General features: G+C 43.9%; 1 protein-coding gene across 1 annotated transcript; it reads left to right on the top strand.

The window, feature by feature from the left end:
- The first annotated feature begins 41,021 nt into the window (after positions 1-41,021).
- On the top strand, positions 41,022-53,004 carry LOC143861377 (uncharacterized). The gene is made up of 6 exons (XM_077372301.1): positions 41,022-44,562; positions 45,016-45,095; positions 45,204-45,272; positions 45,852-46,354; positions 46,583-46,943; positions 52,948-53,004. The coding sequence occupies exons 1-6, from the start codon at positions 41,022-41,024 to the stop codon at positions 53,002-53,004; spliced, it is 4,611 nt and encodes a 1,536-aa protein (XP_077228416.1).
- Positions 53,005-72,089: the final 19,085 nt, after the last annotated feature.

Genomic DNA, 72,089 nt, shown 5'->3' with positions numbered 1-72,089 from the left:
AACTCCATGGGCAGGTTGGAAACTCGATTCCACTAAAACGCATTTCGGGAAGGTGGGAATCTTGTTTATGAAATGCATGAGAAACATATAAGAAACCTATATAAAACATGTGAGAAACGTATGTAAAACCTGTAGAAAACCTATGTGAAACTTGTGGGAAATATGTGTGAAGCTTATGGAAATTATTTTTAAAAACACACAAAAAAATTGTGGAATAGGTATTAAAAAGGAAAACAACTGCGTGTACCATAACCAAAACTGAAAGTAAGAAATATTCAAATAGCATATTTAAGTAGATTCACTTCATTCCTGAAAAGCTCCAAAGAGGAGAGTTTAACACTACCTTCACATGGTTTGGAGATCAACTGGCAGATGTATTTACTAAACTATTGGGGAAGTCCAAGTTGATAGATATGTGTAACAAGCTGGTCTTGGATGACATATACACTCCAGTTTGAGGGGGAGTGTTAGAAAGGTACTTACATCTTTGTATGTAACCCTAATATGTGTGTGTGTGTGTGTGTGTGTGTGTGTGTGTGTGTGTGTGTGTGTGATATATTGTGAGAGGTCTAGACTGGCTCTCACTTTCTCCCTCACTTCTCTCCTCTTCTTCTCCAGTTCTTCTCCTCCATGGAAACTAGGTTACACTAAACAGTACTAAACTGCCTGCCTACGTCATATATACATGCGGCCATGGTTTAAAGAACTGCGTTAAGATACTGAGATGTATTGCCCTCAAGACAATATAAAAGGCAATGCATGTGTATCATCCAAAACACACTATTCATCTAAACAAATGTATTGTGCCGTACAATATTTTGTCTTGGGTGATTTGGTATACACATCGGATATTATTGTTTCCAATACATAATGGAAATCCGATAGAGAAGGGACAATGTGTGTATCATCCATCGCACACTATTGTTTCAGTCAACCATATTTCCCAATACAATATTTTGTCTTGGGTGATAATACACCTGATATTAAAGTTTCTGATGCATACTGATATCCATTATAAAATACGGTGAGTAGTGCCATTATAAAATATGGTAGTGAGGACATTAGCAGTATATATAATTTCAAACCGTCGTTGTTATTTGGATGTTCCCACGCAGGTCGGGTTCAACCCGAATTTGGGTTGGGTCGGGTTAAGCTTTTTCGCAAATCTGGTTGGGTTGGGTTGGGCTATCGGGCAACCCGACCCGACCCGAAACCCGAATTTGGGTTCCATCTGAAGAAGTTCTGTATATGTGTGTTTTTCTTTTTCAACATTCAAATAGTCTCTATAGTCCACAATGGACGGTTTGGATAATCCTATGGTGCGGCCCATACTGTACTTAAATAAAGTGAGGAGTGTGATCATCAAAATATAGTAGTGCGGATAATATTTCCCTTTGTTAATTGTTAGTCCTTGTTTGGTTTGGATTTTGAGAGCCGATTGTGAGTTTAAACTGATTATTGGTGACACACTATTGGTTCTCAAAATCCAAAACAACTTGGCTTGAGTTGAGGTGGTCAACAATTGGTACCATATCAAATCGGGTCAGCTCGACCCAACCCAACCCGAATTGGGTCGAGTTGACACCCAAGTTGCACCCCTAACGATGACGAAAAAACTGCTTTTCCTTATTCACTATGTGCGGGTCAAATTACATAAATGTTGATATTACGAATGCATGACACCTGTAAAAATATTGACGAATTCTGGGCACCTATAGAGGAACAACAATCATGGAAACCTCTATAGATTGGAGGGCTAGGATCAGCCTATGGAAATGATTTTACTCGCACAACCTATTGATGTTGTGTTCCATCACATGGACGGTTTAGATCAACCTATGATGTGGTCTGTACAATTTTAAATGGATTATTTAAATGGATAGCACGTGCATAACACGTGCATTTTTACTAGTAAGATTGAAAGTCGCTACACATACTGAGAGAGAGAGAGAGAGAGAGAGAGAGAGAGAGAGAGAGCTTGGACACCAAGATTTAAAGTGGTTTGGTCTTAAACCCAAGACCTACTCCACTTTTCTCAAGTTTTGTCTCTTGAGGAATCCACTAAATCTAATCCGCCGCGAAGGCCAAGTACAATCCGAGCTACACTGCTCTAAGGGACTTAAATACGGCGCCCTTTCACCATTACAATGTTGAAGAATAAGGAAGAAGATTCTAGCTCTCTTTGCCTCTTTGTAGGCTGATTGCACAAGTAGAAGCACTCACTTTCACTCTACAAGAATATTACAAGTTGATTCCTAAGTCTCTCAAAGTAATTCCATGAGGCACAAGTTAGGAGGTGAAAGTGTAGTAATTGATTAAAAAATATTCTCAGCTTTTATGATGATCAAGGAGTGTTAGATGAGTCATTAAGAGTACCATTTAATAGCCTAGAGACCCATATTTATAGTAGAAAGCAAAATATAGCCATTTTGGGGTCTTCAACAGCTAGTACGGAAGCACCACATGGAATTCCGTAGTGGCCGTAGGGGCTTAATTGTTTTCTCATCATATGCTCCGTGGAGCTCTATGGGAGTCCACGGAGTTCCGTGAAGGCTTCTAGATCTGTAGTTTTTTAATTCATTGCTGATTTGTTTTTGCCCTGTGGGCTCTGCTCGTGCTTGGATGACATGTGGCGATATCTGGGAGCGTAGCCGTATTTGTGCCCCATCACATGCATTAGTTCAAGTCAAGGTTGCAGATTTCTAGCATTCTTAGTTCCATGTTTTTAGTTCTAGCAAATTTGAATAATTCAGTTTTTTTTAGTTTCCAATTACTTCCTTTACATATTCCAATTATAGTTGCTACGCTTCAGTTCATGTCTTGCATACGCATGTTTGCATATTCTGTAAAACATTTACATGCTAACGTCTCGAACGATTCATGTCATGTTTTAATTGTATAATTACATATCCTAATTGAGATTTTAGGCATGCTCTAGTTATAGTTTTTTCTGAATAATTTTATATTTTGAATATAATTAGGATTATTAACTAGAAATCTAGGCTTCTTTTAGGGATTTTGGATTCAAAGCTCTAAGGATTTTCCAGACTCTTTGGGCGAAACCAATATTTATTTTTATCTTAAACAAAAAAAATAAAAATAAATACAACCCAAGAACTTAAACCCAAAAATCCAATTTTGTAGCCACAAAACCCACTCAGTGATCCTAAAAGCCTATTTTTGCAACCCACTTGACCCTGTTCGGAAAGTAAAATCCAGTTCCAAACACCCTGTTTGGAAAGTAAAATCCAGTCCCAAACACCCTGTTTTGAAAGCAAAATTCAGTCTCAAACACCCTGTTTGGAAAGTAAAATCAAATCCCAAGCGCCTTGTTTGGAAAGCAAAATCAATTCCCAAACAGCCCGCTTGGAACCCAAAATCCATTCCCAAACAGCTCATTAGAATGAAATAATAACAGCCAATGAATCATTACAAGATAAAAAGTATAAGACAAAACGTCATAGTGCCAATATCATTCTAGTCATAGCGCTATCTGCTTGTCTTTAAACAGATTTTTCAAACTCTAAACAGCAGAATCGTGGGAAATGGTCAACTACAAAGTTGTAGATATTTTTGTGCCGTTTCCAACGAGTATTCTTGCTTGATCAGAGGACGAGCGATTAGAAAGTTACGGCCAAAATGGTTGCAGCACACCTTTACGCATTTCCTGTTTAATGTTGTTGTCCTTTTGTTTGCAACACCAATTCGAACCTCTAAATCATAGATTTACAAACAATGGCGAACTACAACGTTGTAGCCCTATAAAAGATCTTTCCAACGCATGTTCTTACATTAAATTTGGCCAAGCTATTAAAGAGTTACGACAGTTTTAGTTGGCTGCATTTGTTAGATATTTTAATGGTCAATGTTTTGTCGAATTTGTGCAATTGTCAGAACATGGTTGTGTTAACGTCATTTTCCAAACAAAAATCAAAAGACACTAATCTAAAATACACCCAACCTAAAAGCCACAAATCCAAAATTCACCCATTAAAAATTACCGATTTAAATCTGTTAAAAGCCATTAACCAAAAGACCACTAAAAGTCACAAGTGAGACTAAAAACTTCTAATCAAACAACTTAAAAGACACCACACACACTAAAGGCCTCACGATAATTAAAAGCTTCAAGAAAATTCTAAAAGTTTCTACAAACCCAAAAGAATTCGAGATTCCTAAGAGCCTGTGGATTCAAAATTCCTTTAGGAACCTTTAGAACCAATTAGGAACACTTACGTCTCGTCCTAGGTTTTAGGGTGTCCTAGAGTTAGGGAGTTCAGCCTCATCACGACCGATTGCTATTATTAGCAATTGAGTCATAGATCTAGTTACACTAGTTACCCCTTTTCCCATAGGACAAGCCTAGTTACCTAGGATGTAGGTTAACCTGCATTAGTCTAAGGGAAGATTTGCACTTAGATAGGACCATATAGCATCTTAGTTGAAGTCCTAGGATAATAAAATCTTCAACTTCAACTAAATAATCTCTCTTAAACTGTTGAAACAGTCATTCCAGTCTAGATTGGTGTCCTAGATGTCTTAGGCATGTAGCTTAGTTTAGGCACCGAACTACGATCGACTCTGATTCCAGTGAGGCTGGGATACGTAGGCAACTTGGATACTTGAGTGGCATACCAAGCCTGAGTCGGATCCACACGTAAGTGGTGGGGTTTTGTATATTAATCCTTAAATTAAAAGTAATTAAATCACTTAAGACTTTTCATGAAATTAGAATTTTAAGAGAACTTTCACTTAGATTGAATTCAAATAAATTAAGAAAATCAAGATACACATTTAGGAATTACATTAAAATTAGATCTTAGGATGCATGTCACGTAGTTCGCACATTAATATAGAGTTAAATGAGCCATTTAAAAGAAATTCAAAAGAGTTAACTTTTGGAATTGAAAACTGATTACCGGGCAGGAATGGTGCATGTGGTGGTAACTCCCCATACCTTCCATTCTCGTAACCAGGTAACGAGTCTAGATTTCTGGTCAATTATGGGTCCTAGATCCCTCATCTAGGTGGCGACTCTGTCACTCTCTTTTGCGTGGAATTCGGATTGCCTTAGTGATCCCAAGTTCACGGAAAAGATGAATTAAATCACACCTTGCTAGGCTGGGCGGCTTACCCCTGCCCTTATGGGTATTAGGTTGCACGTTTGTTTGTACCCTATGGTTTGGTTGCTGCCTACTTGGTTGGGTAATTAAAATCAATAATAAAAAGCACATGCCATTCGCATGGGTACGAGAGACCAAGAGAGAGGGAGACGGCTCGCGCCTCATTCCCCTCTCGCGGGATCACGTCCCACACCTAAGCTCTGATACCAATTGAGAATGCAATGTTAGGCCCAAGTATGATAGTGAGTTCCAAAACCCCCTACTTAAAGCATCTCCTATGCTTAGTATATTTAGGGGTTGTGCTTAAATTGTAATATCATTTGAATATTAAGATATGAGATGCGTGTACACCTTCTTGATTATTTTCTTGTATCCATAATATGTTCAAAAGTTATATCTTTTGTGAGCATGCTAGATGCTATATTCCTAAGATAGATTGATTCTCCTTGCATCTAGTTATTTGGGTCTCAATTTTTATATCTATTGGAAAAGGTTCCCTCGATGTCTCATGTTGGCATCTAGTTTATATTTGTGCTTCAATGTGTAGATTGTTTCAAAATTTGATTTCTAGATACCCTGTACTCTATTTTGAATATAAAATCTTGTATCTAGTTTGTTTGTGCTTTAAGATCCTATCTTTTTAAAAATGTACTATAGATACAAACATACTTACATTGCTTGATCCTTTATGTATCTATAATGTTGTGACCATACGTTCTATGACATGAATCATTTTGGTTAATCATATAGACCATGTCATAGTATAGAGTGAACCATATCCCTTTATAATGGTATGATCATATTCCTTGATCTAAGTGTGTGACTTCACTAGAAACATACCCATACACTTAGTACCTGTTAGGCCTAAAATCGGTAACAGATATGACAGTGACGTAAGAGCCGAGTTGAATGTAGCCGAGAGACCGAGGTGAGGGAGCTGAGTAGCTGAGCCCTGCGTAAAGAGCAAACGAGGTCAGAAGACCAACCCGGAGTGTTACTCTGGACAGGCCATTCGACACTCAAGTCAATATGAGCAGGAGTGCAGAGCTAGTTTTTAGAGTGGTGGGTCAGAAGTTATTACCTTCTTTATGAGCTTCGAAAGCCCTTTTATAGAGAAAAAGTGAGGTAGTTGGGGAGTTAATGCTCCAAGACAGGTGCCGACCAGCTATAGGTTCAAGCTCACCTACTCTGCCGTAATTACCAAACGACCCCTGCTGACGTGGGGTTTGCGGTGGGCCCCTCGAGACACGTGTCGGCAGCTAATGGGCTGGTCTGCGATGGGCCCTCCCCGAGACACGTGTCGGCAGCTAATAGGCTGATCTTTTTACACCCCATCAGTTGCCCCCCACTTCTCCAAGTTATTATGGTGACTTGGGGAAATGTGGTGAGTACATCTCCGATTAGAGCAGTTCGGAAACTATCAGTCCGGAGATTGGAGCAGTCCGAAAACTATCGGTCCGGAGATTGGGGCAGTCTGGAAACTATCAGTCCGGAGATTGGAGTAGTCCGGGAACTATCAGTCCGGAGTTTGTCAGTCCGGAAATTGGACCAGTCCGGAAACTACCAGTCCGGAGATTGGAGCAGTCCGTAAACTACCAGTCCGGAGATTGGAGAGTCCGGAAACTGGAGCAGTCCAGAAATTATCAGTCAGGAAATTGGAGCAGTCCGGAGATTGGAGGAGTCTGGAAATTATCAGTCCGAAAATTGGAGCAGTCCGGAAACTACCAGTCCGGAGGTTGGAGCAGTCCGGAAACTATCAGTCCGGAGTTTGTCAGTCCGGCTTGGGCCGGACTGTTTTTTGTCGCGCAGCGAGACGCGCCACATGCAGTCCGGCTTGGGCCGGACTGCTTTTTGTCGCGTAGCGAGACGCGCCACATCCAGTCCGGCTTGGGCCGGACTGCCTTTTGTCCCGTAGCGAGATGCGTCATATCCAGTCTGGCTTGGGCCGGACTGCTTTTGTCGTGTAGCGAGACGTGTCATATCCAGTCCGGCTTGGGCCGGACTGCTTTTGTCGTGTAGCGAGACGCGTCATATCCAGTCCGGCTTGGGCCGGACTGCTTTTGTCGTGTAGCGAGACGCGCCACATCCAGTCCGGCTTGGGCCGAACTGCTTTTTGTGGCGTAGCGAGACACGTCATATCCAGTCCGGCTTGGGCCGGACTGCTTTTTGTCGCGTAGCGAAACGCGTCATATCCAGTCCGGCTTGGGCCGGACTGCTTTTTGTCGTTTAGCCAGACGTGTCATATCCAGTCCGGCTTGGGCCGGACTGCTTTTTGTCGCGTAGCGAGACGCGCCACATCCAGTCCGGACTGCTTTTTGTCGTTTAGTAAGACGCGTCATATCCAGTTCGGCTTGGGCTGGACTGCTTTTTGTCGTTTAGCAAGACGCGTCATATCCAGTCCGGCTTGGGCCGGACTGCTTTTTGTCGCCGGACTCAAATTATTTTGATAATTATCCTCCACACGAGCACTTTCGTGAGTGTCCTTGGTCTTTTGGAAGTACGCGCGTCTTTTCAATTATGACCTTGCCCCGAAGTTCATGCCCGTCATCAGTGAAATACACGTGGCATCGTCAAACGCCCTCAAGATGCGTGCCCTTCATTTAATGCACACCGCCTCAGATAAACCTATAAGAAGGAGGTTTTTACCTTTCCTTTTTTTCACTTTTTACTTCTCCTCCTCCTTCTCTCCGCTTTTAGCTCTGCCAGTTCGGCTAAGGCCAGTTCGGCTCGTGTAGTTTGTGGTTGTGAACGGCGGTGGATTCGGGAGCCTTCAGTTTGGTACCGTGGGATTTCAGTTCTGACCGGTAATTTTCTTGAGCGTGTCTCATTCGTTTCTTTTCCTGCTTTCATGTCAAGTAGTAACTCTAGTTCTGAGTCCGGTTCGGGGGAGTCGTCTTCTAGTAATCCAGGGTCTAGATCGTCGATTAGGACCCAGGATAGGCCGACCTGGTCACTAGCCCCGAAAATGGCAAGTCCAGATGTCAGTGTGGATATCATAGGTAGCGATGAGGAAGTGGTGGAGGACGAAGTGATATTAGACTTGAACACCATTCCGCTTCAGATGGATAGTTGTGTCCCAGTGGAGGGGAGTGTTGGTAGTGACGCCGGCGAGGCGTCCACACCGTTTCTCCCTGGCCGGGCTGTTGAGGTCGTTGCGAGGGCCCGGATTGACGCCAATCCTAAATACAACATACAGGCTCTCAACGAGGAGAGTTACCTGGATGAGTCAGCGATGGCGGTGATTAAGGGCAAATACTGCATTCCATCCAGGTTTGGGCTGAGGGAAGCGACGGAGGGAGACAGGGCTTGTAACGAAAGCTCCGATGTTTGCATATACGATGAGTCGTTGAGGGCCGGACTCAGGTTTCCTCTGCTCCCATTCTTCGCCTCGGTGCTTCGATTCTACGGTCTGGCTCCAGCTCAGGTAGCGCCAAACTCATGGAGGCTGCTGACAGGGTTCGTATACCTCGTTTAGGGCCAGCTTCAGAGGAACTTGTCAGTGCCGTTGTTCCGCGCATGTGCGCAATTGAAGAGGCACAAGGGCGGGGGTTGGATTTACATTAGCCAGCGCCCGGAAGTGAAAATGATCACTGGCATTCCTTCCTCGATACACTTGTGGAGAAACAGGTTCTTCTATGTCGAGGACAGGGAGTCCAGCGAGCCCTGACCGGTTCCTTTGGAATGGGGTACCCCCGTTTCTTGAGGGTGAAGATGCGAGAACACTTGCTTTACTTCGGGAGGTGCTGGACCGTGAGGGACCTACTGATTGTTCGGACTGGGTACATCGGCGGAAATAATGGGGTACGCCGGTGGAAAGCGTAAATAATGGGGTAAGCCAGACTAAAAGAGAAGGGAAAAGATTCTATGCCAAAAGAGAAATAGGGTGTACGCCGGCGGAAATAATGGGTACGCCAGCGGAAATAAAGGGGTACGCCGGTGGAAAGCTTAAATAATGGGGAGGACCAAAAGAGAAGGGAAAAGATTCTAGGCCAAAAGAGAAATAAGGTGTACGCCGGCGGAAATAATGCGGTACGCCGGTAAAAAGCATAAATAATGGGGTAAGCCGGCGTAAATAATGAGGATCAAAAGAGAAGGGAAAAGATTCTAAGCCAAAAGAGAAATAATGAGTAAGCCGGCGTTAAATAATGGGGTAAGCCGGCGTTAAATAATGGGGTAAGCCGGCTTAAATAATTATGACCAAAAGAGAAGGGAAAAGATTCTAAGCCAAAAGAGACGTATTCAATAACGTTACCGTTCTAAGCCAAAAGAGAAGTGAGAAAAGATGACGTTGCTCACTAAAGTATTCAATAACGTTAGCGTTCCAAAAAGTTTAAGTTTTCCAACACGTTTCAAGCATCCATCCGTCTCTAGTTATTTTCGACGGCCAAGATAGAAACGAACCCACGGTTCTTTCGGTTCAAATAGGCATTCCAACAAACCAAAAGAATCCTCGTCAAGCATGCCAATTTAATCGGCAGTAATGAAAAAGGAGTACTCTGTCGATGTCAGAAGGGTATCAAGGTCTTTTGACCACCCGATTTTGAAGATTAGCCTGTGTTTCGTTCTTGTTTTAAAAGGTGCCCGTAGTCCGTAATTTCCCCGAACATCAGCTTGCATTCCGTACTTTTCTGTTGGGGCCATTTGGATACATGGATTTCATAATCTAGGATTGTAAAATCCTAAACTTTACAAGCTAAAACTTGGATTTTATAATCTAAAGAAAAGGAACCCTCTTAGGAGTATAAAATGGTGCTTAGTAAGTTTCACAGTTGGACAAAGGCCTGCCTTAACAAATCAGGAATCTTATGACCTCAAGACCCTGAGCGAATGCTCGTGCAACCCAAAAAGAACAACCACCTGGTCGACCCAGTGTAAAATGACTAGTAAAAAAATAAACTAAGAGGGAGTGGCTGAAGAAAGAAAATTGGGGCGAACATATCACTTCCCTTCTGAATTATTCATGTTTTGAGCTAGTTGTAGGAAGGTTGTGCCCCCAAAAATGAGGGCTGTTGGATGAGCCTAAACCCTTCTGTGGGACCCGATCCCGCGAGAGGGGTGGGGCGCGAGCCGCCACACTCTCTCTTGGTCTCTCGTACCCACGTGTGGTACCCGATCCCGCGAGAGGGGTGGGGCGCGAGCCGCCGCGCTCTCTCTCTTGGTCTCTCGTATCCACGCGATTGGCGTGTGCATTTTAATGTTGATTTGAATTAATCTTTCCTGTGAACTTGGGATCACTAAGGCAATCCGAATTCCACACGAAAGAGACTGACAGAGTCGCCACCTAGATGTGGGATCTAGGACCCGTAATTAACCAGAAATCTAGACTCGCTACCTGGTTACGAGAATGGAAGGTATGGGGAGTTATCCGCCACATGCACCATTCCTGCCCGATAATCGGTCTTCGATTCCAAAAGCTAATTCTTTTAAATTTATTTTAAATGGCTCATTCAACTCTATGTTAATGTGCGAACTAAGTGACATGCATCCTATGATCTAATTTTAATGTGAATCCTAGATGTGTATCTTGATTTATTAATTTGTCTGGATTCATTCTAAGTGAAAGTTCTCCTAGAATTCTAATTTCATGGAAAATCCTAAGTGATTTGATTAAGCATTTACAAGAAAATTAATATCCAAAACACCATAATTTGTTATGGTGCCGACTCGCGGGTGGTATGCCGTCAGACATCCAAGCTGCCTACGTACCCAAGCCTCACTGGGATCAGAGTCGACGTAGTTCGGTGCACCTAAGCTAAGCTACTTATGCCTAACTCAACTAGGACACCGACCTAGACGGGATTGACTGTTTCAACAGTTTTAGGAGAAGTTATTTAATTCAAGTTGAGGATTTTATTATCTTAGGATTTCATCTAAGATGCTATATGATTCTCATCTAAATGCAAATGGTCCCTTAGACTAATGCAGGTTTGCCTACATCCTAGTTTACTAGGCTTGTCCTAGGGAAAGATTGGGTGACTAGTGTAACTAGACCTATGGCACGGTTGCTATACATAGCAAACGTCCGTGATGAGGCTGGACTCCTAACTCTAGGACTCCCTAAAACTTAGGACACAACACGACACGACACCATTGTTCCTAAATTGGGCTCTAAGGGTTCTTACGACGGAAACCATAATCCAATGGTTCCGAGAGACACGAGATGAATCGAGATGATGAATAGTGTGAGGGAATGGGAAAGATAGAGAAATGTGCGACTGAACTTGGGAGTGCCAAATTGCCTACGTACCCCGTGATGGGGATCAAGCCACACGTAGTTCCACTGGGGAGGTTGCTTGGATTTTGGAAAACAAGATTGGTATTTGGATCAGGAATCGGGTTTGTATTTGAGCATTGGACTTGAGATTCAGAAACATTGATTTAGCAATGAGATTTTGGAATTGGGAATTTGCATCAAAGAATTGAGCATACAGGAATCATCAAGGGTTTGAATTTTGGGAATTCAAAATGGGCGGGCTTATGAGATTCGGCCAAATGGATTCAAACATGCGACTCAGATTGTGTTGGGATATGACTTGGTTAGGCAAAAGGGAGGAAGTTCTATTAGGTGTAAAAGGGCATTAGTAGAATAGGGGAATGACTCGGTTGTGACATGGAAGGCCGCAACTTGGTCGAATGCGACTCGGTTGCATTGGGATGGGTTGATTAAGGAATTGGATTGAGTCAACTAAGGGGAGAGTCCAATTAGTTAAAGAGGTTGAGCATACTCGACTAGAGAGTTGGGTCAACTCGACTAGGGAGGTTGGCTAGAGTTGACTCAGTTGAGCTGGGTTGGGATCCCACTTGGTTGGATTGTATTGGGGCGTTTTGACTTAAGCTGCAGGTGGCCTGGCTGGGTTAGATTTAATGTAACCAAATTTATGGATAAATGGTGTGCCTCAGTGAGTGGACAAAGGTATGGCTTGGGTTGATGTGTGGCTATGGTTATAGGGTTTAAGGCTTATGGGTATGGGGTTTAGTGAGTCGGGTCTAAGTTAGGAGCAAACCCGAGACTAGCCATGGTCTAACCAGGAGGAAGCAGGGTACAAACCAGGGTGCGGACCAGGGTGCACCAGGGTGCGAACCAGCAGGGAACCAGGGTGCGAACCAGCAGGGGAACCAGGGTGCAACCAGCAGGGAACCTGGGTGCAACCAGCAGCGAACCTGGGTGCGAACCAGCAGGGAACCAGGGTGCGAACCAGCAGGGGAACCAGGGTGCAACCAGGAGGGAACCTGGGTGCAACCAGCAGCGAACCTGGGTGCAACCAGGGTCTAACCAGAGTGCGAACCAGCAGGGAACCAGGGTGCGAACCAATATCGAACCAGGGTGCGAACCAGTAGGGAACCAGGGTGCAACCAGCAGGGAACCAGGGTGCAACCAGTAGGGAACCAGGGTGCAACCAGCAGGGGAACCAGGGTGCGAATCAGTAGGGAACCAGGGTGCAACCAGCATCGAACCTGGGTGCAACCAGCAGCGAACCTGGGTGCAACCAGGGTCTAACCAGAGGCTAACCAGGGGGAAAACAGACCCTACATGCTTCCTAACATGGTTTTTCTTTTAAAGTAAAAGATATGCATGAAAACAGACCCTACATAGAATTGAAATAAATGCCTACCTCTTTGGAAACCCACTTTGTGTTTGATTTTTCTTTGATGGTAATTCCTTGAAGATGATTCCTTGCTTGATAATGACTGCTTTTGATATATATCACCCAACGTATAAAATCACCCGATCCGGCAAGGATGGCCGAACCCTTGAAGAGATGAGGGAGAGGGATGAATTTTCTAAGAGAGGGGTTCTTTTTTTTCTCCTCTTGGATGGTGGGATGAGAGGGTATTTATAGGAGAATGGGATAGGAGGTTAGGTGAGGTTAGGTGGTTTTGGATGGTTAGGATGAGAGGATGAGGTTAGGTAAGGTTAGGTGGGGTTAGGTAAGGTTAGGTGAGGTTAGGTGAGGTTAGGTGAGGTTTGGATGGTTAGGATGAGAGGAGAGGTTAGGTGAGGTTAGGTGAGGTTTGGATGGTTAGGATGAGAGGAGAGGTTAGGTGGTTTTGGATGGTTAGACCCAGGTCAAGATCTGCCATTGATCTAACGATTTACGGAAATCGGGTCTCGGAATGGAATCAGGGTCCGGGCTATGAAGTGACCCTAGCTTATTTTGTCCCGATTGATGATCCGTAAAGTCAGATCAAGATATTAATGACCTAAAACATATAAATCAATGATAGAGGGGGTTCTCACATGGATTTAACACACTAATTTATTTGTTGATTAAAACAAAACAAAATGGGGTGTCTACAGATGCCCCTCTTTGGTAGAGATGACGTAGTCATTGAATACCAAAGTTAAAAATGACAGAACCATTTTGCGTAGCTTTAATCGACAAAGGACTCTCTAGACACAACGCACCTTAACATAATGCAAAACCTTAGATGAAACCCTAGAACTTGAATAATAAAAAAAACTCGATGCGGCGCCGTTCACAAACGGGCAATTAGAGAATGAGATATCATTTTCGAATGGATTCTGAAGGGAAAGGACAAAGATCGCTCTCAAACAGTTTTTAGAAGGAGATGAGACGCCGCTCACAAGCGGGTTCAACGAGGATAAGAAGCATTCCCAAATGGACTTGGATAATGAGGCACCGTTCACAAACGGCCTCAAGGAGGATAGAAAACCATTCACAGATGGACTCGAGAAATGAGGCACCGTTCACAAACGGGCTCAAGGAGAAGACAAGACCATTCACAAATGGACTCGAGAAATGAGGCACCATTCACAAACGGGCTCAAGGAGAAGACGAGACCATTCACAAATGGACTCGAGAAATGAGGCACCGTTCACAAACGGGCTCAAGGAGAAGACGAGACCATTCACAAATGGATTCGAGAAATGAGGCACCGTTCACAAACGGGCTCAAGGAGAAGACAAGACCATTCACAAATGGACTCGAGAAATGAGGCACCGTTCACAAACGGGCTCAAAGAGGACACGAGACCATTCACAAATGGACTCAGAAAATGAGGCACCGTTCACAAACGGGCTCAAGGAGAAGATGAGACCATTCACAAATGGACTCAGAGAATGAGACACCTGTTCACAAACGGGTTCGAAGAGAAGACGAGACCATTCACAAATGGACTCGAGAAATGAGGCACCGTTCACAAACGGGCTCGAAGAATTTAGGGATTTTTTTATGAACTTGAATTTGACGTAGGAATGGATTTTTATTTTTATTTTTTAATTAAGGATTTAGATTTGATAAAAAAAATTTTATTTTTGGAAAATGAGGTACCGTCCGCAAACGGGCTCAAGGAGAAGATGAGACCATTCACAAATGGCCTCGAGAAAAGAGGCACCGTTCACAAACGGGCTCAAAGAGGACATGAGACCATTCACAAATGGACTCAGAGAATGAGAAACCTGTTCACAAACGGGTTCAAGGAGAAGACGAGACCATCCCCAAATGGCCTCGAGAAAAGAGGCACCGTTCACAAACGGGCTCAAAGAGGGCATGAGATTTTTCATGAACTTGAATTTGACGTAAGATTGGATTTGTTTGAATCGGGGATTGGTTTTGATGAATTTTTTATTTTTGGGAAATGAGGTACCGTCCGCAAACGGGCTCAAGGAGAAGACGAGACCATTCACAAACGGCCTCGAGAAATGAGGCACCTTTCACAGAAGGGCTCAAAGAGGACATGAGATTTTTCATGAACTTGAATTTGACGTAAGATTGGATTTGTTTGAATCGGGGATTGGATTTGATGAATTTTTATTTTTGGGAAATGAGGTACCGTCCGCAAACGGGCTCAAGGAGAAGACGAGACCATTCACAAATGGGCTCGAGAAATGAGGCACCGTTCACAAACGGGCTCGACGACACAAGATAGCTTTGATTGATGAATTCAACAATGAAAAATTTAGAGATTTTTATGAATTTGAATTTGACGTAGGATTGGATTTTTTGAATTGGGGATTGGATTTGATGAATTTTTGATTTTTTGAGAAATGAGGCACCGTCCACAAACGGGCTCAAGGAGGACATGAGACCATTCATAAATGAACTTAGAAAATGAGGCACCGTTCACAAATGGGCTCAAGGAGAAGACGAAACCATTCACAAATGGACTCGAGAGATGAGGCACCGTTCACAAACGGGCTCAAGGAGAAGACGAGGCCATTTGCAAATGGGCTCGAGAAAAGAGGTACCGTTCACAAACGGGCTCGAAGAATTTAGAGATTTTCCATGAACTTGAATTTGACGTAAGATTGGATTTGATGAATTTTTTATTTTTTTGAACTCAATGAAATCGGGGATATTATGGATCGTGCCCGACAAAGATGTTGGAAACTAGGACTTTGACGAATGATGAAACGGCAAACCTTTGGAACGAAGAACCATTACTAGCAAGAATGGATTAGGAACATTTTTATGAAACTTCAACAAGATTTTTCTCAAAGAGACTGCTGGTCTTGTCTTCTGGGGATTTTGATAACTGAAACCTTGAACAAGACATTTGAGATTGGTAATTTAGAACAACGACTCTCTTGGATATTAACATGGAAAAGCGGGATCTGCTTCTTGACAGGTGTTTAGATAAACATTTCTTGACCAGGATAACTAACCGGAAGGGAATTATGAATTTGAATGGTTCATCTTTCTGAGAAATTGGCTCAACCACCATTGCATCTGAGGTTCTTCCAAGCTTAAGGTGCCTTCCTGGGGTATGATCTTTTTACGGAAGCTGGGCTTTCTGATGTTTCTACTTCTGAATTTTTCTGAGCTGATCTTCTTTGAAATGAAGTTGTTTGACTAAATTCTCGAGCTCTTTCAGGTATAATTGCAGGGAGCTGCCTAGGCCTGGCCTCCTTCACCAAGACAGTTACATCATTTGGACATAGGAACGACAATTGACTCTTTCTAAAGAGAAAACTTAGATGAAAGGCACTACTCAAAGGATTGAGCAGCCCTGAAGGAGTGAACTTAGAATAATAAAGATTGACTGACTATACTGACAAACATAGTGATGCTTCTGACTTAGTTAATGTTTTGTTTGGTAAGTCTATCCTTTCAAGGAATAGTTTTTCAATTGGTAAACACCGGACTTCTTCCTCGAAACAGTAATGCCTCAAGAATTTAATTACGACCCCTAAGATTGCTTAGCTTCAATGCCCCCAGTTTTGAGGATATCACTTGAATTTGCTTGAACTTCAGTTGATCTTCAGTCTTGATACCGGCTGTTGCCTTCTTATACTGATTCTCTTACCGTGACCAAGTCACCTCTTCAGGGTTTTTAACTTGGCGGACCGCGCTAGCCTTAACTTTTGCCTGAACCACCTTTCTAGGTTTTCGATCCAGCAGGCTATCCCCTTAGCTTTTGCCTAAGCCGCCCTTTCGGGTTTTCAACTTAGCAGGGGAATGATCTTAAATTTTGCCTAGACCGCCCTTTCAGGTTTTCAGTCTAGCAGATCTTCAAACTCCGTTATTTTTCTTATTCATCATCATTTCATTTTTTTATTGTATCTCAGGACCTAGCTCATTAGTTCTGAACACCAGAAGGACTTTTATAGGTAGGATAGGGCTTTTCAAAGAATGGCTTAAGGCTCAACAAAGATTTCGACCGAACCTGTGAACAGGTCGCCTACATATCCCAAGGTAGGAATCAGGTCGTGTGTAGTTCAGGGCGAATGCCCCTAGTTTGAAGATAAATTGTTTGAAGGTTAATTGATTTTTTCCTTTTTTTTTTCTTTCTTTCTGGAATAATTGACCTCTCTTCTACTGGAACTTGTCCCTCTTTTTTTTTTTTTTTGAAATGATTGAATTTCTTTTCCTTTTTGAATCGACCGAACTCGGTTCAACCGAGTTGCCTACGTACCCCAGTATAGGGATCAGGTCTCGCGTAGTTCGGGGGAATGCCCCAAGTTTGATGGGTTTTCAAGAAAATTTGATTTAGGCTCGAAGGGTTTGCAAACCGGTATTCTTTTGACATTGGTTCTGATTTTGGGATTTATTCGGCCAAAGGGGGCCTTCCGATGTTCAGATTGGCTAGAGTCCGTCTGGTACTGATTATTTTTTTCTTTTTTGTTTTGTTTTGTTTTTTTTTTTTTTTTACGGAGTTTGACGGCATTTCCAGGTAAGAGATAATGGATCTTCTTCTTCCAAGATTCTAAAGTGTGCTTTCGACTTACTTGTTCTTTGACATCCTCCATCTATGGATTCGTACTCGATATCTGATGATCATTTTTCATTGTTTGCTCTTGAACTTTTCATCTTGAATTTGTTGGCTTTTTGCTATGAATTTGAGAACCAAGGTCATTGATTGGAAATATGAAAGTTGTTTCCACTCTATGCCCCTTGTATAGCATATATCTTCTCACTTTCTTCATTTTCTTTGAGCTTTCCATCTATGTCTTGCCCCTGGTATCGGTTGTAGCTTTTCTAGACAATCTTCTTATTCTTGAAATAATTTTATCAATTCTTCACACTCTTTAGAGGGTAATGTATTTTCAATCGGCATTCACTGAATCAAAGTTTCAGTGCCAGTGTTTATCATTTCAATTTCATCTTTGAAAGGTTGGGATTGGCGCTCCTCCTCTCGTTCAAGTAATTGCTGTGACTCAAGTGGAGTTTCGTCAATTTTGTCCTCATTTGAAGAGGGAGTCTTATTTTAAGATCAGAAGCACACTTAAGAACAGACACAAGTGAACTTTTTGGAACTGACCGAAATTTTATTTAAAGAAAAGCTATTACATCAGACGACCTATCCTGAACATGCTCAGGGTTCACAACTCTAAATAAGAAAGGGAAACAGAAGATAACTTGCCTGGACTAGGCATTGACCTTTAACTGTAAGACCGGACTCAACAATTATACTGACCATGATGACTGACTCAACATAAAATAGTAAGTGACTAAAACTTTAACTGCTGCAACTGTTTGGCGTTGAAGGCTCGGCGAAGGCTTGTTCGTTCTGAACATCATCATGGCTGATACTTTCAATTTTGGACAATGATGACTGATTCGCATAGGGAAATGCCCCTAGCTCAAGGATTCTGAGAGTAAACTCTGAAGGATTTAGCAGAAATATTCTTGAAAAAGGTAGCCCCTAGAGGAGGAAGAGATCAAGGGTACAGGCAAGATTGGATCATCAAGATTGCACGATCAAATGATTGAGACACAATTTCCGCCAATGAAGACACAATCGAATCCCACAAAAGACGAATGATAGACACATGATCAAAAGATGAGATTGCATAGGATTACTTTCAACGGATAGATCATGAATGACTAATCCTATGAGATCTTTGGAAATGATGGGATTTATATCCTAACCCCAAAGGGAAAGTTTTTATTCTTCACACATTTTATCAGTGTTACCTGAAGGCATCAACCCTAATCCTAATCTAGCGGAGTGGAGATAGGATCTCAACTCATGACTTTGTTTGTGTACCTAGGACCGATCGTAGCCATTGGAAGATGGACTACGGTCTAATCTAGACACAAATGGGTAGGATATCCTAAACTAGGCTCACACATGTGATGCACACGTGTTCGTATACTACATGCATGTGTGGGTTAATCTAGGGGTAAGGCCAAGAGTTCCCTTAGCGCGAATCCATGTTCGATATACTGTACCAGTGTCCGGCGTATCAGTACGTGAACAATAGATCCGTTTACGCACCATAAAGGTACTAGGCTAAGGGTGGAATGCTTCTCTAGCACAGAGGCACCAGGTGATGAAATCCCAGTCAACCATGCTAGATAACACTCCGGGTTCCTAAAATAGGACGTGTGTGAATGTGAGATGCAAGGGTTTAGATGCAAGTGATGTAAGTGTGTGCAATAAGTTCGCGCAATCTATGATGCCTTCAGGTTTTGTTAAATTAAGTTCGAGTAAAATGTGATGAGAGAAAATAAAACAAGACAAACTAATCTAACAAGTATAGAGTTTTTATGAGCCAGTTAAATTAAATTCAAATGAATTATCTTTTGAAATTTTAATGAAGTTAGGTGGTCCCCAGCAGAGTCGCCAGACTGTGGTACCCGATCCCGCGAGAGGGGTGGGGCGCGAGCCGCCGCGCTCTCTCTCTTGGTCTCTCGTATCCACGCGATTGGCGTGTGCATTTTAATGTTGATTTGAATTAATCTTTCCTGTGAACTTGGGATCACTAAGGCAATCCGAATTCCACACGAAAGAGACTGACAGAGTCGCCACCTAGATGTGGGATCTAGGACCCGTAATTAACCAGAAATCTAGACTCGCTACCTGGTTACGAGAATGGAAGGTATGGGGAGTTATCCGCCACATGCACCATTCCTGCCCGATAATCGGTCTTCGATTCCAAAAGCTAATTCTTTTAAATTTATTTTAAATGGCTCATTCAACTCTATGTTAATGTGCGAACTAAGTGACATGCATCCTATGATCTAATTTTAATGTGAATCCTAGATGTGTATCTTGATTTATTAATTTGTCTGGATTCATTCTAAGTGAAAGTTCTCCTAGAATTCTAATTTCATGGAAAATCCTAAGTGATTTGATTAAGCATTTACAAGAAAATTAATATCCAAAACACCATAATTTGTTATGGTGCCGACTCGCGGGTGGTATGCCGTCAGACATCCAAGCTGCCTACGTACCCAAGCCTCACTGGGATCAGAGTCGACGTAGTTCGGTGCACCTAAGCTAAGCTACTTATGCCTAACTCAACTAGGACACCGACCTAGACGGGATTGACTGTTTCAACAGTTTTAGGAGAAGTTATTTAATTCAAGTTGAGGATTTTATTATCTTAGGATTTCATCTAAGATGCTATATGATTCTCATCTAAATGCAAATGGTCCCTTAGACTAATGCAGGTTTGCCTACATCCTAGTTTACTAGGCTTGTCCTAGGGAAAGATTGGGTGACTAGTGTAACTAGACCTATGGCACGGTTGCTATACATAGCAAACGTCCGTGATGAGGCTGGACTCCTAACTCTAGGACTCCCTAAAACTTAGGACACAACACGACACGACACCATTGTTCCTAAATTGGGCTCTAAGGGTTCTTACGACGGAAACCATAATCCAATGGTTCCGAGAGACACGAGATGAATCGAGATGATGAATAGTGTGAGGGAATGGGAAAGATAGAGAAATGTGCGACTGAACTTGGGAGTGCCAAATTGCCTACGTACCCCGTGATGGGGATCAAGCCACACGTAGTTCCACTGGGGAGGTTGCTTGGATTTTGGAAAACAAGATTGGTATTTGGATCAGGAATCGGGTTTGTATTTGAGCATTGGACTTGAGATTCAGAAACATTGATTTAGCAATGAGATTTTGGAATTGGGAATTTGCATCAAAGAATTGAGCATACAGGAATCATCAAGGGTTTGAATTTTGGGAATTCAAAATGGGCGGGCTTATGAGATTCGGCCAAATGGATTCAAACATGCGACTCAGATTGTGTTGGGATATGACTTGGTTAGGCAAAAGGGAGGAAGTTCTATTAGGTGTAAAAGGGCATTAGTAGAATAGGGGAATGACTCGGTTGTGACATGGAAGGCCGCAACTTGGTCGAATGCGACTCGGTTGCATTGGGATGGGTTGATTAAGGAATTGGATTGAGTCAACTAAGGGGAGAGTCCAATTAGTTAAAGAGGTTGAGCATACTCGACTAGAGAGTTGGGTCAACTCGACTAGGGAGGTTGGCTAGAGTTGACTCAGTTGAGCTGGGTTGGGATCCCACTTGGTTGGATTGTATTGGGGCGTTTTGACTTAAGCTGCAGGTGGCCTGGCTGGGTTAGATTTAATGTAACCAAATTTATGGATAAATGGTGTGCCTCAGTGAGTGGACAAAGGTATGGCTTGGGTTGATGTGTGGCTATGGTTATAGGGTTTAAGGCTTATGGGTATGGGGTTTAGTGAGTCGGGTCTAAGTTAGGAGCAAACCCGAGACTAGCCATGGTCTAACCAGGAGGAAGCAGGGTACAAACCAGGGTGCGGACCAGGGTGCACCAGGGTGCGAACCAGCAGGGAACCAGGGTGCGAACCAGCAGGGGAACCAGGGTGCAACCAGCAGGGAACCTGGGTGCAACCAGCAGCGAACCTGGGTGCGAACCAGCAGGGAACCAGGGTGCGAACCAGCAGGGGAACCAGGGTGCAACCAGGAGGGAACCTGGGTGCAACCAGCAGCGAACCTGGGTGCAACCAGGGTCTAACCAGAGTGCGAACCAGCAGGGAACCAGGGTGCGAACCAATATCGAACCAGGGTGCGAACCAGTAGGGAACCAGGGTGCAACCAGCAGGGAACCAGGGTGCAACCAGTAGGGAACCAGGGTGCAACCAGCAGGGGAACCAGGGTGCGAATCAGTAGGGAACCAGGGTGCAACCAGCATCGAACCTGGGTGCAACCAGCAGCGAACCTGGGTGCAACCAGGGTCTAACCAGAGGCTAACCAGGGGGAAAACAGACCCTACATGCTTCCTAACATGGTTTTTCTTTTAAAGTAAAAGATATGCATGAAAACAGACCCTACATAGAATTGAAATAAATGCCTACCTCTTTGGAAACCCACTTTGTGTTTGATTTTTCTTTGATGGTAATTCCTTGAAGATGATTCCTTGCTTGATAATGACTGCTTTTGATATATATCACCCAACGTATAAAATCACCCGATCCGGCAAGGATGGCCGAACCCTTGAAGAGATGAGGGAGAGGGATGAATTTTCTAAGAGAGGGGTTCTTTTTTTTCTCCTCTTGGATGGTGGGATGAGAGGGTATTTATAGGAGAATGGGATAGGAGGTTAGGTGAGGTTAGGTGGTTTTGGATGGTTAGGATGAGAGGATGAGGTTAGGTAAGGTTAGGTGGGGTTAGGTAAGGTTAGGTGAGGTTAGGTGAGGTTAGGTGAGGTTTGGATGGTTAGGATGAGAGGAGAGGTTAGGTGAGGTTAGGTGAGGTTTGGATGGTTAGGATGAGAGGAGAGGTTAGGTGGTTTTGGATGGTTAGACCCAGGTCAAGATCTGCCATTGATCTAACGATTTACGGAAATCGGGTCTCGGAATGGAATCAGGGTCCGGGCTATGAAGTGACCCTAGCTTATTTTGTCCCGATTGATGATCCGTAAAGTCAGATCAAGATATTAATGACCTAAAACATATAAATCAATGATAGAGGGGGTTCTCACATGGATTTAACACACTAATTTATTTGTTGATTAAAACAAAACAAAATGGGGTGTCTACACCACGCGATTGGCGTGTGCTCTTTTATTATTGATTTTAATTCATCTTTTATGTGAACTTGGGATCACTAAGGTAATCCGAATTCCACACAAAAGAGAGTGACAGAGTCGCCACCTAGATGTGGGATCTAGGACCCATAATTAACCAGAAATCTAGACTTGTTACCTGGTTACAAGAATGGAAGGTATGGGGAGTTATCCACCACATGCACCATTCCTGCCCAATAATCGGTCTTCAATTCCAAAAGTTAACTCCTTTGAATTTCTTTTAAATGGTTCATTTAAATCTATATTAATGTGCGAACTATGTGACATGAATCTTATGATCTAATTTTAATGTAGATCCTAAATGTGTATCTTGATTTCTTAATTTGTTTGAATTCAATCTAAGTGAATGTTCTCCTAAAATTCTAATTTCATGGAAAGTCCTAAGTAATTTAATTAAGAATTTACAAGAAAATTAATATACAAAACCCCACAATTTATTGTGGAGCCGACTCGTGATTGGTATGCTATCAAGCATCCAACCTGCCTACGTACCCAAGCCTCACTGGGATCAGAGTCGACGTAGTTCGGTGCACCTAAGCTAAGCTACTTATCCCTAACTCAACTAAGACACCAATCTAGACTGGATTGACTGTTTCAAGAGTTTTAAGAGAAGTTATTTAATTCAAGTTGAAGATTTTATTATCCTAGGATTTCATCTAAGATGCTATATGATCCTATCTAAGTGTAAGTTGTCCCTTAGACTAATGCAGGTTAACCTACATCCTAGGTAACTAGGCTTGTCCTAGGAAAAATTTGGGGGACTAGTGTAACTAGACCTATGGCACGGTTGCTATCCATAGCAAACGTCCGTGATGAGGCTGGACTCCTAACTCTAGGACTCCCTAAAACCTAGGACTCCCTAAAACCTAGGACACGACATGACGTATGTGTTCCTAAATAGGGCTCTAATGGTTCTTATGACGGAAACCGTAATCCACTAAGGAATATCAACGAAAACCTAAATAGGGCTCTAATGGTTCTTAAGAGGGTTCCTAAAGACATGAGATAAAATTGATTCAAGTTCTTGAAGTTAATGAATTTCAGATTTCAAGGATTCTCGGTTTCTAAACATTTAAGGAATATCAAAGGCTCTATGGTTCACCAATTTCGGACTCGAATAGCATCCACGGAAGGGAATCGTGCGCTCTTTCCTTGTGCAATTTAATACTTAAGTTATAGCACCTTATTGCCTGACATATCTCTCAGGATTTCCATGGACAGTAAACCTCGGAGCCAACAACATGCTATAACTTAAATACTTAAATTGTCAAGGATCGATTGCAATTGGGATACGATTATGGATGCTATGGCCATTTTACAAAGAAAATCTAAGGCTCATAAGATTTCTGTTTCAGTGGATTAAGGAGTGAACATGTAACGGAAATTTAAGATTCTTTAGAAGTTTTCATAATGATTTTTAATTAATTTCAATTTTTAATGGATTTTATCAATTTCAGACCACCAAAGTGATTTTACAAGTGAACTTATTGCAAACAAATTCGAAATAAACTGAAATTTCTACAGACACAAGATATGAAGGAATGTAGCTTACTGAAAACAAAATTACAGATTTTTATATTAAGTTCCTATTAATGTTTGATTTAATAACAATATGACCAGATTGTTAAAATAACACAAAAGCTATTAGACATAGAAATCTAAATTCATTGAAATTTCTACAGTAGTAGGCTATGACTAAACATAGTATGCTGTGACATTTTCATGAATTTTAGATACTATTTACTATCAATTTTAGATTTTTGCATTTTCAGACCAGATTATGAATTTACACTACATCCCTTAGGAAAAAAATTCTAAATCAATTGAAAATTTTACAGAAGCATGAAATATAGAATATACGACTACTGTAAAAATTTTGAGAATTTTAATTGTGATTTGATGTCAGTAACAAATCTCACGAAATCTGATTGTTTTCAAAGAAAGCATCAAATAATATACCAAATAAAATCCAAAAATCCTTAAAACTTCATGGTAGAATGTATCAGAACCATATTATTTTCTCACGAAATTTCATTAATTTTGAAACTTATTTAGTATATTTTCCATTTTTCTTCTTCAAAAAGATGTTTTTGAAGAGTTTTCTATTTTTAAAACATAATTTTTGAGAAAATTACGACTTCGGAAAATGTCCTTTAACCTTGTTCTGATGTGATGAACACAAAAAAATTTTACTATTCCAAAAAATAGATCATCCTGAGATAGCTATTTTTTTCAATTTCTTAATTTCTCAGTCAGTATTTTAAATGAAATTCCATTCTTCACTCAAATTCTCAAAATTCTTTGATCCAATGTCCGATCCGATCCAATAGTTCTTTTAGTCTATTTAAATAGATCAGCGTATTAAATTTTGAGACGAATCGGACTTGAAACACTCATGTAAAACACAATTTTGAGCACACCCATATAATATTGAATTAAATACGATTAAATGCTAAAACCATGCAAAAAATATATAAAAAAATACAGAACAATTCTGGAAAAATCTGAAAAGAGTGTACCTACCTTTGGTCGAGATCTTCGCCGAATCCAAGAGCCGAAGAATCCGAAAAAGCTCGCCGACGTGCAATCCAATCCCCTTTCTTTCTCTTTTTCTTTCTTTGTTTTTCTTCACCACTCAGATAAATGGCAAGAGTGAGAGAGAGCGAAACAGGGAGGGAGTGGGAGTCCGAGAGACAGAGAGTGAACGTAAATGAGAGAGACAGAGAGTGTGAGACAGTGGGGAGGGATCAGAGGGTGTGAGAGATAGACAGAGAGTGAGAGAGATAGACAAAGAGTGAGAGAGATAGGGAGTGAGAGATAGACAGAGAGTGAACGAGACAGAGAGTGAGAGTGGCTGCTCTGTTGAAAGAGATGAGAGTGAGTGGGCTGTGGAGAGCAAAGGGAGAGTTGAGAGAGAGGTAGAGGGCTGTGGAGAGCAAAGGGAGAGAAACAGAGAGGCAGAGAGATGAGAGGCAGAGAAGCAGAGAGGTTGAAAGGCGAGAGGAGCTGCTGCTCTGGGTGGTTGGTGGAGATGTAGAAAGAGGGAGAGTTGACTGGTGATTGAGAGTGAGAGAGATTGAGAATGAGGGAGATAGAGATAAGAGAAATGACCGAGAGATATGCTCTGTTTTTCTTCTCTTTCTTTCTTTTTTACTTTAGAAACAGAGCTGCTGTTGAGGGAAGGTTGCAGATAGGTGAGGGAGATGAGAGGGATAAGAGGGCTGCTGTTGGGATGGGTGTAGAGGTGAGGGAGATGAGAGTGAGATGGAGAGGGAAATATAGATGCTCTGTTGAGCGTGGGTGAGAATGGGAGTGAGATCTTGAGATGGTGAGAAGTTGAGAGTGAGATGGAGAGGGAGAGATGGAAAGAGCTATTGAGCGTGGATCAGAATGGGAGAGAACTCAGTGAAAAAAATACCAGAATCAGAGCTTTTTCCTCCAGCCAACAGAGACCAGAGCTTTTCTTTTTCTCCTTTTCGACCTCCCGTTTTGATGAAAGTTGCCCCGTATAACAGGTTTCCGAATCAGATCATAGAGAGAATTGCCTCCCAAGAAAACCGCTAGCTACTTCCCCAAGAATAGAGAGAGCCAAATTTGCTAGCCAAATACCAGTCGAGGAGTTGTCTGTTTCATGCGCAATTCCCAGAATAGAACAATCTCAAAATTGCCGGCTTATAGAAGGCACAACTGTACTAGTCTTCTTTTTTTTTAAGAATTCCTTATGTGTCCCTTTTAATTCTAGCATTACCTCCTTCTAAAGATAGAATTTTATTTGGGAAACCTAATCCCAAACAGTTAGCTCTTCATCGGGAATATTCTCAAATAAGGCCCACACATGGTGGCCGAATTTGGGATGGAAGGTTGCACAATAAGCAGGGCCCACACATGGTGGCCGAATTTGGGATGGAACCCATTTGGAATGATCCAAACCATCCTCATAAGATGATCCAAACGGTCTAGTTTGATGAGCCATCAAATGAATGGTTGTTCACTCCAAACCATTTCCTTAGGTTGATTTGAACCCTCCATCTAATAGGTAACATTTGTAATTGGCAGAATCTCCCATTTGAAATAGCCATATGATTTTCTTTTTAAACATGGGTCCATTTTATTAGGTTGATCAAAACCGTCCAAACGATGGGCTACTACCATTGACCGAACCACTACTCCTTTTAAAATTTGATCTTCTTAAACCTCAGTAGGCCCCACCAAATCGACTCAAAATCCTCTGCTTTTAATTCATCATTTCCAAAATATAATGATCTGAATTCTCCGATTAACAAGCAAAAATCAAATTGCCTGCCCCCCCCCCCCCACAATAATTCACAATAGAATTATATAAACCGTTCACTTGGACAGGCCATGGCATGGACAACTTGTATCCTCCAAATATCACCCCCATGGGATGATCCAAACCATTAATTTATAAAGTTGTGCCTCAAAAATCATTTCCAAGGGTTATCTGAATAGCTCAACTTGATGGTCGCAACAAAAATTGGTTGTTAAAATGACTTCTTTGAGATCTTGACCGTTCACTTGATGGGCATCTTTATGCATTAAATCGAAGTAGGTTCAAAACTCATTTTTCATTAAAACAATATGCGGGCCCCCTGTTTGATCCAAATCTAAACAAATGCTCAATGCGGGCCCACCAAACGGGTCCAAATTCTCCCTTGCTCGGATTCTCGTGAATAACCATTCTCAATACGTGGCGGAAAAATGCGAAACACGGCAGAAATGATCAAAAAGATCGAGAAAACATAAGAGGCGGACACGGGAATGGAAAACGCCGAAAAACTGGCAGAAAAACACTAACTTCTTTATTGATTAAAGCGGAGCAAAATGGGGTGTCTACACCTTCAATTTGAGGAGATTTGTCGTCCACATTTTCAGATGCGACTGTAATTAGACCTGGCAAGAAGTGACCTGGACCAGCGCTAGTTGACCCGGCCCGCCCGTAATTTTTCGGGTCCGGGTCACTCATTTGTGACTCATTTGAAAATTACCAGCGGGTCCGCCCGGCCCGTAAAAACTGGGTGGACCCGCGGGTGCCCGAAGAGAAGTGAAATAACATTTTATTTTGGGCCTTTTCCCCATAGTTTTCATATTTTAATTCGTTTTTTCAATAATTTTTCTATAAAGGTACCTCTTTCGGTATTTTTTCCGTAGTTTTTCTAATTTAACGCCTTGTTCCGAGTCATTTTTCTCCGAAACTTAGTACTTACCCGCATGATTATTATTGTTGGCCACCTTTGCAGAAACGTACTTTCCCCATCCTTTGCAGTTTGCACCACGTCAATGAATAAGACAATCTGCCAAAAAAGTCAACATAAATGACTATCATCACATGATTACATGCAACTGCAAAGGATGGGCGCGAAGTAGCCTTTGGCGAAGGTGACTAGCAAATCCCTATAAAAACAACAAAAATCTTAAAAATTCAGAAAAAAAATATTTATTAAAAAAAGGGGTGACCCGCGAGTCCACCCAGCCCGTAGTGGGGTCCGGGTCGACCACTTAGTGACCCGTAAATTTTCGAGTGATTTTTTACCCTGCCCGTTTGACCCGGTTTCGTACGGGTCTGGTGAAACCCGGCCCGTCCCACCCGTTTGCCAGGTCTAATTGTAATGAAAAACTCCTCAAATCCAAGGGTTTAGCATCATCCAACGGCCCTTATTTTTCTCAGACGCCCAAGAATTGAACGGTTCAGATCATTCATTCGAGAGCCCTCCGGCTGTTATTTTATGCCGTACAAGCACTTCACACGTGTGCATAAATTAAAACTCTCTTGAAAGATACAAAATGACAAGGGAAATGATATCACCACTACCGTATTTTGATGATCGCACTCGTCACTTTATTAAAAGGTACTGTATGGCCCGCACCATAGGATGATCCAAACCATCCATTAGATGGGCCACAGTCCCTCTATAGATCGGGGTCCGTACTTTTTAATAAAGTGAGGAGTGCTATCATCAAAATACGGAGTAGTTTGAATCGTGTGATATCATTCTCAATGACTACTTTACCCTTCTAACCACGGGGAAACAAATATGAGAAGCATAGAGCTGAAGAAATTGATGGAGAAGAAGCCATGAGTAGCAGTAGTAACAGCAACATAAATTCGGTATTCTACGCGGATTCTTATCATCCAATACAAGCTGGAAGTATATATGGCATTGACATTCTTCCTCACGACAACGTTGTCTACAGAGCATCTTGCGCATGACTTTTCGAAATTCTTCTCTCTTACCTTCTTTTTTATCACTCCCTTTCTTCTTCTTTGTGTCTCACGAATAGTCACCATTTCATATATTGCCATCCTAGGCCACGACAGTTCCATCCTCAAACAGATCTCATCGTGTTAATTATCGAAACTCTTTTGCTGTGCTTTCTCGAAATGATTGTGATTTTGAGGCACGAATGGTCATGGATGGCGATGTTTCTTATGGCGTTGGACAGTTTGAGATGAACGACAGATTTTCTGGCAGTGAACTCGTAGAACTCGATAATACTGAAAATCATCGATCCCTTTCTGTGGAGCCCGTTCCCTGCCACCACGTCCTGCGGCGCGCGCGGGAGTGTTTGTGGATGTCTGCGTCTTCTGTGAACTTAGGATCGGGATCCGAATTTCACAGAAGAGAGAATCTCAGAGTCTCCATCTAGGTTAGAGCCTAGAATCTGTAATTTACTCTGTTTTTAGGCATGATCTTGATAGAGATCTGAGTAGGGGATATGGTTACATTCAGGGAAGGTGTTAGGCACCCCTCATGCCCGGGTAAACCTGGTCTCTTGACTTGACTTGGCAATTTTGAAGAACTTTAGCAAAACCTTAACTTTTTTGCCTTTATTTTGCATAAATTTATCCCTATTTTTAATTTAAAATAAAGTAATGAGGGAAAATTGGTTAATATTACCAAAAATAGGGGTGTTTACTGCATTATTTGGGTCCTCAAAGGATTATTCTTGAATCATATAGCGACTGCCTCAATCTGGATGATACGATAACTGTAACAAAAAGGGGATTTTAGCTCCTTCCGTTTATCCAAGACCGTTGGAGCACTAAGCTCTTTCCTCTATCTCTTGTGTCTATGGGAGGACCAGAGACAGAGTGGTGGGATAAGGAGAGGGAACGGAATCCTATTTACAAGAAGGTAGGGATTTATTCTATAGGGTTCAAGCCAAAAGGATCCCCAAATCCTATAGTTACCTACTACCGAGTTTTATAATTGAAATGCAGAAAGCTGAAAATTAATGTAAATATACCTAACAAGTGGGTTGTATAGCTTCCAGAAATTCGGCGGAACAACGGTGCCTTATAAGATGGTATCACTCCGAGTCTTCAGAAATTCAGCAGAATACCGACGCCCAGGGATGGCAAGTTCCTCGAGTATTTCTTTCTCTACTTCCTCTCTTAAGTCGAATAAAAGAAACTGAAATTTAACAGAAAATATTTTCTGAGAAAGACAAAATCTAGGAAAATCTAGAAGTTCTTGGTTTGCTGAAGGTTGAACCTTTGGGATTACATTCTCCACCTTTTTTATGATGCCAACACACAAGGGATTTGCAAGAAAACTCCCCCATAAATGTAAGTTTTAAAGCAAATGATCAAACCATTTAAATATAAGGCTTTAAAAAGACTAACAAAAATTTCTCTCCCCCTTTGTCATAAACAAAAAGAAGGGGTGAAAGATTTTAAAAATCTCATGGAGATAGAGAATTAAAAACCATTTTCATGCTCTCCCTTTGTCAAGGAAAAATTCAAAATATAACTCCCCCTTTTTATTAAAAATTACAAATGAAGAGGAATTTTGCAAAACAAAGTTGCCAAGGGTTCTAAATAAGCATTTTGAATTGAACCATGTGCTTTCAAATCCACATTTTTTTTAAAATGATTTTCATAATTTATTTCAATCCCCTAAATCTAAGTAACAAAACATGGTTTTATTTAGTTTGGGGATTTAGGAACCCAAACTTTATTAGTTCCTCCACTTCTAACCCACTTATGTTCACATTGGAATTGATAATGACCATAAGATCCAGAATAGTGATATCTTATGGATGGGTTACTGTTACTAATAGATGCATAACTATACTTTTTAGTCTTACATTTAGTCATTTTAAGAATGATGTCTACAATTCTATCGCCATTAATAAATCCTTTTAGACACATTCTTAATCTTTCATTTTCATTTTGAAGAAGGCCAATTTGATTCAAAAAACCATTTATTTTATCTTCATTTCCCTTTTTCAAAGAACTTGCCAATTTGTCATTATAATAATTAGGCTCAACAACTTGCAAGAGAGTTCATCAATTTCTTCCCTAAGGGTTATATTTTCTAATTTCTAATTTTCAAAATTTTCTTCAAGTTGATTTTTGGAAGATTCACATTTGTCTCTAAAACTTTGAAGTTCTTTTGTTGGTTTAGAAAGAGATTTTTTAGAACTTCATTTTTGGTAATTTGTTTGTATAGAGTTTCAAATAATTCATCATATGACATTTCTACACGACTACTACTCGAAGAACTACTAGAATTTACCTCATGTTCATGGGTGAGTGCCATGAAGCATATGTTGGGGTCTTCTTTCTCTTCTTCTGAGCATGATGAAGATTGGCTTACGCTTATGAACTCATCCCAACTATCAACCATCTGTAGACACCCCATTTTGACCGTGCCCTGCACCTCCTTGTTTTGTGCATAACCTTTTCAAATCAGTGTGTGTGGACCCCAAATTACGCCCTAGGCTAGCTTAGGGTCCCACCAGGGTCTCTGTAAAATTTCATCGCGATCCGAGCCCGTTTGCCTAGCAAACGAGCTAAGGCAGTGTCATGGGACAAGTTCAGAAGAGTGGCGATTTAGCCAGAAAAGGGGTTGTGCTGGAATCTCAAAAACCAGTTCAAATTAGCCATGGCAGGCTGTCCGGGGAGATATAGGGGTATGCAGATTAGTGTACAACTTAATTGAGGGGTGTATTATCCGAACCAGGGCAATTTCGTAATTTGCGAAGATGCTTTTCTTCTTCTCCAAGTCACCATTAAGCCCTAAGCTAGGTTAGTGAGTGATTAGGACTAGGATTAGTTAGAGGGAATCTTAGTTGGTTATGTTTCTTTTGATCTCAGCCATTGAGTGAAAAGGTGATTTTAACGGTTGAGATCATTTTTCAAAGAAGATATTTTTTGCAAATTTTTTCCCCCTGTTTTCTGCTTGGGCCGCCTCTTGCGGAATAATAGTTGTCCTAAATTTGCCAAGGGGGGTGTCCGGGAAGGTTTGGGGGTATCAAATATATCGTTTCTCGTTTTCTTCTTGGACACCCCCTGCCAGTTAAAAAGTTGCTAAAAATTACATTAGAGGGGCTGTCTCGGAGGAAAAGGGGGGTTTGAATATGTCATTTTCCCTTGTATTTAAAAGAGCAAAACCCATTCTCGAAGAGAAAAAAAAAAAATTTCGCAGAGAAAGGCCTGAGCCTTTCTTCTTCTTTTTTTTTCTCTTTTTCCTTCTCCCCATCTTCTCCGGCAAACCCCTAATCACCGGCCGGCGACCCCCATCTCCCCCAGCCAAGCAGCACCACTCTTCTTCTTCTTCTTCTTCTTCTTCTTCTACCTTGGTTCCACCTCCACCCTCAACTCCAAAAACCCTTCTCTTCTCCTCCTTCTCAGCCGCCGGCCGGTCACTCTTCCACCACCATCATCGGCACCGCCACCACCACTTCCACCGTTTTCCTCTATTTTAGAACCCTAAGCCTCTGCAGCCACCTCCATTAAACCCATTCCCCCTTTCTCCTTAAATCCAAACCACAAACCCTCTTCAAATCCACCGGACTCCGGCCGATACCCATCATCGCCGACCATCTTCTTCCCATCAAACCCTCTCTTCTTCTCCACCAACCCATTCCCACCGGCCAACCCCATTAAATCCGGCAACCCCATCCACCTTGAAACCCATTTTTATCGGCCACCACTCCATCGATCGCCTCCACCATCACCACCATCTCGAACCCTTTCCTTTGCCGCCGGTCATCTCCAACCCCATCACCCATTTTCTCAAAAACCCCTCCCTATTGAAACCCATTCTCTTCTCCCAAACCCACCACCCTCAAACCCATTTCCATTATCTTCTTCTCCAGGGAATCCACCGGAATCCGGTCGGACACCATTAAATCCGACCAAACCCACTTCATTTCTTTTCCCCAATCACCACCACCTACCACCGAGCCACCGTCATCCACCTCCATCCATCTTCTCCGGTAGATTTGCCGGAGTCCCGACGGAAAATCTCCATTGCCGACCTCTGCTACAACCCCTACCTCTTCCTCTTCCTCTCCAATTTGGATTCCAAGTTTTAATATACACCGAGCAAATTCGTGCAAAAAGAGATAAGTAGAAGGACATTTCAAATAGCCTAGATCTAAAGAGAGGAAGGTAATCTTTTCTGCTTTTCTTATTTTATTTCTTCTTGTCATTGTTCATTGTTTATCCTTTTAATGCTCTTATTTTGGTTAATTTTGTCTTGCTGTGTGTGTTTTTATCGTTTAATTTCAGCTTATTAGAGTATTGTTCGATGTCATTTATATTTGGTAATTTTGTGTTCTCTCCTTCATTTCTTTTCTTTGCTGTTATTACTGAAGGTTCAAGTTTCATTTTCCATTTTCTTTGAGCAGTATGAGCCCAGCTTGTTTATTTCATCTCGACTGACTTGAATGTGTAGAATCCTTTGGCTAGAGCATTTTTTTATTTGGATTAAATTGTCACTTAGCCTGTTAATTGTTGTGTGCTGAATATCTAAATCAGACACAAAGCAAGCCTGACCATGGATTTGATGACAAGGCTTTGTTGATTTGGTATTGATGCCGGTATATGGGAATACTAGCATTAGGTGTAACAATGGTGGCTCAAAATTTAGCTTTATCATATCACCAAATGTGTGCTGTGCTGATTTGTAGCTGAAAAGGGCAAAATCCAAATATGATAGTGTTATTATTGTTTTTCAATTTGACCCAACCGTAATGCAACACAACCCCTAACCGGATAAAAAAAAATGGATCGGATTATCTCTGCAATTGAATGGGTAGATAGCAGTAGAGAAGTGATATATTTGTTTCATGTTTTTGCTTAGGATAAGTGAGAAAGAGGGTTCGGATGATTATATTAAGCTAGTTAGTTTTGTTTTATTGATTTCCTTCTATATTTGGATTGATAATGGCCTTTGATAGCCCCTGTTGATAATGGCAGCCCTCACCTTAGTGATTTTTGAAAGCCTCACTTCCCTTTTGATAACGGCAGCCCTTACACCCTTGATTTTGAAAGCCTCGCAGCATTTGATAATGGCAGCCCTCACTTCTTTTTTTATATTGGCAGCCCCCGCACCTTTGTGATAGTAGCAGTCCTTATAAATGTTGATTCTGTTGCTTCTAATGGTTTATCTTATAAGTAGTGGGAGTAGCATTTCCTTAAAATGGATGCAAATGTTTGGAATTGTACTGTTACATATTTTGGTGCCTGCATTGGTGTGCTTTTGGTGTTTACATAGGATTTGCTTATGCTTTTTATTTTAGGTGATCGTTTCCAAGTTTTCTTTACCTTCTTTTGGTTTACTAGGTCTAATATGGATTTTTTTTGTTGTTGCTGTGATTGGTTGCTTTGAAGTACTTGAGAATGATTTTCATTCAGGGGTCAACTTTAGTGTGTGAACTCTTTTAAAGAATTTGGATGTGCATTATTCTGATCGCATCATTATATAGTTCTGCATTCTATAGATTGAATGATTGAATCATTTGCCTAAAGTGTTATTCATAAAGTTAATATGCAGACACATAAGGGCATAATAATAATAATAATAATAATGACAGGGTCTCTTCCATAATAGTGTTATCTTAAGTGTTGATGTTGTCTTATGGTAATGGGTGTATTAAGTTATTTCTTGGTGAGGACATTTTGTAGCCTGTTGGTATCACTTTTGTTGTTTATTCACTTATTTAGGGAAGCATTTTCGCTCTTTTACCTTTCATTTAGGAAACTTGTTTAGTTTTTTAGAAATTTTCTTAGCTATTAGTATCCTTTATAATTGTAAGGGCGATGAAGGCGCCTAGCCCAAGCCCATCCTTAGGGGACTCGCTCAATCCAAGTAGCACTTCCCTCTTTTGTTTAGTAGGCCTACCTAACCTTTTGAATTTCTTTTAACCATTTTTTTTTAAAGAGCCCTTCTCGGGGCAATGATGAGGTTACTTGGAGCCCGTCTTTGTGTTTTGTGGCTCACCGTTTTTGCACTTGAATTATGCACCAAAATTTATAAAAATCAGAAATATCATTGCATGCATTTGTATAATTTGTTGAAAATTTAACATTCTTCTTTTATGTTAAGTTTTGAGTTAGGTTCTGAAGATGAATGGACTTGTTCAGGTGAGACTATCTTGAAAGCTTATCATTTTTTTTTATTATTTCATTAGGCTACCCAGCGGCTGGTCTGGGCTAATTATTTTTTATTTAAATAAATTGTTTAATTGAAGAAGGAAATCAGATGACTACTCTATTCGATGTTATCGACATGAGTACTGTTTGATTTCAAGGCGGTTTGTAGGAATATTATCATGTGTATTATGATATCAGATGATTACTTTAGCATCATCTGATTTCATCCCCATATTGGGGTGGTGTTTGTGGTTGGGCATAGAAGTGTTTGATATTGTTTTCTTTTACTTTATTAGGCTATCCAGCGGCTGGTCTGGACTAATTAATGTTGTTTATCATTTTATGATTGCTATAGATTGTGTATTTCTTCTATTGAAAATTCTTCTTTGCTTAGCACTTGATTTATTTTTATAGGAATAAAATGGAATTTGCGATTATCTGGTAGCCTTTTCTTCTCTTTTTGATAGACTAACACAGTCTTATAGATTTCTGTTAAATTTCTTTAGATACTAGAATCCCCTCTCATTGCGAGGGCGATGAAGGCGCTAGCCCAAGCCCATCCTTAGGGGACTTGCTCAGTCCAAGTAGCATACCCCTCCTTTGTATATAGGAGACTTGTCCAGTCTCATTCTCTTGCTTAACCTCCTCTTTGTGTGTCGTTTGGTTTTGGGAGAACACCCTACTCGGCTTGGCAGCATACCCCTATCCTTATGGGTATTGGGTTGCACATTTGTTGCACCCTACGGCTAGGTAGCTGTCCGGCCCGGCTGGGTGTTTCACCTTTGCCAAATATGCACAAGGTCTCTTATTCCTTTTAGACCCGCCCGGTCTCATTCTCTTGCTAAACCTCCTCTTTGTGCGCCGTTTGGTTTTGGGAGAACATCCTACTCGGCTTGGCTTCATACCCCTACCCTTATGGGTATTGGGTCGCACACTTGTTGAACCCTAGGGCTAGGTAGCTGTCCGGCCCGGTTGGGTGTTTTACCTTTGCCAAATATGCACAGGGTCTCTTATTCCTTTTTACGTCATTTGTGTCTCGGAGACAAGCCTTGTCTCATGTAGAGAGTTTCTCCTTTAGGAGGCTTACCTAGCCTCATGTTAGAATAACCCTTCCTCCTGGCGAGTCTTTGACTCATTTTTACCCCTTTCTTGGTAGTGTTTTTAGTGAGTCTCTGACTCATTTGTGCTCTTCTTTTTTAGTGTGTTAGTTAGTAGTTCGCCTTTAGATTTGTTGTCATTCATCCTTGTTTGAGACTAACTCAGTCATATAGAGCCTTCCCTGCTTGGGATCTTAGATTGTTTTCTCTGTTCTTGGGGCACTTCTTTACGCGTTGTGGTTTGTCTCTTTGAGACGCTAGTTGCTTATCCGGGGTTTCCCCTTTTGCTTTAGGGCTTTGCCCTAGTTTGTGGTATTACTTGCGTGTTCCCTTTAAGATTGAAAACATTTAAAGGTTTAGAGCATTGGAAAAGCTTTAAAATCCAAAAACATCAGAAATTTGAAACTCAAAAACATTTAAAAACTTTAAAAATATCAAAAATATTTGAAAAATATAAAAAACCTTAAAAAATCTGAAGTGTGAGTGTTTCTTTTAGAAGCGTAGTTTGAGAGTTCGTTTCGAACTACGTTGGCTTGATCCTCTTCCACGAGGTACGTAGTGCAGCTTGAGATTCTTATCTCAGGTCCAGCCAAACTTTGTAAATAAATATATTTTAACCTTTCTTCTTTAAAACCGTGTTTTCAAAAAGCTCTTCCTTTAGAGTTAGGAGTTTCTCCTAGATAAAGAGTTTCTTTTAGAGTTAGGGGGTTTGTCTTTGATTTGTTGTGGTTATTGTGTGTTTGTGTTAGAGTTAGGAGTTTGTCCTAGCTAGGAGCGCCTCCGTCCGGTCAGTTGGCGATTCACATCGCCGACTGATGACTAGGTCTAGAATGCGCTAGTGATCCCATTGTTTTCCTTAGGAAATACAGCCTAGTTACACATAGGTTGTAGGAACCACCTGCATTAGCTTAGGGCTAACCTGCATTTAGTTAGGGCATATAGGGTGTCCTAAAATCTACAATTCACTGGAATTTAAATAATCGTTCAAGAAGCTTTAATAATTAATCCGGTCTTTTAGATCGAGTCTAAGATAGAGGTCTAGGTGTCTTAGGCATCCTAGTTTAGAATAGGTGCGAAGAACTACGTTGCCTTGATTCTCGTGGAGGCGGGGATACGTAGGCTTCTTTGGATGAATACCAGACCATCCGAGGACTCGGGCTAAATCGTTTAGAGTCTTAGGATTTGTTGTGTTGTTATATTGTATATTTTGTTGTGTTTTCTTACTTTCTTGTGCAGACCCCATACCTGTAGCTGTAGCATGCATGTGTTTGTTCACCAGAACTTAGACACCAGTTAGGTATGTCACTCATAACCTAGCAATACTTAGGTGGCACTTCTTTCATTTATTTTTTGTGTGCTTATCATCTTTATCCTCAGGAAATGCATGCTTAGGTAGACGACTCCTGAGGATTGTTCCCATTTCACATGATTTTTGCCCAAAATTCTTCAAGGTTAATAATAAATGGCATAAGAGACCAAGTGTTCGCACTCGGGCGAATTGGGGGCGCTCTTTGGACCTTCTCCATTCGTCATCAGGCACGGACCTTTCGTATCTCTGGTTATCCATTGCAAACAGAGCATTTGTTTTGGTTCCATGGCGTGTCCATGGATGGCGACTCTGAGTTATTTTCAGATATATCTCGGTTTCGAGCCCTGGCTCCGGATCAGGATGTATCTCTTTCTTTTTATATCGCCACTCATGCTATGCTGTGAGGGTGGCATCCGTTTCGAGAGTTCCCTGGTAGAGCTCTCCTTCACGTTGTGGAGATCTTAGAGGATTGCAGGAGGGATCTCGTGTCCCTCACCGCGCTCGTCCTCGGATCGGGGTCCACAGGCTGGCGACTCTGCTGGGGAGTTCTTGAAACATTGCCTAACTCTATATAAATGCCATTTTTGCTAACTTTGGAGAAATTTGGATTAAAATCATTTTAAATGGGAACTTTTTCGCTTAGAATCCAGGGGCACCAGACAGGTGCGTAATTAAAACAAGGGATTCACACACTGCACACCAGCATTATCATATTTGTTATTTATTTCATTGTTTTTCCTTCTTGGCTCCACGGGATAGATTCGATGCGTACCCGACTGGGATGTCTTCACCCTGATGGTACTGTTGAATCTATTTCCAAGCTATGCGCTATAGCTGCAGTCGTAGACATTGGGCGTACTTTTGTCTACAGCAGCCGATGAGCAATGAAGCATACTATGTATAACATTGGGCGTACTTTTGTTATACATATTAAGTATGTTTCATACGCATAGTACCCATTAGATTGAGTCCGGAGCTCTACTTTGTCTTTATATATTATGTATATACTTACTGGCCTAGTGAAATCCAACTAGGAAGTACCTGTGTTTATATACATCTGTATTGCATTCATATAGGGTCGAACGTGTGTTGCTTACACATGTGGAGCCTAGAGTTAGGAGCTTTGCCCTATTTGCAGACTAGGGTAGCTCATTTTATATGGCTACAACTCGGTCCTAGTACACACTCACCAGTCTGTCTTGAGTCGAGATTTTCTCGACTCCGCTAGATTAGAATTAGGGCTGGTGCCCCTGGGTAGGATATATGTATATGTGTATATATATGTGCTGATTATATATATTAGGGTTCTCCTCTTAGTTAAAATTCCTTATTCATTTCGATCAGTTGTATCCATTCGTTATTCAGATCTAGATCTAGTCAGTGGTTTTTGATCGCCATTACCCTGGCCAGGATCGGCCCTTCGATCTGTTGGTTATAAGGTCTGACCCGCTGTTATATGTTCCCACCTGTGGTCAGTCCTTCATTTGTTTACCTTTCTTTGGTAGCCTATTTCGTTTACCGATTATGAATCGATCTTACCACCGTTATTTATATACCTTCGGTTGAGTTGTGGGAATCCTTTCTAGCGTCGTCATGCTGCCGGATTTTATCCAGAATATTTCGAGCATGACCGCTATTCTTTAGAGTTAGTTAAACCATGAGTTTACCTTATCTTGACTTCTTTGTCTAGCCGTTATGCTGTCGAATTTTTCGCAGCACATTTTTAGCATGATGGCTATTCTTTAGAGTCAGTTTTTCTTGTCTCGATTCCCTTGAATAACCTTGATTTAGCTTAGAACCAAATTTTTAGTAAGAACTTCAGGTTTGGTCAGCTGTATTTGCACCCTTTCAGTTCCACTAAGTGCGTGGCCTGTATATGTCGTCCTCGTGGTCACAGTTTTATTTGCTACCATTAGATTGTATATCTGTTCTTTTGTTGTGTCATAGATTCAACTTGTATATCTATTATTCATTAGGGTATGCGCTCGTTTGTTTACCTATTTTGTCTTGAGATCTGGCCGATAGCTCGTTCGCTGTCCTTATGACCATGGTCTAGCATGATTGATCCTCTTGATCGTACAGTTATTGGTATTCATCACCAGATTTAGATCCGGTTTATGACCTACTTCTGTCATCTTATGGCCGTGGTTTATTTTTCTGATCTATTGGCTACCTCTCATCTTTGATGAAAAAGTCATTATCACAGAGTTCATCCTTTTAATGAAATTGATTTTCAGATTACCCTGGTCATTTGTCTATGCAAGGTTATCCCCATTCTCTCCTGATCTTTGTCCTATCTGAATTTTAGGTCTGATCATGGCGAATAATTTGTTAGACAAGTGGATAGCTGAGACTGTTAAATCTTTTCCGTTGAGATGTGAAGAAAGGAGTGTGGCTGAGCGTTTCATCGTTTCTTTTACCCATCTGAATAGTCGCGGTATAAATTGGAAGTTTCTTCAAGCAGCTGCTGGATTTTGGGACCCTGTTTTCCATGTCTTTCGATTTGGGTCTTTTGAACTTTGTCCTGTATTTGAAGATTGGTGTGCCTTGCTAGAGCTTCCTCCTGAGGGACTTTGGATCCGACCTTCGAGCATAGACTCTCCTCATGATCTCTTTCGCAGATTATTCGAAAATAAGGTTGTGAAAACTTTGCATTGCTTAACAGAGAAAAATGTGCAATTTCAGACCCTCATTGAGTTGTTTTCCAAAAACGTCAATCCTACTGACTCCCGTTTTCAGGAGTGTCGGCGTAATGCTTTAGTCTTTGCTGTCTTTGCACGCCATGTCCTTCGCAGAGACTCTAGTGCCGCCCCTTTCACTTTGTTGGCGATAGTAGATCAGATAAATGAGGGGAGAAATCCTGTCCCTACAATGCTAGCCGAAACCTTTTATGGCTTAGACCTCATTGCTAGTAAAAAGGTGCAGGATAATTTTTTCGGATGTGCTAAGCTGTTATATGTGTGGCTATGTGAGAAACTCACTATCCTTCAGCCACAAAACAGCATTGAGTACACTCTTAAGAGTTTTCATTCTTGGAAGACAAAGGTTAAGCAATCTCAGCTTAATGAATGGCACCATTGGCTGCAGAATGTAAGGGAAAACCAATTTCATTGGGTGAGTCAATCATGTCCACAAATTATCACCAGCACCTACCCATACTCATTTGTTTATCTTATGGGTTTAGAGAAATCATCTTTCTATGCACCTTTGTGCTTCCCTTGTCAGATTACCGCACACTCTTGTACTCCTAAGGTTATCACACCACCTAGCTGTGAAAACCTTACTCCTGATCTCATTGCATCCATAGTAGCTGCTTGGAGAGACAAAATCGCGGAGAGGAGATCTGCTTTCGCATCTAAACTTCGGAAGGGAGAAATACTGGAGGAGCCTGCAAACCGGAGAGCTCGAAGCGGAGAGCTTTGAAGATTCCTTTTCATGAAATTGTCATTTTAATTTCTTCAAATTTCATTGTAAATGGTTACTTTCATCCAATTGTTAGCAAAGACTAATGTTTTGATTGTAACTACATTTTGACTATTGATCAATGGAATAGCATTTATGTATTTCTCTTATCTTATTTGGTACAGAATACTTTATCTCAATGCTTATCGTTTTAATGTAGTATGTTAATTTCCAATTCAGGGTTCTAAAATCGAGCAAACATCGCTCCCTCAGGTGTCAGTCAACCTGCGTGGTCTAGACAGTCAACCACGTCTAGACTCATTCGTCAATTTGAACCGCTAACCTTACCTGAACAATCTGCATCCTCTTTATCTGAATCATCTGAATCCCTAGAGTCTGTCCAAATGGCTGAACCCAATGATGCGTTAGCTAAAATTCAAGAGATGATGGTGAATCTTACCCGGGATATGGCCTTTATGAAAGAGGAGATGGCCCAAATGAAAGCCCAGTCTAATGAAAAGGTCTCTACTTCTAGAGCGCCTGCGGTTCAACCCCCTCCCGGTATACCGGCAAATCCGAGCCCTGCAAATTTGAACCACCCTTTCATTTCACCAGTAGACGTCGACCTAGAAGAAGGGCAGTACGCTGCAGAATATTGCATTCCAAATGTGGCCCAGTATAATAAGGAAAAACAGGTAGCTGATCAATTGGAGAAGCTGACAAAAGAAATGGAAAGCTTGAAGCATCAAGGCCCAAAGCAGTTCGATATATCTGAGCTGATAATGTCTCCGGGAGTCACCTTGCCCCCTAAATTCAAAACCCCCGATTATGACAAATATGATGGGACTGGATGTCCCCGGAATCATATGAGGTGGTTTATTGAGATGTCGCAGCAGTGTGGGCTATCTCCTGAGCAAATGGCCAGGGTCTTTCCAATGTCTCTTACTGGGGTGGCGAAGAAGTGGTTTCTGCGTCGTAAACCTGAAGAGGTGCAGACCTTACAAAGCATCTCCAACAAATTTGTAGAGCAGTTTTCTATGGAAGAAGGGATAGAGGTTACCAAGAGGGATCTCAAACAGTTAAAGCAAGGTCCTCTGGAGACCTTTACCTTTTTCATCCGTCGTTGGCGTCGAAAGTCTGCCCAGCTGAGCGAGAGGCTATCAGAAGAAGATCAGATCAAGTTGGTGATCAAGGGTTTGTCGCCGCAGTATTTTCATTTTATGTCCCCTCAGCATTACACCGATTTTGACCATCTGATTAAGACTGGGACGAGGACTGAGGATGCAATAGCTAAGGGTCTGAGGGCCAGACTTCCATCAGACATCAAGGAAGGAAAGAGACCCGTGGTCGTACAGAAAGAAGTTGACCACGTAAACCATGTTCGCCCAGCGGCCAGGACTGTAACAGAGGTGGCGAGACCAGCGCCAGCCCCGGTAGAGGAGAAACCTCAGAGGCACTTTGATCCCTTACCATACCCTTTACCCCTGATTCTGAAAAAATTGATAAGGGATAAGAAAATCAGACTACCTGATATTAGGCCAGTACCTAACCCGTTACCCCCATATTGGAGAGCAGACCAGTATTGTGAATACCACAGAAATTCGGGTCACCTCACTGAAAGATGTCTGGCCTTAAAGCATGCGCTCCAGACTATGTTAGAGAACGGAAAGCTTGAGGTGGAAAGGCCCAATGTAACGCGGAATCCCCTTCCCAATCATCGTGCAATTCCTCCTCCTGTAGCGAATGCCATTTTTGTCGAGGAGCCGGTTCTTGATCCATCCATTCTCATTTGCGCAATCACTCCGGATGAACCTTATATTCTAAGATTTGATCCTGAAGAGATCGAGGAGATGGAAAGGGAAAGGTCTTATGCCCTCTGGAGGGGGAGCACCAGTTTGGCAGAGACCTCCTCTCCATGCGTCCTTCGATGTGAGGATGTTGAGGTAGAAAAGGAAACGCCTTATGTTCTAAGGATGAGTGATTTTGAAGAAGAGGAGGCAGTTGTAGCTCCGTATGTTCTGAGAATGGATGCAGATGATTTGCTTCTGTTAGAAGATCAGTGTGACGAGCTTCGTCATGTTACCCGAGGTGGCCGTGTGTTCAAGCCCGCAGAATTGAGAGCAGAAAACCCTGCAGAAGCAGTGAGAGCAGCCGAGAATCAGGGGCAGAATAGGCCGAGTGCAGATGAGGAAGAAGATAATTTGTTGAAGCAGCTGAAGAAGACCCAAGCAAACGTTTCTATTTGGGGCCTACTTATGTCTTCGTCTAAGCACAGGAAGGTTGTACTCAAAGAGTTGAATGCTGCTCAGGTGCCAACTGAGATCACTCCCGATGAGTTGGTAAGCCTAGTCGCTGTGACTAGGGCTTCCAAGGTGATATCTTTCACAGACGATGATTTACCTCCTGAAGGGAGTGACCATGCTCGTTCACTCAAAATTACCGTGATCTGCAACAAGAAAAGGGTACCTGAAGTACTAGTCGACAATGGGTCCGCTCTGAATATTTGTCCACTGAGTACTGCTGCGACTTTGGGCTTTGGACCTGGAGATTTTATTCCCTCAGAGCAGGGTATATTAGCATATGATGGCACCCGGCGAGATGTCATCGGAACCCTGGCCACTGAAATTCAGATTGGGGGAGAAGACTTTGACATAGAATTCCAGGTTTTAGATATTAAAGCTTCTTTCTTGTTGTTATTGGGTCGACCTTGGCTGCATAAGGTCGGAGTTATCCCTTCTACCCTTCATCAAAAGTTGAAGTTTGTTCATAACGGCAGGGTAGTGACTGTGAAAGGTGACCCAGATTTAGAAATTGGACAGATTTCGCAGGAGCTCGTAGTTGGGAAAGAAGCCGATGTCAGCTTGACAGGTTTTTCACTAGAGGTGTCGGTCATATCCATGAAAGAAGCCATGGGCGAAGAAGTTTTCTTCTTGACTAGCACCAACTCGAATGTGGTCAGGATGATCCGTAAACAGGGTTATATTCCAGGCGCAGGGCTGGGCAAATATCATCAAGGCCCTACTGAGTGGCCTGTGCTCAGAACTTTCAATGGTCTCTTTGGCCTGGGATATGAGCCGACCAAGCAGGAGGTCAAGGAAATGAAAAGATACATGCTGAAATGGGCCGAGTGCCGCCGCCGGGGTTTAGAATTGCCTATGGGGCCAATCAGTCTGATCAGAAATGGCATTTTCAGAAAAGAGGGGGCAGATTTTCCATTTTGCGGGTTTGCTGAGCCGTGGACTGATGATGTGACAGGGCAGAGGTTTCCAGGTTTCGAAATTTTCTTTAACCTAGAGTTATCAGAAGCGCCAATGAGTGCGCAGATTACTGAGGCAACACCGAAAACTGATTGGGCCGATGTTTTAGAGCCGGGCTGTCTGAATGGCATGTTTCAGATCGAATATCCAGTGGCAGCAGTGGTCAGCAGTGAGACCGAAGCGTCAGAGGTGGCAGTGATAGGCAGAGATGCATTCATTTTGAACCCCGCAGAGTTAATCACCCCAGCCGAGGGACCCTTGACCAACTGGACCTCCCAGGTTTTACCTCGAGTAGTCTTTCAGTATAGTCCCGTTTCCTCAAAAGAGTCAGTAGTGTCTAAGTATACATCTACTTCCCAGTCTGATATTGAGTTTGTTTATTCTAACGATTCTTTTGATGCAGGTACTGTAGAAGTTGGATCTGGTTCCGGAGTCGGTGACAAGTCTCTTTCTAATAAGGTCGAGTCCAAGAGTACTTTAGATGATGAGTTTATTTCTTCAACTGCACATATGCCAGAGTTGGCTGAGTTCAATGTTGAGTTGTCTGTTGAGTCTGTGAATACATCGTTAGAGTCCAATACAATGCCTGCTGTGGGCTATTCCATTCTTGATGTAACCAATACTATGAATGAAATGAAAGACTCTTTTACATACATTCCTGTCTCTGTTTCTCCTGTTTCCATTTCAAGTACTGATTCTGCTCTTAAAACTGATAATATTAATAATGATGATCAATATTCCCCCTCTGATGAGGATGCCGACGAAACTCCCCTTGAAATCAAACATATGATTCAACAAGAGGAGAGTCGCCGAGCAAGACCGCTTGAAGAGGAAATTGAAACCGTAAATGTTGGTGACGAAACCTTAATTCGGGAAATACGAATTGGCAAAACTTTATCTCCCGAAGAGCGTGAGGAATTAATCACTTTACTTAAGGAGTTCAAGGAGGTTTTTGCTTGGTCTTATGATGACATGCCGGGATTGAGCGAAGACATTGTCCAGCATCGGTTGCCTTTAATCCCTGGCGCGAAGCCAAAAAAGCAAAAACTCCGAAAACTTAAAACAGAATGGGAGTTAAAAGTTCATGATGAAATTAAAAAGCTATTGGAAGTAAAATTCATTCAAGTTGTTGAATATCCAGAATGGCTAGCGAATATAGTGCCGGTGCCCAAAAAGGACGGGAAGGTCAGGATGTGTGTGGACTTCAGGGACCTCAACAAGGCGAGTCCGAAGGACGATTTCCCGCTTCCGAACATTGATCTTCTGGTGGACAATACAGCTGGTCATGCTCTGTTATCTTTTATGGATGGGTTTTCGGGATACAATCAGATTAAGATGGCGCCGGAGGATATGATCAAGACAGCGTTTACTACTCAGTGGGGAACTTACTGTTACAGAGTAATGCCTTTTGGGTTGAAGAATGCGGGCGCTACTTATCAGAGAGCTGCAACTGCTCTTCTTCATGATATGATCCACAAAGAAGTCGAAGTCTATGTAGATGATATGATCGTCAAAGGAAAGACTCGGCCGGAGCATACTGTCTCTTTAAGAAAATTCTTTGAAAGAATCAGACAGTATCAGCTTCGTCTGAACCCCAGCAAGTGTGTATTCGGGGTTACTTCAGGAAAGCTACTGGGATTCATGGTGAGCGAAAGGGGAATTGAAGTAGATCCTCAGAAAATCAAAGCGATTCAGGAGATGGAACCGCCGAAGACCGAAAAGCAGATCCGAGGTTTTCTCGGAAAAGTTCAGTATCTGAGACGGTTTATAGCTCATCTGACTATGACCTGTGAGCCTATTTTCAAGCTTCTGAAGAAGAATTCATCGAAGAAATGGACCGAAGAATGCCAGGTGGCTTTTGAAAAGATTAAGCAGTGTTTGTCCTTACCTCCGGTTTTATCCCCGGTCATCCTGGGTCAGCCATTATTGTTGTATTTGTCCATCACGGATACGGCGATGGGTTGTATGCTTGCTCAGCAAGATTCAGGGTCTAAGAAGGAGAGGCCTGTATACTACATCAGCAAGAAGATGCTAGAATACGAGGTGAAGTATACAATCTTAGAGAAGACCTGTCTAGCATTAGTTTGGGCAACTCAGAGGCTCAGGCATTACTTGTTGTCAAGCAAGGTACTTCTGCTTTCACGGATGGATCCGTTGAAGTATTTGTTTGAGAAGCCTGCTCTTACCGGAAGAACCGCAAGGTGGTTATTATTGTTATCTGAGTTCGACATTACTTATGTCACTCAAAAGTCTGTTAAAGGGCGGGTCATCGCAGAACATTTAGCTGATTCCCCTGTTGAAGAGAGCGCATTCCTGAAGGCTGAATTTCCTGATGAAGAGATTATGGATATTGAAGAAGATACCCCAAATACCAGATGGACAATGTACTTTGATGGTGCAGTCAACAACCAGGGTCAGGGAATAGGAGCAGTACTCGTATCCCCTCAGAAGGAGTATATTCCTATATCTATCAAGTTGCAGTTTGAGTGCACCAACAACATGGCCGAGTATGAAGCTTGTATTGCCGGACTGGAGGCAGCCTTAGCTTTGCAGATTCAAGACATTGATGTGTTTGGAGATTCCATCTTGATCATTTACTAGACTAATGGAAAATGGAAGACTCGGGAAGATAGATTGATCCCGTATAATGCATATCTCGAATCTTTGGTCCAGAAGTTCAGGAGTATTACATTTACTCACTTGTACAGAACAAAGAATCATTTTGCTGATGCTTTGGCTACGCTGGCTTCTATGTTAGACATTTCAGCAACAATGGAGGTCCAGCCACTTACAGTGCGACTGCAATGGGAGCCAGCACATGTGACCGTTATCGAAATAGCAGCTAGGTGTCCAGATGGAAAGCCCTGGTATACAGACATCAAGAATCTCATATCCGGTGAAGGGCATCCACTTGGGGCTTCTGGGAAAGAGCGCAAAACCCTTCAGAAATTAGCTGCCAATTTTGTTATTTGTGGTGATCAGTTATATCGCAGATCCTTTGATGGAATCCAGCTTTTATGTGTTGATGAAGACAAAGCAATTGAGCTTATCGAGCAGACCCATGAGGGAGTTTGTGGACCTCATATGAATGGGAAAATGTTGTCAAGAAAGATTTTGAGACTTGGATTCTATTGGCCCACAATGGAAGCAGACTGCTTCGCATTTGTGAAGAAATGCCATAAGTGTCAAGTCTATGCAAATCTTATTCATGTACCTCCTTCGGAGTTGCACTCTATGACTTCTCCATGGCCGTTTTCAGTATGGGGAATTGACATAATTGGGAAGGTTCATCCAAAGTCTTCGAGCGGGCATGAATACATTTTGGTCGCAATTGATTACTTTACGAAATGGATTGAAGCCGCTTCGTATGCTTCCATTACTTCGAATACAGTCGCAAAGTTCATCCGTGCCAACATTATTTGCAGATATGGAGTACCTCATGAGTTAATCTCGGATAATGGTTCTCACTTCAAGAAGGAAGTAGCGCACTTGTGTGTAGAGTTTAAAATAAAGCATCACAAGTCGTCTCCTTATAGGCCGCAGACGAATGGAGCCGTTGAAGCAGCAAACAAGAGCATCAAGGTAATCATCAGTAAGATGACAGAAACTTACAAAGACTGGTCAAACAAGCTTCCTTATGCTTTGTGGGCTTACAGGACGTCGATCAGATCTTCTACAGGTGTCACTCCGTATTCTTTAGTGTTTGGAATGGAAGCAGTTTTGCCTGTTGAACTTAGAATTCCATCTCTAAGAGTGATGATAGAGGCAAGCTTGCCGGAATCTGAATGGGCGAAGGCCAGGCATCAGGAACTGCAGATGATAGATGAGAAGAGGCTACGAGCTCTGTATCATATCCAGGGGTATCAAAGGCGGATTGAAAGGGCGTTCAATAAGAAGGTTCGTGTCCGAGATTTGAAACCAGGGGATCTTGTCTTGAAGTCCTATAGGGCACCGGTATTTGATCCGAGAGGGAAGTTTCGTCCAAATTGGTCTGGTCCTTATATTGTCGATGAAGTCCTGCCGGGAAAAGCCGTAAGACTCCTCAATGAAAATGGAGAAAAATTAACAGAACCTACAAACCTGGATCAGTTAAAGAAATATTACGCCTAAAAACACTAGAAGGCCATCTTTGGACGACTTGAGCTTTTTAAGCCAATAGCCCAGATTTCAAAAATGAGAACCCCTTTTTGCTAAACTCCTTTGAGCCAAAAGCAAAACCTCTTTATCAAACTTAAACCAGGGGCATCTTTTATGACTTTCGTCATAAAAGATATTAACCTCGAACTACGCGGGACCTGATTCCCATTTTCTTTGGGGATACGTAGGCAGTCTGGATAGTCCAGATTCGGTCTAATTGCTCAAAACTTACCAAATGTTATCCTGTTTGAACCCGAGCCTACCTAAAAGTCATTTTGGTGTTATTGGCCCAGGTTTGTATAAAAAAAAAAAAAAAAAAAAAAAAAAAAAGAAAAAAAAAAGGGGGAAAGAATGATGGAGTCTTGGACCCGCTGGACTGAAAACCCGCAAGGGCGGTCTAGGCAAAAGTTAGGGTCATTCACCCGCTAAGTTGAAAACCCGAAAGGGCGGCTTAGGCAAAAATCAGGGTGCTGAGCCTGCTGGATGGAAAAAGCTGCAAGGGCAGACAATCCAGGCAAAAATTAAGGCGTGCGGTCCGCTGAATCGAAACCCTAAAAGGGGCAATTCAGTATGGCAGGGATTTCACAAGGGATGGCTTTTGAAAGCCGATTGTGCTTCCGTTTTGGGCATTACTTCAGAGTCTGAGTAAGCGCCAGCATAATTTCTTTCGATACTTCTTCAAGTTAAAGTGGTTAAAACTAAGTAATCCAAATGAGGTAATAACCATGACTGAAATACCGAAAAGAGGAATGAAACACTTTTAGATGCGGTATTCAAAAGATCCTAAGAGCGGTAGACTGTTACCTCCTTAAACATTTATCAAATTAAGAAGCAGATTCAGTCTCTTTTAGAGTCTATGTTGTGCATTTGTCAAAGTTTTCGTCTGTCATTTGTCAAAGTCTCGTTTATCATGTGTCGAGATCATTCATTGTCAGGTCAAAGTCAGGTCTTTAAGGTCAAGTTTAGCCTTTACTTCTCTTGAGGCTGGGGCGATAAGCTTTAAAAGCAAAAAGTTGCATCTCCTGCGGACAGAGCCGAACAAAGCAGAGTTCAGAAGGGGCAGCTTTTCAAGTTTATTTAGAATGTTATCGCGAAGCGCAGAAGGAAGAATGCTTTGAGCAGAACCCATTTTCTTGTATTTGCAAAAGCTTTGTAACCTCAGGCATTTCTTTGAAATGAAAGCCTTTAGTTGAACCCTTGCGTTTGGCTCTCTTTTGAATCTTGTAATGGAAATAAAATCATACTAGGGGCATCTTTTATGACTTGGTTTCCCAAGTCATAAAAGACGTCGAACAAAACTTTAGGGTTGAGATGGCTATTCTTGTCAAATAAAAGATAAGAGAAGCTCGAACATCCCTTTTCGAGCTAGGCTCCTTGATCAGTTTCTTCAGAAAAATCCAATCCATGTTGGAATTTAAAATTGAGTTTTACATTTTTCAAAATATAGGCAGTGTTTTGGTTTATTTGTTTAAAGGGGCCAATGCCCGCGAGATTTCATCGAATGCCTTTGAGTTATACATGTGGTAAAGGTTATGATTTCCAGATCTATTCCAGCTATGCTATGTCTTAACTATCTTTCCTTCTCTCTGACCTCTGGGAGGTTAAGTTAGGAGCGACCTGATCGTCATTTTCAGAATAAAAAGCTTGAGATATCATCCTCTCCGGTATTGATAGTTTGAGTCTTCTCAAATATTCTCTACCCGTCTTGTAATCCGGTATTGATAGTTTGAGTCTTCTCAAACATTCTCTACCCGTTTTGTATCCGGTATTGATAGTTTGAGTCTTCTCAAACATTCTCTACCCGTTTTATAATCCGGTATCGAAAATTTGAGTCTTCTCAAATAATCTTTACCCGTTTTGAAGGATCTGGCTCTCGATTCCAGGATAAAAACTCGATGTATCCGGTATTGATAGTTTGAGTCTCCTCAAACATTCTCTACCCGTTTTGTATTCCGGTATCGAAAATTTGAGTCTTCTCAAATAATCTTTACCCGTTTCGAATGATCTGGCTCTCGATTCCAGGATAAAAACTCGATGTATCCGGTATTGATAGTTTGAGTCTTCTCAAACATTCTCTACCCGTTTTATAATCCGGTATCGAAAGTTTGAGTCTTCTCAAATAATCTTTACCCGTTTTGAATGATCTGGCTCTCGATTCCAGGATAAAAACTCGATGTATCCGGTATTGATAGTTTGAGTCTTCTCAAATATTCTTTACCCGTTTTGAATGATCTGGCTCTCGATTCCAGGATAAAAACTCGATGTATCCGGTATTGATAGTTTGAGTCTCCTCAAACGTTCTCTACCCGTCTTGTATTCCGTATTGATAATTTGAGTCTTTTCAAATATTTTCCACTCGTCTTGTATTCCGGTATTGATAGTTTGAGTTTTCTCCAACGTTCTCTGCCCGTCTTGCAGTCCGGTATTGAAAGTTTGAGTTTTCTCAAAATACTTCTTTACCCGTTTTGGTAATTTCATAATCCGGTTTTGAGTCTTCTCAAGTATTCTTTACTCGTTTTAGCACTCGATAATTAGACAAGTGATTCTTGGTTTAAATTGTCAATCAAAATCTTCATTCTTCCATGCAAGCACCGAGTTAAGAGTCGGTGAGAGGTTATCTCCCTTTTGTTTTCAGTCTTTGAGTCTCGTAGTGTTATTCTGTTGTTTCACCCTTGTGAATACCATTTTAAAATCAAAACCCAAAAATTTGTTTTTTCTTATTTTCGGGCCGGCCAAAATGTTTTGTCTTGTCAGCTTTGCCATTCGTGTGACAAGCACACTCTGCCAAAGAGGGGCATCTGTAGACACCCCATTTTGACCGTGCCCTGCACCTCCTTGTTTTGTGCATAACCTTTTCAAATCAGTGTGTGTGGACCCCAAATTACGCCCTAGGCTAGCTTAGGGTCCCACCAGGGTCTCTGTAAAATTTCATCGCGATCCGAGCCCGTTTGCCTAGCAAACGAGCTAAGGCAGTGTCATGGGACAAGTTCAGAAGAGTGGCGATTTAGCCAGAAAAGGGGTTGTGCTGGAATCTCAAAAACCAGTTCAAATTAGCCATGGCAGGCTGTCCGGGGAGATATAGGGGTATGCAGATTAGTGTACAACTTAATTGAGGGGTGTATTATCCGAACCAGGGCAATTTCGTAATTTGCGAAGATGCTTTTCTTCTTCTCCAAGTCACCATTAAGCCCTAAGCTAGGTTAGTGAGTGATTAGGACTAGGATTAGTTAGAGGGAATCTTAGTTGGTTATGTTTCTTTTGATCTCAGCCATTGAGTGAAAAGGTGATTTTAACGGTTGAGATCATTTTTCAAAGAAGATATTTTTTGCAAATTTTTTCCCCCTGTTTTCTGCTTGGGCCGCCTCTTGCGGAATAATAGTTGTCCTAAATTTGCCAAGGGGGGTGTCCGGGAAGGTTTGGGGGTATCAAATATATCGTTTCTCGTTTTCTTCTTGGACACCCCCTGCCAGTTAAAAAGTTGCTAAAAATTACATTAGAGGGGCTGTCTCGGAGGAAAAGGGGGGTTTGAATATGTCATTTTCCCTTGTATTTAAAAGAGCAAAACCCATTCTCGAAGAGAAAAAAAAAAAATTTCGCAGAGAAAGGCCTGAGCCTTTCTTCTTCTTTTTTTTTCTCTTTTTCCTTCTCCCCATCTTCTCCGGCAAACCCCTAATCACCGGCCGGCGACCCCCATCTCCCCCAGCCAAGCAGCACCACTCTTCTTCTTCTTCTTCTTCTTCTTCTTCTACCTTGGTTCCACCTCCACCCTCAACTCCAAAAACCCTTCTCTTCTCCTCCTTCTCAGCCGCCGGCCGGTCACTCTTCCACCACCATCATCGGCACCGCCACCACCACTTCCACCGTTTTCCTCTATTTTAGAACCCTAAGCCTCTGCAGCCACCTCCATTAAACCCATTCCCCCTTTCTCCTTAAATCCAAACCACAAACCCTCTTCAAATCCACCGGACTCCGGCCGATACCCATCATCGCCGACCATCTTCTTCCCATCAAACCCTCTCTTCTTCTCCACCAACCCATTCCCACCGGCCAACCCCATTAAATCCGGCAACCCCATCCACCTTGAAACCCATTTTTATCGGCCACCACTCCATCGATCGCCTCCACCATCACCACCATCTCGAACCCTTTCCTTTGCCGCCGGTCATCTCCAACCCCATCACCCATTTTCTCAAAAACCCCTCCCTATTGAAACCCATTCTCTTCTCCCAAACCCACCACCCTCAAACCCATTTCCATTATCTTCTTCTCCAGGGAATCCACCGGAATCCGGTCGGACACCATTAAATCCGACCAAACCCACTTCATTTCTTTTCCCCAATCACCACCACCTACCACCGAGCCACCGTCATCCACCTCCATCCATCTTCTCCGGTAGATTTGCCGGAGTCCCGACGGAAAATCTCCATTGCCGACCTCTGCTACAACCCCTACCTCTTCCTCTTCCTCTCCAATTTGGATTCCAAGTTTTAATATACACCGAGCAAATTCGTGCAAAAAGAGATAAGTAGAAGGACATTTCAAATAGCCTAGATCTAAAGAGAGGAATGTAATCTTTTCTGCTTTTCTTATTTTATTTCTTCTTGTCATTGTTCATTGTTTATCCTTTTAATGCTCTTATTTTGGTTAATTTTGTCTTGCTGTGTGTGTTTTTATCGTTTAATTTCAGCTTATTAGAGTATTGTTCGATGTCATTTATATTTGGTAATTTTGTGTTCTCTCCTTCATTTCTTTTCTTTGCTGTTATTACTGAAGGTTCAAGTTTCATTTTCCATTTTCTTTGAGCAGTATGAGCCCAGCTTGTTTATTTCATCTCGACTGACTTGAATGTGTAGAATCCTTTGGCTAGAGCATTTTTTTATTTGGATTAAATTGTCACTTAGCCTGTTAATTGTTGTGTGCTGAATATCTAAATCAGACACAAAGCAAGCCTGACCATGGATTTGATGACAAGGCTTTGTTGATTTGGTATTGATGCCGGTATATGGGAATACTAGCATTAGGTGTAACAATGGTGGCTCAAAATTTAGCTTTATCATATCACCAAATGTGTGCTGTGCTGATTTGTAGCTGAAAAGGGCAAAATCCAAATATGATAGTGTTATTATTGTTTTTCAATTTGACCCAACCGTAATGCAACACAACCCCTAACCGGATAAAAAAAAATGGATCGGATTATCTCTGCAATTGAATGGGTAGATAGCAGTAGAGAAGTGATATATTTGTTTCATGTTTTTGCTTAGGATAAGTGAGAAAGAGGGTTCGGATGATTATATTAAGCTAGTTAGTTTTGTTTTATTGATTTCCTTCTATATTTGGATTGATAATGGCCTTTGATAGCCCCTGTTGATAATGGCAGCCCTCACCTTAGTGATTTTTGAAAGCCTCACTTCCCTTTTGATAACGGCAGCCCTTACACCCTTGATTTTGAAAGCCTCGCAGCATTTGATAATGGCAGCCCTCACTTCTTTTTTTATATTGGCAGCCCCCGCACCTTTGTGATAGTAGCAGTCCTTATAAATGTTGATTCTGTTGCTTCTAATGGTTTATCTTATAAGTAGTGGGAGTAGCATTTCCTTAAAATGGATGCAAATGTTTGGAATTGTACTGTTACATATTTTGGTGCCTGCATTGGTGTGCTTTTGGTGTTTACATAGGATTTGCTTATGCTTTTTATTTTAGGTGATCGTTTCCAAGTTTTCTTTACCTTCTTTTGGTTTACTAGGTCTAATATGGATTTTTTTTGTTGTTGCTGTGATTGGTTGCTTTGAAGTACTTGAGAATGATTTTCATTCAGGGGTCAACTTTAGTGTGTGAACTCTTTTAAAGAATTTGGATGTGCATTATTCTGATCGCATCATTATATAGTTCTGCATTCTATAGATTGAATGATTGAATCATTTGCCTAAAGTGTTATTCATAAAGTTAATATGCAGACACATAAGGGCATAATAATAATAATAATAATAATGACAGGGTCTCTTCCATAATAGTGTTATCTTAAGTGTTGATGTTGTCTTATGGTAATGGGTGTATTAAGTTATTTCTTGGTGAGGACATTTTGTAGCCTGTTGGTATCACTTTTGTTGTTTATTCACTTATTTAGGGAAGCATTTTCGCTCTTTTACCTTTCATTTAGGAAACTTGTTTAGTTTTTTAGAAATTTTCTTAGCTATTAGTATCCTTTATAATTGTAAGGGCGATGAAGGCGCCTAGCCCAAGCCCATCCTTAGGGGACTCGCTCAATCCAAGTAGCACTTCCCTCTTTTGTTTAGTAGGCCTACCTAACCTTTTGAATTTCTTTTAACCATTTTTTTTTAAAGAGCCCTTCTCGGGGCAATGATGAGGTTACTTGGAGCCCGTCTTTGTGTTTTGTGGCTCACCGTTTTTGCACTTGAATTATGCACCAAAATTTATAAAAATCAGAAATATCATTGCATGCATTTGTATAATTTGTTGAAAATTTAACATTCTTCTTTTATGTTAAGTTTTGAGTTAGGTTCTGAAGATGAATGGACTTGTTCAGGTGAGACTATCTTGAAAGCTTATCATTTTTTTTTATTATTTCATTAGGCTACCCAGCGGCTGGTCTGGGCTAATTATTTTTTATTTAAATAAATTGTTTAATTGAAGAAGGAAATCAGATGACTACTCTATTCGATGTTATCGACATGAGTACTGTTTGATTTCAAGGCGGTTTGTAGGAATATTATCATGTGTATTATGATATCAGATGATTACTTTAGCATCATCTGATTTCATCCCCATATTGGGGTGGTGTTTGTGGTTGGGCATAGAAGTGTTTGATATTGTTTTCTTTTACTTTATTAGGCTATCCAGCGGCTGGTCTGGACTAATTAATGTTGTTTATCATTTTATGATTGCTATAGATTGTGTATTTCTTCTATTGAAAATTCTTCTTTGCTTAGCACTTGATTTATTTTTATAGGAATAAAATGGAATTTGCGATTATCTGGTAGCCTTTTCTTCTCTTTTTGATAGACTAACACAGTCTTATAGATTTCTGTTAAATTTCTTTAGATACTAGAATCCCCTCTCATTGCGAGGGCGATGAAGGCGCTAGCCCAAGCCCATCCTTAGGGGACTTGCTCAGTCCAAGTAGCATACCCCTCCTTTGTATATAGGAGACTTGTCCAGTCTCATTCTCTTGCTTAACCTCCTCTTTGTGTGTCGTTTGGTTTTGGGAGAACACCCTACTCGGCTTGGCAGCATACCCCTATCCTTATGGGTATTGGGTTGCACATTTGTTGCACCCTACGGCTAGGTAGCTGTCCGGCCCGGCTGGGTGTTTCACCTTTGCCAAATATGCACAAGGTCTCTTATTCCTTTTAGACCCGCCCGGTCTCATTCTCTTGCTAAACCTCCTCTTTGTGCGCCGTTTGGTTTTGGGAGAACATCCTACTCGGCTTGGCTTCATACCCCTACCCTTATGGGTATTGGGTCGCACACTTGTTGCACCCTAGGGCTAGGTAGCTGTCCGGCCCGGTTGGGTGTTTTACCTTTGCCAAATATGCACAGGGTCTCTTATTCCTTTTTACGTCATTTGTGTCTCGGAGACAAGCCTTGTCTCATGTAGAGAGTTTCTCCTTTAGGAGGCTTACCTAGCCTCATGTTAGAATAACCCTTCCTCCTGGCGAGTCTTTGACTCATTTTTACCCCTTTCTTGGTAGTGTTTTTAGTGAGTCTCTGACTCATTTGTGCTCTTCTTTTTTAGTGTGTTAGTTAGTAGTTCGCCTTTAGATTTGTTGTCATTCATCCTTGTTTGAGACTAACTCAGTCATATAGAGCCTTCCCTGCTTGGGATCTTAGATTGTTTTCTCTGTTCTTGGGGCACTTCTTTACGCGTTGTGGTTTGTCTCTTTGAGACGCTAGTTGCTTATCCGGGGTTTCCCCTTTTGCTTTAGGGCTTTGCCCTAGTTTGTGGTATTACTTGCGTGTTCCCTTTAAGATTGAAAACATTTAAAGGTTTAGAGCATTGGAAAAGCTTTAAAATCCAAAAACATCAGAAATTTGAAACTCAAAAACATTTAAAAACTTTAAAAATATCAAAAATATTTGAAAAATATAAAAAACCTTAAAAAATCTGAAGTGTGAGTGTTTCTTTTAGAAGCGTAGTTTGAGAGTTCGTTTCGAACTACGTTGGCTTGATCCTCTTCCACGAGGTACGTAGTGCAGCTTGAGATTCTTATCTCAGGTCCAGCCAAACTTTGTAAATAAATATATTTTAACCTTTCTTCTTTAAAACCGTGTTTTCAAAAAGCTCTTCCTTTAGAGTTAGGAGTTTCTCCTAGATAAAGAGTTTCTTTTAGAGTTAGGGGGTTTGTCTTTGATTTGTTGTGGTTATTGTGTGTTTGTGTTAGAGTTAGGAGTTTGTCCTAGCTAGGAGCGCCTCCGTCCGGTCAGTTGGCGATTCACATCGCCGACTGATGACTAGGTCTAGAATGCGCTAGTGATCCCATTGTTTTCCTTAGGAAATACAGCCTAGTTACACATAGGTTGTAGGAACCACCTGCATTAGCTTAGGGCTAACCTGCATTTAGTTAGGGCATATAGGGTGTCCTAAAATCTACAATTCACTGGAATTTAAATAATCGTTCAAGAAGCTTTAATAATTAATCCGGTCTTTTAGATCGAGTCTAAGATAGAGGTCTAGGTGTCTTAGGCATCCTAGTTTAGAATAAGTGCGAAGAACTACGTTGCCTTGATTCTCGTGGAGGCGGGGATACGTAGGCTTCTTTGGATGAATACCAGACCATCCGAGGACTCGGGCTAAATCGTTTAGAGTCTTAGGATTTGTTGTGTTGTTATATTGTATATTTTGTTGTGTTTTCTTACTTTCTTGTGCAGACCCCCATACCTGTAGCTGTAGCATGCATGTGTTTGTTCACCAGAACTTAGACACCAGTTAGGTATGTCACTCATAACCTAGCAATACTTAGGTGGCACTTCTTTCATTTATTTTTTGTGTGCTTATCATCTTTATCCTCAGGAAATGCATGCTTAGGTAGACGACTCCTGAGGATTGTTCCCATTTCACATGATTTTTGCCCAAAATTCTTCAAGGTTAATAATAAATGGCATAAGAGACCAAGTGTTCGCACTCGGGCGAATTGGGGGCGCTCTTTGGACCTTCTCCATTCGTCATCAGGCACGGACCTTTCGTATCTCTGGTTATCCATTGCAAACAGAGCATTTGTTTTGGTTCCATGGCGTGTCCATGGATGGCGACTCTGAGTTATTTTCAGATATATCTCGGTTTCGAGCCCTGGCTCCGGATCAGGATGTATCTCTTTCTTTTTATATCGCCACTCATGCTATGCTGTGAGGGTGGCATCCGTTTCGAGAGTTCCCTGGTAGAGCTCTCCTTCACGTTGTGGAGATCTTAGAGGATTGCAGGAGGGATCTCGTGTCCCTCGCCGCGCTCGTCCTCGGATCGGGGTCCACACCATCCCTTTCCTCTTTTTCCAATCCCTTCTTTTTACTTTTGTGTTTTGATTTAAGGAGGTGACACTCCGGCCTTTTGTGACCTGGATTCTTGCAATTGAAGCACCGAATCTCATCATTCTTTTCACTTTCTTTTTCCTCCTTGTTTCTTCTTTCTTACTTATTCTTCTTTCTCCGTAGGCTCTTGAACTTTTAGTAGCTTCTTATTCTTCACTATCCGTTTCACTTGATGATGGCGCGGCCTTGAATCCGAGTGACTTGTTTTCTTTTTCCTTTGGCTTATTCTCTTCTTGCCGGCTTTTGAGGACCATCTCATGTGCAATGAGAGATCCGTTGAGATCCTCCAATGTAAACTTAGTGAGGTCCCTGTCTTCTTGTATGGTGGTCACCTTGGGATCCCAACTAGAAGGGAGTGACCTAAGCAACTTACTCACCAACTCATTGTTAGAAAAAGATTTACCTACAGATTTCAATTCATTCACTATATTTGTGAATCAGGTTTACATTTCAGAAATATTTTCATTTGAATCCATTTTGAAAAGTTCATCTTTCTAAACCAAAAAGTTTATTTTGGATTCCTTGACTTGATCGGTTTTATCATGGGTAACCTCAAGTGTATACCAAATAATCTTGGCCAGTTCAGACAAGGTGATCCGATTGAATTCCTTCGAAGACAATGCACAAAATAATGCATTTATAGGCTTAGAGTTTAATGTGTCTTGTCTCTTCTCCTCCAAACTTCATTCTTCAAATGGTTTGGAAGGTTGGGTATAACCCACTTTGACAATTTGACAAAGTTCGATATCTATCAATTGAGATAGATATGCATCCGGGCCTTCCAATGCCCATAATTGGACCTATTGAAGAAAGGGAGTCTAGTAGTGGAGTAGCCTTCTGGAAATTCCGTTGTAGTTTCCATTTCACTATTAGACACCGGGTTGCCAAGAAATCTTTTCTCTTTTAGATTTTAAAAATCTCTCTTCAGAGCCTTCGCTCTGATGCCAATTGAAAATAAATTTATGTGAGGCCCAGATATGCAACCCAAGAGGGGGTGAATTGGGTTTTAGAAGATCTTTAAATTTAAAACTAAAAGAACAAATTCAACAATAGAAAGATAAAATCAAAATGAAAGTAAAGATAGGAAGAAAGCAAGAGAATATACACGGTGATTTTTATAGAGGTTCGGTCTTAAACCGAAGACCTACATCCACTCCACTAATATCGATTTATTGGCTTTCACTAAAACTTGATTTTATTAACGTAGGTGAAGATCCCACCGTCCGATCTTCTTAACTTTGGTGAAGATCCCACCACGGAGAAGGATTTGCGTATCCGAGCACTCGCCAAATACAAAGTGAAAGAAAGAAGGAAAAATACCTTTGAAAGGCTACAATGAAACTTGAGATGTACTAGATGGAGCCTAATATCCAATCCTTTAAAATGATCACAAATAGAGGAACAAATAGTATTAAGACTCACGAGGATGTTCAAGAGTGATTCCTAGGGTCTAGAAGAGTTCAGCCCTTTAAATAGAGAGGGAAGGGCAAAACTAGTCGTTATATGCCTCAAATGGATGGTACGGATAATCCACGGCAGGCCATTTTTATTTTACAACAGTTCCTCTCATAGTAAACCATGAGATTGCACGGTCGACCGTGCAACCAACTATTTCAAAAATCAGTTTTGAAACATTTTGGTGCACTGGCTTGCACATTTATCTTTGAGAAGTCATATCTCCCTCATTTTTTATCTGTTTTCGATGATCTTGTGATCTATGTAAATATAAGGGAGTCTACTTTCTATTAAAAATAATTTTAAAATATTTTGAAAATTCCTTAAATCCATTATCTACAGGATAAAGTCCATTGGTCAACTAAGCAAGTGCTAATTTGGTTCTTTTTCATTTTTAAGCCCTCTTTGGCACTTGGACTTTGGAGCACTTGATTTCCTTTGTTGATTTTGATGGGGCACAAATACGGCTACGCTCCCAGATATCGCCACGTGTCATCCATGCACGAGCAGAGCCCAACCATCATGAAGAAGGGTGTTGGAAAACGACAAAGACCACGCATTCATGACACGTGTCGCCCTCTCACCACCTAGGCCTCATCATCACAAATTAGGGAAGGAAATGGCCGCCAAAGCCACGCGCGCCGGCGAGGCAGAGGGACGGCCCAATCCTGTAAAGAAAGTTTTTCCCTCCATAATGATGAAAAGGGCCGCACACCTCCCTTTAAAAGGGGAGGGAAAGGAAGAAGAAAGGACCTTTTTTTCTTTTAGCCCCTGAAAGCAGGGAATTCACCCATCCTCCACCCCGCAATACCGGAAAAAGAGGCGAGGCAACAACAGAGGCGGCCAGGAATCCCATCCTGCCCTCCCTGCTAGTCCCCTCCGACTCACTCATTTACGCACCCAGAAATGTCCCCGCACACCGGCCCTGGTAACCCTGATCAAAACCCCCTCCCTTTCTAGCTGTTCTTTATATTGACTGGTCGAAGGATCTGACTTGGGTGTCGAAGTGGTCGTCCGGGACCCACCCCGGACCCCCTGACCCCCTTTTGTTTGTGATTGCAGACCCCGCGGAGGCCCTCTACCGACCGCGCGATCGCAGACCCGGATCCGGACGCCATCATATTGGCGCCATCCGTGGGACTCGTCGAGTAACTGAACGCCTTATGGCGATGAGAAACCACACCCAACAGCCAGAAACAGGGGTAATAACCAGGAGTCAGGCCGAGCGCGCACAAGCCAGCTCCTCAAGCTCCCAAGAGCGAAACTCACCACCTTCGGACCGACCCCGACCCTCCTCTAGCACGCCGCAGATGGTCCCCACCATGGAGATGTTCAACGAACTTCGCAACGAACTACTCCAGCGTTTGCCTCTTCCGGCTTCGGAAAAGCCCCGGACGACACAGGACCGGACAGAAGCCTACGACGAAGGCAACGAGGAACAGTCAGGGGAACGACATCCCCGGCGAAAGCGAGCGCCGACTCGCAGAACGCCGTCCCCATCAACAAATAGCCCCTTGCCCCACGCAGGCGGGGGACACCAGCGAGGCAGCAGGAGACAGGTTACTAACAGCCGCCTCCGGGAACCGCCCTTGGCTCGGGCAGAAGAAGTTGCAACCTCGGCACAACCGCCCAGCTTGGATCCAATAGCGGACCTGCAAAGGCAAATCCGAGAGGTAAAACTAGAAATGAAAAAACCCTACGCCCACGGCATCCTCGATGAGTGGGAAAGGGAAACGGCATCCCCGTTCACCTCAGAGGTCTTAAAGACCCCCGCAGAAGCAGGCATAGACCTCTCCCGCTTCGGTCTATACGACGGGAGCACGGACCCCCTCGAGTTCCTCCAGACTTTCAAGAGAGTAATGACGCTTCAAGGTGCGTCGGATGGATTCATGTGCAGAGCCTTTGCATCCCTACTAAGAAAAACCGCCAACGACTGGTACATGAGATTGGAGCCCGACTCCATCGCATCCTTCCACGAATTCGGGCGAAAGTTCAGCACAAGGTTCGCCAACAACCGCCTCCGCCATGATCCTGCGGACGCCCTCCTAGCCCTCCGCCAAGGCAGAAACGAGACCCTAAGAGACTTCATGTTGAAGTTCAATGCCGAATTGGCCCAACTCTCCAACATGGACGTCCAGATAGCGGTCGCCACACTAAAGCATGCCACCACCGATCCGAATCTTAAGCTGCACCTCACCCTCAAGCCCCCGCGGGACCTACAGGAGCTTGAATCAAAGGCTGATAAGTTCGTCCGAGCAGAAGAAGCCTGCGCTCGAGAACAGAATCGGCCCGGCCCCGACGAGAGAAAAAGCGACGGCCGAAGGGCCATAAGGCCACGAACCGATGAAAGACAGACGGGCCGCAACCCTATCCCCGTCTTCGAAAGGCTGGGAACCGCCCCGCTAAAGTTCCCCCTCTCCCACGTTCTATCAGCTATTAGGGATCAGGGTCTCCTGACCCCCCCCCCCCCCCAAGAAAATGGCCACAGATCCAAAGAAGAGGTCCGCCAGGAAATTTTGCGAATTCCACGGGGACCACGGCCACGAAACTGACCACTGCTTCCACCTCCGCCTCCAGCTGGAAAGGCTGGCCGAAGAAGGACACCTAAACCAGTACCTCATGAGTCCTGACAAAAGCTTGTGCGGGGCCCAGCGCCCGCTCGACGAACCCAGAGGTAGGCATCGGTCACCAAACCGCCGGTCCACAAGCCGACACCGATCCCCCAGTAGGCATCACTCACGAAGTCGACGCCGATCCCGCAGCAGACACGACACGAGCCGCCACCAGCGCCCCCGAAAAGGCGAGCCCCCCGAACAGCCACAGGCTCGCGAGCAACCGCCTACCATCATAGGAAAAATCAATATCATCGCAGGCGGGCCCGCGGCGGGAGGGCCGACAACAGCCGGTCGGCGGGCATACGCGGAACGGGTATTCTCCATGGATATACCTTCCAAGAAGGCCCGAACAAATCCGCCCCATGAAAACCAGATCATCACTTTTTCCAACAAAGACCTCGACGGGCTACAAGTCCCGCATGACGATGCATTAGTCATCAGGCTAGTCGTCGCCAACTTCGATATAGGAAAAATCTTGGTGGACACAGGAAGCTCCGTCAATGTGCTACACCTCGAAACTTTCGAAGAAATGAAACTGGGCAGGGAAAGGCTGGGACCCGCGGAATACTCCATCTACGGTTTCTCCGGGGCATCCGTACAGGTAGACGGCAAGATCGACTTGCCCGTGACTTTCGGGGCGTACCCCTTGCAGAAAACCATCCTGACCACCTTCCTGGTCGTAGACATACCGTTCACCTACAGCGCCATCATTGGGCGCCCTGCTCTCAGAGACTTGGGAGCCGTAGTCTCCACCCCCCATCTCAAGATGAAATTCCCCACTCCGGACGGAGTAGGAGAGGTCAGGGGACAGCAAATGATTGCACGCCAGTGCTACGCGGCAAGCCTAAGAGGAACCAACGCCCCAGCCGAAAACTTCACAATCGGCAGTGAAGACCCTCGGCAACGGGCTCGCGCAATCAGAGGAGAGCCCGCCGAGGAGCTAGACTCCATCCCCCTGACCCAAGATCAGCCGAAGAGACAAGTCCGGGTAAGTTCCATGTTAACAGGCCCCCTGCGAGACCAGATGGTCAACTTCCTCAGAATAAACAAAGACATGTTCGCATGGTCCACCAAGGACATGCCCGGGATACCCAAGGAAATGGCCGTCCACAAGTTGAATGTGAACCCCGCCCTTAAACCCGTCCGGCAGAAAAAGAGGAACTTTGCAGTAGAGCGCCAAACTCACATAAAGGCCGAAGTGGAAAAACTGCTACAAGCCGGATTCGTCAGGGAAATCCGGTATCCCGAGTGGCTGTCAAACGTCGTGATGGTCAAGAAAGCTAGCGGAGAATGGCGGGCCTGTATAGACTTCACCGACCTCAACCGGGCCTGCCCAAAAGACCCCTATCCCCTCCCGCGCATTGACCAACTCATCGACGCCACCTCCGAACACGAACTTCTCACCTTCTTAGACGCGTTCTCAGGCTACAATCAGATCAAAATGCATGAGCCAGACATCCCGAAAACAGCGTTTATCACCGATCAGGGCGTCTACTGCTACACTGTCATTCCCTTCGGGTTAAAAAACGCAGGCGCCACCTACCAGTGGCTCGTAAATAAGCTATTCCAAACGCAAATTGGAAGGAACGTAGAGGTGTATGTCGACGATATGCTGGTAAAAAGCCTGGAAGCCGCCAGACACATCTCCGACCTTCAGGAAACTTTCGACACCTTACGACGAGCCCGAATGAAGCTGAACCCCGCGAAATGCGCCTTCGGGGTAACTTCCGGAAAGTTCTTGGGGTTCATGGTCAGCCAAAGAGGGATCGAGGCCAACCCAGAAAAAATCCAGGCCATCCTAGACATGGAACCCCCGACGACAGCGGTAGAAGTACAGAGGCTCGCAGGACGGATCACGGCCCTCAGCCGATTCATGCCCAAATCAGCAGAGAAGTGCCAACCCTTCTTCAAACAATTAAAAAACATACGGGAATTCGAATGGACCCCGGCCTGCCAAGAGGCCTTCGACTCTCTGAAGCAATACCTCCAGACACCGCCCGTACTCGCCAAACCCGAGCCGGGGGAAGAGCTATTTTTTATATCTGGCCGTCAGCCCCACGGCAGTAAGCGCGGTGTTGGCCAAACAAAGCGACAAAAAGGAACACCCTGTGTACTACGTGAGCAAGACTCTCCACGGTGCAGAAATCCGATACTCGAACATAGAGAAATTCGCCCTCGCAGTCGTCAGTGCCGCTCGAAAGCTCCGCCCCTACTTCCAGGCCCACCCCATAGTCCTGCTAACCGACCAGCCCCTCCGGAAGATTCTCCAAAAACCAGAGACCTCGGGTAGGATGGTAAGTTGGGCCGTCGAGCTGGGCGAGTTCGACATACAAGTCCGCCCAAGGCCGGCTATCAAATCTCAAGCCCTCGCTGACTTTATAGTGGAATTCACGGCCCCGGCCGAAGAACCAGCAACAATGGGGAGCGGCGAGGGCCCCACTGCGCACACGGTTTGCGACGACGGGATGCAGGACCCCTCGGAACAGAACAGCGAAACCCCTTGGATCCTGCACGTTGATGGCTCCGCCGGCAATAAAGGACACGGAGCGGGAGTGGTCCTCCACGGCCCAGAAGAGTTCACACTGGAATATGCCCTCAGGTTGGATTTCAAAGCCTCCAATAACGAGGCCGAATACGAAGCCTTACTAGCAGGACTAAGTCTAGCCGCGGAGCTCGGCGCGGGCAAGTTGAAAGTCTATAGCGACTCACAGCTTGTCGTTAACCAAGTAAACGGAATATACGAAGCCAAGGGCTTCAGAATGAAAAAATACCTCCACAAGGTAAAAGAGAAACTGCAGGGGATGGGAGAGGTAGAGATCCTCCAGGTGCCGCGAGACATGAACAACCGAGCGGATGCATTATCAAGAATGGCCGCCGAAGAGACCCATGACTTCGGCACCGTGCTCACAGAAATCCTGCCCCACCCCAGCATCGACGAGATACAAGTTCTGGAGATTCCACCGGGGCCAAACTGGATGGACCCCATCATACGATACCTGAAAGACGGTATACTACCCGCAGATAAGCTGGAAGCCCGGCGCCTAACCGCAAGAGCCGCCCATTACGTGGTCCACGGGCCCAGGCTCTACAAACGGTCATACACATGGCTGTACCTCCGATGCCTGGTACCCTCCGAATCAGACTACACGCTATGAGAAGTACATGAAGGGATCTGCGGAGACCATGGAGGCGGCAGGACCCTAGCCCAGAAAATCGTAAGGCACGGCTACTTCTGGCCCACGGTCCTTAGGGACGCCAAGGAATTCGTCAAAAAATGCAGCCCATGCCAAAGATACGCAACCACCCCCCACCAACCTGCTACACCGTACACCGCGATAGCAGGACCCCTGCCTTTCGCCATGTGGGGCATGGATCTACTCGGACCATTCCCCAAGGCCCCCGGGGGGCATACAATGTTATACGTCGCCATCGACTACTTCACTAAGTGGGTTGAGGTCAAAGCCGTGGTGAAACCCAATTCCAAAGCGACAGAGAAGTTCTTCTATCACGACGTCGTTTGCCGTTTCGGCATTCCAAAGACCCTTGTAACAGACAACGGTCCCCAGTTCGCAAGCGCCGAATTTGGCAAATTCTGTGATAGCCTAAGCATCGAACACCGTTTCGCCTCCGTAGCACACCCGCAGGCCAACGGGCAGGTCGAGGAACAGGATTTTGCTACAAAGTCTCAAGAAGAGATTGGGAGAAGCCGGAAAAAACTAGCTGGACGCACTCCCTAGCGTCCTCTGGGCCTATCGAACAACACCACGGACCGCAACTGGAGAATCCCCTTTTAGCTTAACCTTTGGAACCGAAGCGGTCATTCCGCTAGAAATTGGCCTCCCCAGCTTCCGCACAGCGAATTACGACGAGCAGGGAAATTCCGAACTCCTCCGGAACAACCTCGATCTCGTGCTCGAGAAAAGAGAGCAAGCCCTCTTCCGAACCGCCTCCTACCAGCAAAAGGTGGCACGATACTACAACGCCCGGGTAAAAAAGCGTTCGGTAAAACCCGGAGATCTGGTGCTACGGCGTGCAGAGGTATCAGACCCCCGCAACACGGGTAAGCTCGCACCCAAATGGGAAGGACCGTACAAAGTCGTTCGAGCACTTCGACCCGGGGCCTACCAACTAGAACGCCTCGATGGGACCCCGGTCCCTCGCAGTTGGAGCATGGACAACCTCCGAAAGTTCTATCAGTAAAACGACGGGGTAAGTTCCGTGTCTTTCTTTTAAAAATATGACAAGTGTTTTGGTTTCCTTTTTTGTGTTCTAGAAGCAAAGATGTATTGTCGTCAACAAATTAATGGAAAAGCACTTCTACAAAAGCAGCGTACATCTCCACTTTTCGGCCCACGATAAATGAGGGACCCGAAAGAAAACAGGGAGTGAGACAGAGGTAACATCGGGGCCGATCCCCCCGAGAATACCCTAAAACGCTCCCCATGAAAAAAAAAAAGACCTCCCCCTTTAAGGGCAGGCGGGACCCATTAACCCCGAACTGATCATTCGAGGGGAAGATAGTCCTCCCATAAACAGACGCCCTACGGGGTGCACTAAGAATACCCTCACCAACAAAATTCGCAAAAGCCTGAGGAACATTCGAAAACCTCCCGGCACATCGTATATATGCAAAGATGTCAATACGGTTACATACCAAACAAAAAAATAGGTAGTTCAAAAGTTATTACAGACCAAAAAACCGGGAACATTAAAAGAAAAGAGCAAGCCCCCCGAGGCATCCACAACATCACTGGGCCCCCTCGGAAGTCTCGGCAACTACGAGATCCACCGGGGCGGCCACCTCCTCTCCTACCGGCTCCACCACTTCCGCCGGTACCGGCAAAGGATCAACCTCAGACTCATGAATCAGTTTATCGAGAGGGAAGGAAGGATCGACCTCTTGAACGCGCCGCCGGCATTCAGCAAATGCATCAATCTCAATATCCACGCTGAACGCAGCCGCAGCCCTAAAAAACTCCGCAGAGTCGCGCCATTCCTCCCGTGCCTTCGCCAATTCCCGGGCATGAGTTCGCCGAGCCAGCGCCAACTTGTCCGACGCACGGCTCCTCCCCTCCACAGTTACCCGGAGATCTTCCCGGAGTTGAGCAACGGTGTCATCAAACGTCGCTCTCTCCGCCCGGGCTCTGTCCAATTCCTCGCGTAACTGCCGGTTTAGCTCCCCCGCAGCACTCATCTCAGCCTCATCCTCAAGGAGGCACTGCACCATCCTCCTGGCATAACTTTGGGACTGCAAAAGGCAAGTCATCAGAAAACTTTCAACATACAATCTCGAAAACAGCGAGGAGAGAAAAATACCATCAGAAAACCGGCCACCCGTTACTTAAGCAGGAAGTTGATTGAAAATACTGAGCCCCCAGGGCCCTACGATCGTAGCCTTTCAGCTCAGCCTCGTCACAAGGAAGGGCAGTTGTCACCCCTAGCTCCACCCCAACCCGGGGATTCGCAAGAACGCTGTCCTCAACACCAATCCTCCAGCCAGGCTTAAACAGTTCCCCTCGCACCTGGAAACTCTGCGGGGGAAGCTCCGCCCGCTCCAGAAGAAGCTTGGTCATTACCGCCCCCTCCATCCGACTTGGCACGTCCTCCGCAAAGATTGAAGGACACGCCACGCGGCCGGCGACCCTCTTGACAGGATGCTCAGACCCCGGGGGTGAGGAACTAACCGGCCCCTTCTCTCCAACCGCTCGACCACAGGGGCTAGAAGGCATAGATGTTGCGAGCCTCGCTTGCGACCGACCTAGCCTGGCCGCGGCCATAAAGTCAGAAGGAATTTTCTTACGGCTCGACAAGCCCGTGGTCACCGCCGCAACCTCCTTCCCCTTACCAACGTCACCAGAAGAAGACATCTCTCCTGCCAAAAACAAGAAAATAACAATCGCTCAAAGCAAAGATAAAAAAAAGAGAGAGAGGAAGAGGGGAGGGGCTCACCACGATAGCTGGCTGAACTCTCCCCCGTTCCCTCGCCCGTGCAACGGACCCTCCTCTCCACAGCTCCCACCAAGCCAAACCTCTTCAGGCTCCTCTCCCACCTAAACTCGGAGACGTCAATAGCCTCCCCAGAGGCGAGCTTCCCCAAGTCAAACTTGCTGTAGTCAGACTCGTCAGGAAGGGACTTCCTCCGCCACTCAACGGAGCGCCTCCAAGAACGAGAAAAATTCCAACCCACGTCCGATGGAGGGGTAACGAACACATACTCCTCCTTCCACTTCTTGATGGACGAAGGCAAGTTTGCTGCAATCTTCACCTGAGGACGCTGGGTCAGATAAAGCCAGCTGTCCTCCCCCTTCACCAACGGACTGAGGGCAACGCAGGCCCGGAGCAGCGGAAGGGTGGGCTGAACCTTATGAAGACCCGCCTTGGCCACAAAGGCCAGGAGTGTGCGCCAACTATTAGGCGCCAGTTGGGAAGGAGCCACTTGGTAAAACTCGAGGGCCTCTATTATAATGTCCAAGAGCGGAAACCTAACCCCCGCCCGGAAAGCTTCCACGTAGAAAGCTACCTCTTCCTCCGTGGTACCCCCACACACCCCTTCTACAAAGGAGGGGACTCTAATCCCATAATCGTCGGGGATATGGAACTCCCTCCTAATTTTCTCCGCCGCCCCTTTTTCCAAAGTATTCCTGAAACACGCCACCCGGCCGGGACGAATAACGGCGCCAGGCCGAATGTCCCCAATCTCCGCCCCACGAGCATAAGAAACTCGAGCCGGAGATTCCGAAGCAGCGGCCCCCACCGACGACCCGGAGGCCCCGGAACTATCCCTCAACTCCGTGGGCTGCCGCACATCTTCAGCGACGCCGCTCCCACCCTCTACAGACAACCGCCTCCTCTTTCTCACCGGAGCCCTCTCCACCACCTCTATCGACGCGGAAGAGGGGCTCTGAGGCACAGTCGCAACAGACATCGTAAGCTATGAAACAAAGACACAAAACTCACCGAACGAAGCGCGGACGACAAGCAACACGTAGAAGAATCGCCGCGGAGAAAAACCCGTTCTAATCGAGGAAGACGAAGGAATAAAGTAAAAAATGAAATCCCCAAAAAGGCTTTAAAAATGGCTAGGGTTTTGACACCTGTCGTTCGATCTCCCGCCTTTTCTAAGTCGATGGGACGCGCACACGTGGCGCCGATTGAGAAACCCAAGGGAACCGCCATAAGTCGAAGCGCCATACGGAAAGGACGTCTCTACCCCTACCCACGACATAACTTCCCCAGCAAGCCATCCATACACCTCCACCAGATGAAAAAAAAAACTGCGTTCATAAAGAAAGGGCTCGGACCCCGTCACAAGGGCCCGGCATACACCTCCACAAGATGGAAAAAAAACCACGTTCGATGGCAGAGAGCTCGGAACCCGTCATAAAGGTATGACTAGATACCCCATACAAAATACCACCAGGCCGAAAATATCGAACGCAACGACAAGGGCTCAGAAACGCGCGAGAAAGCAAGCATGCAAAAGAAAAGCAAACACGTAAGGAGAAAACGCACATCAGAAATAGGAAAAAGAAAGGCGCCATTCATAAACCACTTCCTCCTGGCCCAAAGGCCTACAAAAAGGGGAGTAAAGACAATAGGCACGCAGGCCCGAAGCCCCCAAGACCCCTAAGACAAAAAAAAGAAAGCGCAAAGACAAGAGGCTTCCTCCAAAAATTCCGAAATCCCACCGCAATCAGCTCAGAGGGACTGGCCGCTGAAAGAGTTTTCCGCATCAGAAAGCTCCCTATCACTCTATTCCCCGTCCGAAGAGCTTCCCCAACGCCGATTCCCAGCGAAACGGGCCTGGTCATTTAACCAACGCACCCGGTTCCTCAGCAGATCGTTCTCCGCGCGCAAAGCAGCAATCTCCCGATCCATGTCCCTCATCCGGCTAAAAACCTCCATTCCCCTACGATGGACGCAGGAAAAGAAGGAACGGTTGCGCTGAATAAACGCTTCATGAGACTCCCTCTCGTGCAGGGGAGGAGGATGATCCATGTCCCCCACCGGAACCCCTCGCTGAGGCCCCAGCCCGCCAGAGTTTGCCTCGGGGTTATTCGGACGACTCCCGTCGCGATCAGACCTACGATCGTCGCTCGCAAAGAGACCCTGGAAAGGCGACGACATCTCGGACAAGCCTGAAGAAAGGCCGGAAGAAATCAAAAAGGCAAAGAAGAAACAAAGGGCGATCTTCCTGACTTCAGGAAAGCTCACCCCTTGTAGAACCCTTATAGGAAATCCCGGTGTGGAAAAATGAAGCACTTACTACCCGCGTGTCCGTTTCCTACTGAACAACCAAACGGCGCCTCGGGAAGGAGCCGCCGGACGGAGCAGAATATCTGCTCACACCCCAATGCTCCCATAAACGCCTTCACCACCTTATCCTTTAACTATGCCAACGGGCCCGCTCCCCGAGGCCAATCAATGGACTAAAGGTCATATCACGATAACATACAAAGACGGCGCTATCACCGAAGCACGCCACATGTCGCCCCCAGATCTACATAAAGCCTAACCCTCATAAAGGAAGTAGAGGGTAAAGGGCAAGATCATACGAATTCGACACGCCTCGCTATCCCGACCCCACGCAGGTTCTGGCCCAAAAAAAAAAAAAAAAAACAGAGAGCGCCCGGAAGGGTCGGAGCATCGCAAATCCTTGCAAATACAGAGATTCTCCATCACAAGCCAAGAACAACATTAAGAGATACGGCCCAAATACACATAAACTACCCATTAACATCCTCCTGGCCCATAGGCCTACAAAAATGAAGGGAAACCAAAAAAAAAACAGCACAGGGCACGCAGGCCTCAGAAATCCCCGCCAGAGAAGGGGATAGACATGCAGGAAAACATAGAAAGCCAAAGCTTAATTGGAGAACGACTCCTCCCCAGAGGAGTTCCCCTCCTCCTCCCAAGAGGTCTCCAGCAGGGGGTCCACCTCATATTCCAACAGCTGCTCGTTGAGAAGATGAACTTTCTTCTGTAGAACCTCGTTCTCCCGCTTCAAGTCCTCGATCTCCTGACCCATCTTCGAAACACGTCCACGCTATTCCGTTCCCTGACGATAGGCTCGAGAGAAAAACGACCACTCCTGGGCAACGCGGGACCTGGACAATCTGTCCTTCCTAGGCAGGGAAGAAAGGCGAAGGGGGGGGAAGCCCTACGAAGCGCCCGGGCCCCTCTTAGCCTTCTTCCGACGAGCCACGAGATCCTCCCACGGATCGGAGGACAAGTCAGGGTCGCTCGACGACTCCTGGAGGAAACAGGCCTTGCCCCTAACTCGTGAAGAAGAGCCAGACATGTTGCTGGAGAATATACGAAAAGAACCCCTACCGCAAAGGAAAGAAGAAGAGCGACGAAGAGCCACAAAAAGACACCAGGGTAATTCCCCTCTTTTAAACTCGGGAAAGAAATCCCGGTGCCTCGAGACAACGCAGCCTTCCTAACGACGCTGCCGCTTCCCAAGGACAGCCGCCGGATAAAACGGCACGTCTCCTCGCACCCCGGAGCCCTCGTAAATATCCTCATCATGACTTAGCTCGAGCAAAACGTAACTCCCTTGGCCCATTCAATGGACCAAAGGAGTAAGGGGGAGTTATGATGGGGCACAAATACGGCTACGCTCCCAGATATCGCCACGTGTCATCCATGCACGAGCAGAGCCCAACCATCATGAAGAAGGGTGTTGGAAAACGACAAAGACCACTCATTCATGACACGTGTCGCCCTCTCACCACCCAGGCCTCATCATCACAAATTAGGGAAGGAAATGGCCGCCAAAGCCACGCGCGCTGGCGAGGCAGAGGGACGGCCCAATCCTGCAAAGGAAGTTTTTCCCTCCATAATGATGAAAAGGGCCGCACACCTCCCTTTAAAAGGGGAGGGAAAGGAAGAAGAAAGGACCTTTTTTCTTTTAGCCCCTGAAAGCAGGGAATTCACCCATCCTCCACCCCGCAATACCGGAAAAAGAGGCGAGGCAACAACAGAGGCGGCCAGGAATCCCATCCTGCCCTCCCTGCTAGTCCCCTCCGACTCACTCATTTACGCACCCAGAAATGTCCCCGCGCACCGGCCCTGGTAACCCTGATCAAAACCCCCTCCCTTTCTAGTTGTTCTTTATATTGACTGGTCGAAGGATCTGACTTGGGTGTCGAAGTGGTCGTCCGGGACCCACCCCGGACCCCTGACCCCCTTTTGTTTGTGATTGCAGACCCCGCGGAGGCCCTCTACCGACCGCGCGATCGCAGACCCGGATCCGGACGCCATCAGATTTAACTTATTTAAGGTTTTTTTAAACCCCCTTTGATGTCTCTCAAGGACCCTTGATTAGGATTAGACTTTTACACACTAAAAGACTTGACTTTGGGTTTGATCTTCAACTCCATTCTTCTTCACTTCGACTCTTCATTTCTTCTTAGATTCATTTGTTTCACTTTCTTTGAATAATCAAGATATCTCCATGACCTTT

Source organism: Tasmannia lanceolata, unplaced genomic scaffold, assembly GCF_043159265.1.
Source record: "Tasmannia lanceolata isolate RefF3 unplaced genomic scaffold, GAP_Taslan_0.1 ptg000037l, whole genome shotgun sequence".
Classification (NCBI taxonomy): domain Eukaryota; kingdom Viridiplantae; phylum Streptophyta; class Magnoliopsida; order Canellales; family Winteraceae; genus Tasmannia; species Tasmannia lanceolata.
The sequence above is the reverse complement of the archived record's forward strand: the minus strand, read 5'-3'. Positions and strand labels throughout refer to the sequence as shown.

What these genes read in the sequence shown, in the direction of transcription:
- LOC143861377 (XM_077372301.1), top strand. Translation starts at nt 41,022, where the DNA reads ATGGCTGAACCCAATGATGCGTTAGCTAAAATTCAAGAGATGATGGTG. An exon ending in ACTTCAGGGACCTCAACAAG is followed by an intron (nt 45,096 to 45,203) that starts GCGAGTCCGAAG and finishes GGATACAATCAG; the next exon opens with ATTAAGATGGCGCCGGAGGA. An exon ending in GGGGAACTTACTGTTACAGA is followed by an intron (nt 45,273 to 45,851) that starts GTAATGCCTTTT and finishes ATGCTTGCTCAG; the next exon opens with CAAGATTCAGGGTCTAAGAA.